This window comes from Crinia signifera, chromosome 4 (genome assembly GCF_055691185.1).
Source record: "Crinia signifera chromosome 4, ASM5569118v1, whole genome shotgun sequence".
In the NCBI taxonomy this organism is placed as follows: Eukaryota; Metazoa; Chordata; class Amphibia; order Anura; family Myobatrachidae; genus Crinia; species Crinia signifera.
The window spans coordinates 276,827,520-276,886,649 of NC_139220.1; the positions used below are offsets into that span (position 1 = coordinate 276,827,520).

The window sequence follows — 59,130 nt, forward strand, 5'->3', positions numbered from 1 at the left end:
AAATGCAGCCAGCCTGCTGTATTTTGATAAGTATATCAGAAGAGCTATGGGGTCAGTGATGTCACCCCCCCCCCCCCCCCACACACACACACACACACACACACACACACACACAGGCCCTTATTCTGATTGATTCATTTGAACACACATTCACACGTAGCCGAGTGAACGGACCGCACATGGGCACGGGCAGCGAAGGCACACCCATAAGACCGGCGAACCCGTTTGTTTGCATCTAAAAGCAAAGGGGAGTGGTGTACTAGCGCAAGTACGCTAGCGTGTTCACACAGAGCTCGGCCTGTTCGCTCGGACATCAAACCCAGTAATATCCAACCCATTATCCAATTACCCTCATTTTATAGTGTTTATTGCATTCCATGTACTAATTACCTTCCCCAATTACGCTACTTCTTAACCCTTATTACATGTGTCTTTCTTGTGTTCTGAATGTGCCACTTTCCTAAGTAACTCTCAATCTACGTGTACCACAAATGTGCTGGACATTAATGTCACTATCTGATGACGTTAAGAATGCTGGTGCAATTGTGGGTAAAAACAATAAAATATATAAGAGATAGGAATGCAGAGAAGTGTAAATGGTTAAACTGGTAAAGTGTGCTTCCCGTGTGGCTGCCATGTAGTTAGTTAATTGATAAATGAGAGAAACTTGTTTCCTGCATGGGTGAGTATTGTGTGCAGGTGCATGTATTTTATCAATTGTGCGTGTTGATCGCCCGTGCGAATGTGGAGACGAGAAGCGGCTGGCCAACGAGGCGTGAGACTAACGCTGGGTACACACCAGGAAGACAAGGGTCTGATCCCAACAATCTAGATCCAATTCCAACCGATTGGATGTATATTGTGTGGTGATTGGGCCCTTTTCTGTCCTGGTGTGGACCGATACCGATCCGATGCGCGGTCCCGCGGGTTGGTCAGTCGTTATTCAGATCCTACCTGCAGCAGGTAGGATCTGGAAACAACCATACTCCCGGGTGCGGGTCTTCATCGGATCGGAAGTAACACTGACGACCCGCTCACGATGTGCATCGTGAGCGGGTCGTCCTGGTGTGTACCCCGCATTACCGAGCTCGATCAGTCTGAGCGATCGCACAGTGGAGCAAACCCACGCCCAGCGCATGTAGCCACCACCCCAGTATATGTCCTGGTTACCACCCAGTTTTGTGGCCACACAAATGACACATTATGGGACCCAGAACCCCTCCTTTTTGAGGTCCCAAACTGCCATCAAATGTGCCCTTATTGTTCTTCATGATTGATCTGTATTGTGCTGTGTATACATCTTTCTTGATAGATGATCATTATATAATTTATAGTGTATGTTTTTGCAAAGATAACCATTTATCCTTACAGATATTGTATTGTTATGTCAGTTATTAATAAATTGCCCTGTGTACATGAGAATAAATTAGGTAAGACTGCGTGTAAACTTATGTTTTATGGTCTGTCACATGTTTATTGTATGTATTAATAATTATCGCTATTATATTGTGTGTACATGCAGTGTCACAGCCGTTGCGTGCAAGCATGCAGTGCTGTAGATTATATGCAGTGTCATGGCTCTCTGCTCCCTGCATCCGCTCAGGTTCCACGTGCCAGCTCTTTGTTTCATCAGCTCTGATTCTGCAGAAGAAAATTCTGCAGAGAAAGGAGGAGGGAGCGATCGCACACCTTTTACCAAACAGGCCTGTACAGAGATCTGCAGAACGTAGCGTAACCAGCACAGAGACCAGCAAAGCTAACCCACAGAAAGGTTCTGTAGGCTATGACCGAAAAAGCATAAAGTTACGCAACGTCCAAGCCATAAATATGTTTAAATCACAATCTTCAAAATCCTATAGCATGCGGCCACCCAGCAAGTACTTGCAGAGGACAAACAATATAACATTCATGGCATAATCTACAGTAATCTTCCTAGGACGATCACGGTTCCAGAACCCAGTACTCCTGGGAAATGCACAGTTTTCATACTAGATTCCACAAAAGGTTAGAAAATGGGGTTGGGATCGTTTTGTCTACAGCCAGGGCCGGCGCCACCACTAAGCAGCTTTAGGCATTTGCCTGGGGCGCCGACCACTGGACGGCGGCCACTTGGAACAGCCCCCCCCCCCCGGATCACAGGTGAGCGGCTCCCTCTCTCTCTCTACAGCCCCCCCCCCCTGGAGGGACGCTGCGTCTCAAACACGCCGCATCTCAAACACCCCCCCCCCCCCCCCTGGAGCGAGACACTGCTCCCTCTCTCTCTTCCTTCCTCCCCTGTGGAGCGACGCATCTTCAATGGCCGCCCGTCTCTCTCCCCCCGCCACCCCCGTGGAACGAGACGCTGCTCCCTCTCTCTCTCCCCGGCCCTGTCTACAGCATGTTGGTCGACAAGCTTTAGGTCGACACCACTAGGTTGACATGGGTCATTAGGTCGACACAAGCATTAGGTCAACAGTGTCTAGGTCAACATTCAAAAGGTCAACATGGAGTTTTTCACTGTTTTTTTACCCAAATGTTGACACAGTCGACATGGACACAGTTTCAAGTGCACCACAACCCCTCGCATCACTCGCAATGCTTCGGGCACGGTGCCTCGCTATGCTCGGCACATTATTTTATTCTCCCACCATGCCTTAGTGAATGGTAGGGCATGAAATACCGCCTGTCGGCACATGTCAGCTCAATAAAAAGTGAAAAACCCCATGTCGACCTTTTCACTGTCCACCTAGACACTGTCAACCTAATGCTTGTGTTGACCTAATGAACTGTTGACCTAAAGCCATGTCGACCTAGACCCATGTCGACCTTGACCCATCATTCTGTAGACCAAATGACCGTATCCCAGAAAATGGTTCACAAAACAGAACATAGAACACGAACACACTGGTTTACCTCCACATTTACCTCATGCTTTACAGAAGATGCCCTCAGCAATGTAAACCGCTTGGTTATTATAAGGACTTGCTTTATACCTACGTTTACAATACAGCCTAATTATGTGCAAAGTCCCCTCAAACATATTAACAGCAAAAACATATTGCCTATTTACGTGTAACCCTGTCTGACACACACACACACACAGTACCACTCCTACAATAATACTATACAAGCCAGCCAGCTCTAATCCACATAGGTTGTGCTTTTATTCATCATGACACATTGATATCTTCTAGGTTGTATACTCCATATAATGTTAGCATGCTAATGTAATATATCCTGGAATTTGCAGCTTACTAAATGGTGGGAATATGAGAAAGGGAATATGTCTATTATCACTGACATAGTTATAACCATTTAAGCCAGAGGTTCCCAAAAGCAGTTCTTAAGGCACCCAATCCATCCAGGTATTAAGCATATCCTTCTTGACCACAGGTGACATACTCTCCAACTCTACCTTTTTGGCAGGTACAGTACCGTTTTTTTTTATGGCCTGTACGTTTTTTGGTTTATTCAACTATCCATTGTAAATATAAGGGGCCGTGAATGCACCCCCTTTACCCATGACCACGCCCCATTTCTGAATTTGTACTGGTTTTTGCTCTTCAGATGTGGAATGGTATGAGGTGACTATTAGTATCTCTAGGGGTGACACTGCTGAGCAGTGTAGATCGCTCAGCACACATTGATGCACAGCACTGGCCCTGACCGGCGATCTCACTAGATTTATCCTGCATGCAGGATGTTAATCGCCCGGCCATAGCAACACGCGTGGCTGCGCATCGATATCGCGATGTAGGGGCATTTTCTAAGCGATCTAGTCAGATCGCTTAGAAAAGGCCCCATTAGATTGAACCATACTATTCCTTCATATATGGAGACTCATGGGTTCTGTGGCTGAATTAATTCAGGCTTATGTTATCTCAACAGGTATAGAACCTGTGTAATTCATGAGTGTCCAAATTTAGAGACTGTAAAGTAGTGTGTGTGTGTGTGTATATATATTAATCTGTATTTTTCTCTTCCACACACTGTAGTAGTTTTTCATAAGGCCTTCCCCAGCACATGCAGCCCTTGCTTCACACAACCTCACACCTCTCACTATTTGCCCTTCTGCTAGGCTCCTCCCTCTGGATCCCTTTTTTATTCTCGGACTGTACCAAAAAGATACCAACAGTTATGTTTCCCAGCATCGTGATTGAACATTAGACCAGTGCTTTGGGTGTATAAACCACGCTCCACGCTCCCTATCTCGTCAAATAAAGCTCCCTGTAGATTACGACGCGTGTGACAACCCAACCCCATCTCACAGCGCGGATGGTACGCCCCCTTCCCCTTGGCCCGACCCGCTCGCCCCAGCATCAGTGACGTAACTGCCAGGGCGGGCTTGGGAATTGGCCGAGCGGAGTCGCGCGGGAGGAGTGACGTCAGCGCGGGGAAGGTATAAGAGGCGGCGCACCTGGCGCCATTCCTTCATTCCAACCGATCAGGACCAAGCTTCGTTGGGGGCTATATTTAATTTAATTAGCGTTCCGCGATCTGATCATCAGCCGCAATGAACGGACAGATCCTTAACGGTTTCCACGACGCTCTCATCGATGAGGGCAGCTTCCTGTTTACGTCCGAGTCCGTCGGAGAAGGCCACCCCGGTGAGTATGCGTGACAGCGATGTGAGGTTGGGCGTGCACCGTCTGACAGGCGCCTCCATCGTTGTGGGGATCTTGCTCGCCGTGTCTGGTTTTATTTTCTTTGTTTCTCTAGCTGTGTGCCGGGCGGGAAGGGGTTAAAGTCTCCTGTTCCACGGGAGCGCGCGGCGCCGTCGCAATGCAGCTCCGTAGCACGTGGTCGGAAGGGATCTCTCCGTACGGGGAGTGGATCCCTGGCCGGCAACATGCGTCATTCTGGGTTGTGCGGGAAACACTGGACTGTTATGTTACCCTCTCTGTGGAGAGGGGCGGGAGCAGGCAGTGTGTACTGCAGGGGATATTGGGTGATGTAATGGGACCAGAACATTGAGCTTATACAGCGTTGTATATAGCATGTATCTGCCCTAGCACATGTGGAGCTTATCACTGGTCATCAGATCTGGTGTTTATGGCCTGTGTGGATACTGTTGTATTGTACTAATGTATGGGGAGTGCTATTTAATACCAGCATGTATTTAGTGTGGAGGGAGTAAACTGAATGCCTGACACTATGTTCAGAGTACTACTCGTGCATTAGTATGTAGATGGGAATGTACATCATATGCCTGACTCTGGGAGTGGTGAATGTGACCTTGTGATGGTGCCACATCTGGCCTGTAGTTGTACAGTAACTCTAATGTCTTGTAGTTGGCAGCCTGCTAGTGACCCAAATACTCAGTGTTTTTTGCATAATATGGTCTACGAAAATACCTAATTCTTTAGCAAAATTATCTGGGAAACTATTGAGCAGCCTCCATAATGTCCTGAAGTAGGTGTGATGGCGGCATGCCAAATGCAGCCTGCATAACGCTCAGTGGGTGTAGATGGGGATGGCCCAATGGGTGAGCGTCTTGTGTGGTGTAGCTCAGGTTTCATGTGACTGTGTGGACAGCTGTTCCTGAAGGGTTCGTAAACTTGTCCACATGACACTCCTCCCCTACTCTCGGTGGCGATGCAGTATAAACCAGTGCTCATATCTATTAGAACTGTAAAGTGGAGTGCTTTTTAAAGTAACCTATTAAGAGCAGTTAATGCTGTGTAAAAGCTCTGCTCTAAATGAAGAAACAAGCATTAGTGTTAAGCACTATGGACTAGAGTCCATAAATTTCTACTCCCTACAATGTGCACGTGACCTCCTGTCTGCCCATAGTGATTCAATTTAGTTATCTTGGGAGCTGAAATTCAGCCTACAGCAGATCTCATGGCTTGTGTGTTATCTATTCCTGGCTTTGTTTGGGAGCGGTTTCCCTGGGAAGTAAACATTGAAGTGCAGCTATGAAAGTACCTTGGATGATGCTGGAAATGTTGGTTTTAAATGTGGAGATTTAACTTGTATAGGTGCAGAACTGCTATTCAAGCGGTGTTGTATTGGTTACATGATGACTGACTTATGACTTCAAGAGATCATGCAGGGTTCACATGTCGGCATTGTATTACAGTGTCACTACGGAGCTGTAACTGGATTCTGTGCTCTGTAGGGGAGAAACAGGTGTGGGGCACAATTTCCTTTTATAGAAACTCTTTATATTCCCAGCCCATTCTGAAGTTTGGAAGCTGCAGGCTAAAATGTCAAAGGTTGCCAATGCTTGAGCAATCAGGAAGATGGTTTGACTACAGTTTGTTAGCCTTTATATAACATTATTTCTACTTAAGTGTAAGCTAGTTTCTCCTAGGATCTGTAAAGGAGTTTTTCCTGTTTGTGCTTAATCTAAATGTTTTTGCCCCACAGACAAAATCTGTGACCAAATAAGTGATGCAGTCCTTGATGCCCATCTGAAGCAAGACCCAAATGCCAAAGTTGCTTGTGGTCAGTGTTAATCATTTTTTAATGAGATCGGTCAATCATATTAGGACAACATAACTAAGTTAATGTTCATTAACAGAAACTGTTGCGAAGACTGGCATGATCCTTCTCGCTGGCGAGATCACATCTAGGGCAGCAGTAGACTACCAGAAAGTTGTAAGAGACACTATTAAACACATTGGCTATGACGACTCCTCCAAAGGTGAGTAGTGGTCCTCCTGAACAGGAATAGTCCTTGGTTCTACCAGTAAAACTAATGGCATAATCTCTCATCTATATCCAGGTTTTGACTACAAGACCTGCAATGTTTTGGTTGCCCTTGAACAGCAGTCTCCTGATATTGCCCAGGGAGTGCATCTGGATAGGAATGAGGAAGATGTGGGAGCTGGGGATCAGGTGAGGAAAAGCTAGAATTCCTAGGTGCTCCTGTAATGCTGCCTCTAAAACAGGCTTGGTCTTAGTGTTGTCTGTTTATATTCAGGGCTTAATGTTTGGTTACGCTACTGATGAAACGGAAGAGTGTATGCCTCTAACAATTGTCCTAGCACACAAACTTAATGCAAGGATGGCAGAACTACGCCGCGACGGGACCCTACCCTGGCTTCGTCCTGATTCTAAGACCCAGGTGAGGAGGATAGCTTTGGTTTGACACAATTACTAGCAGGGTTCTTGAATTTAAATAGTGTGCATCTAAACTAAATGGTTTCCCCTTCAATGGCAGGTGACTGTCCAGTACATGCAGGACCGTGGGGCAGTAATCCCATTAAGAGTACACACAATTGTGGTATCTGTTCAGCATGACGAGGTGATCTGCCTGGATGAGATGCGTGATGCCCTGAAAGAGAAAATTGTGAAAGCTGTGGTTCCCGCCAAGTACTTGGATGACGACACAATTTACCACCTGCAGCCAAGTGGGCGTTTTGTAATTGGGGGTCCACAGGTTCGTTATGGTCCATGAATGCCACTATCCGTTCCATTCTAAAGGTGCCCATACACTTGTCCGATTTGACCCAATCTGATTGATCGGGCCAAATCAGAGGTGTTTCATGTCCCCATTAGGTCCGATGTGGGGTCCTGTGCACACCGGACATACTGCAGTCCGACCTCCGTCTCGGCCTTCCTGTCGGAAGTGGGGTACAGGGTTGCATGCAAAAAATGTGTGAAAGGACAGCATGTGACATGCTGCATAGGGTCCTGCTGCCTGGGAAGTTCCGGGGGTAGTTAGTTGGCCAATACACTGCAGTATTGTATGAGTACTTTTCTGTCAATCTATTTGGTGGAAACAAATACAATGGTAATGTATGGGAGCATATGAGAATCAACCATTTGCTTCCAAATGCTGGAAATCAGAGAATGGTTGGTCAGACAAATGTGTTATATCAATTGCTTTAACCAATTTATCAGAACAATCTTTATCCAGAGTTCATGAGCGTATGGATGATTGCCATATGCTCCCATACATTGTACAATCCATCCATTAGACTGCTGGCTAACGACTTGGAATGACCCATTATTTTTTAGGGGGATGCTGGATTGACTGGACGCAAGATTATTGTAGATACTTACGGAGGATGGGGAGCCCATGGTGGTGGGGCCTTCTCTGGCAAGGACTACACAAAGGTGGACAGATCTGCTGCCTATGCTGCTCGTTGGGTGGCTAAATCCTTAGTGAAGTCAGGCCTGTGCCGTCGGGTTCTTGTCCAGGTGTGTATGCAGCTAGTGAAATTGACAACTTTGATTGTCAGGAGCATCAACAACTGTCTGTACTCTGCATGCCTGTTGGGTTCACACTGCAGATGTCAATCTCTTAAACAGGTTTCTTATGCAATTGGTGTTGCCCATCCTCTGTCTATCTCAATCTTCCATTATGGGACCTCACAGAAGAGTGAGAGGGAACTGCTGACCATAGTAAAGAAGAACTTTGACCTCCGCCCTGGTGTAATTGTCAGGTAAAGTTGGTGATGAGTTGCTTTGTGTACCAAGGTAATGGGAGGGAGGTGTTATTACCTTGCTGAGGTAATGGCTAGTCAGAAAGGGCTTGCCCTGCATTGTGTGAACACCACCTAGAGCAGAAGAATGAAGGGGTTTCGGGTCATTGGTGGACACAGTCGTTAGTCAATTCAAAGTGGTGAGTATAGTCTTGGATGGCCACAGGGTAAGTGCCCTGTGCTTGAGCCAATGGGGCAGGCTCTTCCCATAGCTGAGACAAACTGATATAGAGAAATGTAATACATACTGCTTATTAACAAGCAAACTTGTATATTCCAGGGATCTGGATCTGAAGAAGCCAATTTATCAGAGGACTGCATCCTATGGCCATTTTGGTAGGGACAGCTTCCCCTGGGAAGTGCCCAAAAAGCTGGAGTATTGATTGTTAGGCTTTTCCTCCTTTGACCTGCTGGCGTTATATACAGAGAAGCCTGCAGTTTCTTGAGGGAGGAAAAGGCCCCTACTAACCCTTCCTGTCATTCTATTGGTTCACTGTAGTCTCCAGTATCATGTCCTCCTTCCTGGAGAGGGGGACCATGTATAAGTTGTATTGTCACCGCATCCCTTCCTTGCTGTCAATCTAATCTGTTTACTGTAGGTGCTTCTAGCAGGATAGGCTTTTACTAGTTCTGGTAGCCTTACATGTTGTATCTATGACCAAGTATATTGTCCCCTGGCTTCTCTCTTGGGGCCCAGACATGCTACTGCTTATTCTCTGGTGCTCCCTTTATAGGATCTGGGTGTTAAGCCCTAAATGATACTGCTTTTAACAAACTCCATCATAATCTTCTGCATGTAAATCAGTAGTGCCCTATACTTTGAACAATGCACTTTGCTGAACCATACACACTTCCCAATAGCGAGTAATGCAGTACACAACTGGTCCAGAAAATTAAAGTGGCCTCTTCGTACTGTTACAATGACTTCCTGGTGCCTGTAGATGACTCCTTAACATCTTCCCCCTTTATCAGCCACGATGCACAGACCTCCCTGCCTAGCGTTTGATCTAGTTTTATTCCGCAAACTGGTGTCCGGTCTATTTATTTCCCCTCTGCGGCTGGCTGGTGTGGCTACAGAGAAACCAGTACACGGCAGAGGTTAGACCTGACACCGGTTGCAGACGAGCAAAAGGATCTTACTTGAAAATGGATGTGTAACTGCTTTATTTATTGTGGAGCCAGGTACAGGTGTAAGTACAGAGTAGCCTGTGCCACAGGTAACACTTTTTTTATTTTATTTTTTACATTATGTTGTTTCGGTTACAATGACTCCACACCGCCCAGTAAACTCTGGCATGCTAAGGTGTAGTACAGAAAAACCTTAGCGGCACTCTGCAGAGGACCTGGCTTGTGATCATGTGTAAGATTTATTTCAGTTGGAGCACCCCCTGCAGGCATGAGCACACAATACCAGTGTTGTACAGAGAAACTGGATGTTTACACGCTGTCCTGTAGGGAGTTCTCTGACTTGTAATGGGCTTACACCATCCTCCTACTTCAATTTTTAGCTATTCCATGTGTCTGGTTAAAAATAACACAAGTTTCATGAATAAAGTATTAGGTGCTCCCTTAATGTGTGTTGTCTTTAATGCTGTTATTTTAAAGGTCTCGTAAGTTAGAAATAGAATTGGTTTAATTTTTAGATCTTTATTAGACTATTTTGGGTATTACAGCAGTATAAAAGGCAGCTTCTGTACAAAAAGACAAAACATATAAAAGATTCTGGCAGTACTTTGGTCACAGGTCTAAATGTTCTGATTCTTGGAGAGATTTATCTCGTTTATCTTCCTGGTGCTGTGAGTCATCATACTTCATGCTGGCAAAGGTTACTTCCTGGGCGAGCTGCTCCAGTGATGGCCGGCCAATGACTAGGTTCCGTAGCGAAATTGCTGTCATCAGGAAACTACAGACCAAACAGATGTGGTATTAGGCTTATGCAGTCAGTGCGTACACAAGACCTTGGGTAGCCAACTCCAGTCCTTGAGAGCCACTAACAATTAAGGTTTTCCAGATCTCTTCACAGAATCACAAGTGAAACTAGTGCCACTTGTGGATCTTTTAAAATGTGTTAGTGAGTTCATCTGTGGCGCAGCTAGGTTGTCTGGAAAATGTGAACTGTTGCTAGCTCTGGAGGACAGGAGTTGGCTACCACTGCCCTAGACCATCTTAAAAAAATTCAACTAGTTGGATTGCAAATCTGGTATAAAGAAAATGATCAACAATTGGGCTAAAATTAAAAAGATTATTAAATTGTTAAAATCCAACATTCAAAATTACTTGTCTGAATGACCATTTTTGCGTAAAGATTTTTAGGAACGAATCACACTTGCTCTTACAGTACCAGATTTTTATTCCATTTAGCAAACCTAGTTGGAGGAAAGTTTTAGTGTATGGCCAGTGCAAGCCATTACTTCAAAACATGACTGTTCTATGGACATCAGTTGGTTCTGACTAAACTTTTACCAGGCTCCAACCAGATTGGGTTCAGAAACTGGGTGAAAAGTGCCTAAGTTGTACATGCCAACATTTGATTCCAATTTGCAGTCTTGTATGGGATATATTGCTGGAGTCTGCAAATGCTGCATGGCAGATCTGCGTCATAGGCAGTCCAGCTGCCCGGGTCCCAGACATGCAGTTACTAAGGTAATACATGGAATACTGCAAACAGTGTATGGGCGGGAGGCAGCGCTAGAATATATTACTTCTAGCTGTCTGTTCTCCAGACATTTTACATGGGACACATTTTCCAGGTGATTTAACAGTGCACCTGGAAATGGGAACTGTAGAGGTCATAGGAGATTAAGATTAACTCCTGTAATGTTCCAATCCATTTACTAATGAAAGTGAATACTTTGTACTTATCAACACCTGCACATCTAGACAAGACCACAACGCATCTCCTATTGGCCTCATCGATTATGCATGCTGGAAATATTTGTTTGTGGACCTTGGTGCAAACTATGGGAAATGTGGATGTGCCAAGTAGTGGACAGAAAGTACCAACCAAACAGCCTGTAATGTAGCATGGTCAGTACTTTCTCTCTCAAAGGCTTGCATATCCACCTGATGAGTAAACACCTCTCCATAAAGGTGCTTAATCACAGTGCTTTAGTGACCAGGATCATTGCTTCCAGTAATTAATAAACCTAATTTGGAAATATAAAATATACTGGAAAACAAAGTACACACTGATCTTGTAAAAAGTATTGCCAAATAATATTATTTGAGTCTCAGGAATGACTACATGTTGAGTGCAAGACATTATGAATCCTTTGAGGACCATGGGAATTTATGCTAACGTTGCTGTGAGTAATGCTTCAAATATCCACAACAAATGCCAGGATCACTCACAGCAACTGCTCTTTTTTTTGGGTGCAATATTTAACTAGACTTTCACAGCAATGTTGGCATTCTTAGGTGTTAAAAATACATCACCCTAAAGGAGGAAATACTGTTACATTTAAAAAGGAAAAGCTTCATAGCTGCAGAATATGATTTCTACAGGAATATTCAAATGTTGGATACATCAACCTAGCACCTTAAGGAAGAGCAAGGTTCTACAACACCGAACAAATGTACAACTGAGGAAACAAAACAGTCTGGCAATGGTAGAACCGCCATCATTGGTGGCAGACAACGGTAATCCCAAGATTGTTGGACACATCCAAAATGAAACCAATGCATGAGATAAAGACAACAGGGGAGATGGTGCATGGAGAGAGTCCTGATCGGCTTATATAGAACACTATCCTGTGCCTTCAGCTGTTCATATACAAAAGGGAAAGTGAATAACCCAGGAGTAGCTGTAATGAAACTATCTGACCATGCGAGTTAGATCTTCAGAATGTGGATAACTCCTCCAGAAAACCTCAGGGTAAAGGCTGCAGGAGAGATCCCCAATCGGAAAAAATGCCTCAATAGGCATAAATTCATTTCCACCATCTGAAGACAGTGTAAACCAGGGGTGCCAACTCCCGTTCTCGAGAGCTACCAACAGTTCACTTTTTCCAGACAACCTAGCTGGGGCATAGGTGCACTCATTACTCAAGGACACATTTTAAAAGATCCACAGGTGGAGCTGATTAGTTAACTTGTGATTGTGTGAGGAGACCTGGAAAACATGCACTGTTGGTAGCTCTCGTGGACTGGAGTTGGCTACCCCAAGTGTAAACCAACATGTCCAAACTACAAAAACTACTTTTCAGATTTAAGTATATGGGTCAGAGTGTAGGTCCCACTGGTGATAGTCAATGCCAATATTTAGCATTATGCAGGAGATCAATGTGAAATCTGCACTAGGCTATTCATACATAGCAAGGATACAGAAAATGTATGCAAAAATTGTTCCTGCATAATGTTTTTTTTTTTTTCTTTAAACATGGTAAATATGCTCCATTAGCATGTATACACCTTTCACACCTGCAGTTATGAAAATAATGTGTGATAATAAGTACAGCAAAGCCAAATACTGAGCCATACAGTAGGGATAGCTACCAGTCTTATCTGCATTGCAACTAGCAGATCAGGAAATGTAAATATGACATTCCTCCTGGTCTGGGAATATCATTTAGTTTTGTCTTTGGTAGCAGTTTATTTAAGGCTTCCTAACCCCCAACAGACAGTAATACACAACTGGAAATTGGAATTATGACAACCGTTACATTTCGTGCCTCAGAGAATGCTAATCACAATAGTCACAATTAAATCCCCTCTTCATTATTTGAAACGGAAATGAGAATTGATAAGACACTTGTGTACAATGTGTTCAGGTGAAACAGACACGCTGTGCAGTTTTTCAGCTAGAACCCTGCTCCAGAACACATAGATATACACGCGGTTGGATCAATAAGCACCTGTGTTTGAAGACAGGTGGTGTTGCTGAGGAAAGTTGGTATTACTATCGTGTACTAACATCTTTCAAACAACGCCATAGCAAATTTCAGATTTGATTCATAGGTTAGTTTTTTTTTTCCACAACGACAATGCAATTCCCTCATCTGGAATTGTTGCCGCCAAATTGCATGAATTGCACTATGAATTGTTGCTGCATCCACTGTACTGGCCAAACTTGGCTCCCTGCGACCTCTTTCTGTTCCCTAACCTGAAAATGTTGCTCGCGGGAAAAATAATAAATTCAGCTCAAACAAGAAGGTCATCGTCGAGACAGAAGTCTAGAGTTTGACAAATCATATTTTTTAGAGGGTTTAAAGAAATGGCAGGGATGTTCAGAAAAGTATATTGCCGTGAAAGGAGAGTATGTTGAAAAATAAATAAAAAATTAGTCTTCATTCTTAACTCAGGTACTTATTGATCCACGTGTGTGTGTGTGTGTGTGTGTGTGTGTGTAATTTAATATAGATAGAGGAGTAGTTCTGAAGCAGAGTTCCAGCTGAAAAATTGCACTGCATGTCTGTTTTACCTGAACACATGGAGCAATGTACAACCAAACTTGGTACACATCCGATTTACAATCTGGGAAAAAATACTGTGGGTGTAATGAATGGTGTGTACACACGGTGAGATTCCTTTGCTAAGCAATCTTTGCACTATTTACATACAATTCATGCTATCTGCATTAGATTTGCACTATATAGTCATTGCTGCCCTGCCTATCTGGGTTTCGATTTGTGCTGCCCCGGGAGCGCGCATTGGGATCGCAAGGTAAAAAACCTGTGCGATCTGCATGCAATTTTCACTATATAGTCAAAATCTCATGCTGGATTGTACCGTGTGTACACACCACAAGTCACCTCTAGCACCCCTGTGGGGGGGCCAAAAAGGAGTCTGGCCCATGTATATTCCAGCATAACTGGAATGGCTGGAGCAATTTACACCAAAGTTGGTACACATATCACTTACAATCTAAAAAAAAAAAAAATACTAAGATACTAAGGGGGTAAAACACCCCTAGGAAGGGGGGGGGGGGGGCAAAAAGTGAGTCACTATGCAAAGTGAGTCAGGGAAGCAACATATGGCAAAGTTGCAGAACATACATTGGGACCAGATTAGGTTGCAGAACATAGATTGGGACCACTAACATCTGTAATCCTGACTCCGCCAGTGGTGGCCCAAAAAGGGGGTTGTGGACATGGAGTTTCAGAAAAAAACAAAAACCTGGTCAGATCCGGTAGCCCACCACAGACAGGTGTAAGCCAGTCCAGTCACACCATGGGCATGGTGAATGGATAAGCGTAAAACAAAAGAAGGCTACCTCAGCTAGTTTACTATATAATCAGGAACCAGGTTGCTGAGCCAAATGTACTTAACTTACTGCTTAATGTTCACCCTTCTAGCCTGTTCTGGCTTTAGAATACATTACTATATTAAATACAATATTAGAATGTCAGAATTGATCCCATAACTTTAATTGTGAAAATAAATCAGATACCTACCTGCGACGCAGAAGATAATACTTCTTATTGAAGAATCTCTCAAACCTCTGAACCACTGTCGCATTTCGCCTGCGCTCAACCTCTGCTATCCGCTTCTGCCTGCGCAGGTAGGTGAGCACCAGAGGGTCTGTAACATCAATATCTTCCACCACCCCAGAGATGAGGGGCTGTAACTCTGGAGATAGAGGAGCAGTCTCTGGAAAGCAGAGGAGACAATTCCAACACCAGTGCAAGCAGAGGTCATGTTCAAGAGTAAAATACATTCATATTTCACGTGAGTGGTGGTTTAAGAGGGCAGGGTCCAGACAACCGTATTTTATAGCAGACTGATAGTTTTATAAGAGTGTCAGTCCTCGGTATTTACTGGGGATTTCAAGAGAAATTAAGGAAGGAAGGAAGGCATCTAGAACTCTGAGAAGGATAGATTGTCTCCTCTTTGGGAATTGCTGGGGACTTTTCTATTGGAAAGTTCAAGCAGGGACTATTACATGATCAGGGCAAGGAAGGCAGGAAATAGACCTCTGCCCTTAGCACATTTCATATAAGGCAGTGGTCTCCAACCTTTTTTGGGGCGGGAGCTACTCGAGACAAAATAAACCGCCTGAAGAGCTGCTAAAATTTTTTAAAAACAAGAAATCTGCATAATAATCAAAAAATGCCCTTTACACATTATGCCACACACTGTAATGGCCCTGACACATTATGCCGCATACCACAATGCCCCAGACACAATATGCCACACACTGCATTGTCCAATGTGTCACAAACATACCTCCCAACACTGGAGACAGAGGAAAAGGGTATACACATATACCCCACAGTGCCAGGAACAAGTATGCCCCCACAGTGCCAGGAACAAGTATGCCCCCACAGTGCCAGGAACAAGTATGCCCCCACAGTGCCAGGAACATGTATGCCCCCACAGTGCCATGAACAAGTATGCCCCCACAGTGCCATGAACAAGTATGCCCCCACAGTGCCAGGAACATGTATGCCCCCACAGTGCCAGTTTCCCAGCACCAGCAGACTCACCAGTGCTGCTGTCCCCCAGTGCCGCTGCTGTCTGTGTCCGATGTGTCCGGTGTCATCGTCGCCGCTGCTGCTGATTCCTCTCTGAGGAGAGGAGAGCACCGAGCGTCTCTCCTTCCCCTCACTTCCTTGTGACTGGGCGTCCGTCAATCAAAACTCGCGGGCCAGCTCCTGATTGGCTGCTGGCCCGCGAGTTCTGATTCGCAGACGGCACAGTCAAAGGAATCCACAGTGAGGGGTAGGAGAGACGCGGGATGCGCTCTCCTCCCCTCAGAACAGACAGGGAGAAGGCCGAGCTTCGGCTAACGGATTCGGCTGGCTGGATAATGGAGTGGCGGGCGGCTGGCAGGGGCAGAGGGAGTGGTCGAGCCACCCGGATCGCTGCCGCGAGCTACCGGTAGCTCGCGAGCGACGGGTTGGCGACCACTGATATAAGGTCTACACTACACTGGCTGCTGATACTCACCACTCCCATTCTCCACTTTCTCCTTCAGCTCCTGCAGGCGAGTGAGGTTCTTCTCTAGGCTCACAGCTGTGGTGTTCACATACAGGTACATGTAACAAGAGGGTCCCGGGGACACGGTAAACACCTTGTGGTAATCCCCTGCTGGCAGCTGAAAGATAGCAGTGTGCATAGATCATACCTGTATATGGATATTACAATCTTGGCCTGTGACAAAATTAATACATGAAATCCACGATAGGCAGAGCTGGGGAGCCAGTATTATACCACAAGAGTTAGGATTCACACTCATTTTAGTATCAGACCCTCATGGGAGATGACAAAGTCTCATTGTGGAGATAAACCTGGGCACATCTTGCTTTCATACCTACATGTGTGCCAACTTATAAGAGTAGGGGTTGCAGCACAGTTTAAAATTCAAAAAGGGGAACCACACCAACTGCCAGTGCATCAGTTCGGAATGGCAGTTGTTGTGGCTCCCCTTTTTTGAATTTTGAACAGTGATGAACTTTTTTAAAATCCACATACACAAGGTTGCCCCATATGCGCCTTTGACATTTTGTGGTGAGCCTCGCCGCTTTGATGGGCGCACTCGTCGTTTCCACCTCGCTGCAAAGAACCAGCGAGGTGGAAATGGCGAGTGAAGGGGGGCAATTAAATACTGATGGCGAGCTATGACGGCGAGCCATCGGCAATGCTCACCATCAGAGCACTGAATATACTCCATAGTGGTTAAGATTAAGATCAGCTCTGTGGGCTGCACGTGTCCAACCACCCACCACTAAAGACCATGTTGTAGGGGGGAATATAGCCTGCATAACAGTTTCAAACTTATTGTCACAGACCCCGAGCAACATCTGATACCTTAAAACCCAAACATGGCACTTGCCCAATGTAATGGTGCCAGGGTGCAGAAGGAAAGCCACGTAAATATTAGCCAAGCTATGGAGAATGGGTCAGTAACATATTACTAGGTAATGCAGTTAGCCTTTACATTCACATAAACACATAGGGCCAGATTCTCTAAGCTTCAAAAGTGATAAAATGGAGAGTGATGAACAGCCAGCCAATCAGCTCCTGCCTGCCATGTCACAGACTGTGTTTGAAAAATGTCAGACAGGAGCTGATTGGCTGGCTGTTTATCACTCTCCATTTTATCACTTTTGAAGCTTAGAGAATCTGGCCCATAGAATGTGCTGGCAGATAAGAACCACTTGACCTATCTAGTCTGTCCCTTTTCTTATCCTTTAGGTAATCTCAACCCTTTAGATGTACAATGTTGTAACAGAAGTTGAGCACACATTTACCAGTCTGGGTGCAATATATAGTATTACTATTGCAGTGTTCTGTAACCTCACGCTGAGTAACTCCCTCTTATGTAATCACCAAGTCTAGGAGCAGCTAGTAATTACACAGCTCTACATTCCTTATTACAGGGCCTACTAGCCCGCTGCTCCAGGCACCGCTTAAGGCAGAAGAGATAAGGGGAACATAAAACACGGCAGTTGTTTCCAGTATTGGGAGATCACACCACATGGCGGCCCTCACTTGCGCTCTGATTCTGGTTCACTCGCAAAGGCAAATTCCTTCTCAAATGGACAGAACCATGTGCATTGCAGGGGGGGGGGGGGGGTCAGATGTAACATCTGCAGAGAGAATTAGATTTGGGTGAGTTATTTTGTTTCTGTGCAGGGAAAATACCGGCTGCTTTATTTTTACACTGCAATATAAATCTCACTTTGATGTAAAACCCCACAAAATCTAATTCTTTCTGCAGAAGTTACTTCAGTCCCACCTGCAGTGCACATGGTTTTGTCCATTTGAGAAGGAATTTGCCTTTGCGAGGGAACCAGAATAAGGGCCTATGTGTAAACAGTGGGCAAGCATGGAAACATAATGTTCCCTTTTAGTTACCTGCATGCGGTCACCCTCTCGCAATGTGAAGTTTTTGGTGTCTTTCACAATCTCCACATTGACTTCTCCTTGCAGGACCTGTATGCTGGTGTTACCCAGGTCCTCATTCACAAAATTCTCCAAATGAAGGCCTGGGATGAAGGATTAGAGGGAATGTAAATGAATAAAAACTGGATGGAAAGAAGCAAGAGGGGGGGGGGGGGGGGGTTACATGAAGAAAACATACAGGTCACTACAGATATACATTTGTTTAATCACCACAGCCTAGAACCTCACCTGGGAAGTCTGCTATGAAGACCACATCAGTCTGATTGTCCAGCGAATTCTCCACCTCCTGGAACTTTGCTCGCCATGGCGACAGGTCAACCAGCAAGGGCTTAACCCAGGGTGTTTTACGGAAGGGTGACCACTCAGCTTTCACAATGTCCACCGTCGGGTCATAGAGCCTGACAGAAGGGCAGGCAGTCAGGATGAATGCATCGCTGTGGGCGGAGTAGTAACCCTTACCCAGTCATGGAACAGATATCCGTATGCTAACAGTACTCACCTCTGCTGGAAGCGATCATTGATAGACACCCATACGTCAAAGTATATTTCAGGCTCCGAGATGTTATATGCTCCCAGAAGGCCCTGGAGGCAGGTGGCATATTGTTTCAGCATGTCGGCGTGATCCTTCCAGCGCCGGGTCTGGGTGAATACCTGATGGAGGCATGTTTATATAAACTGAAGGTGCCATACACAAGGGAGTTGCTGCAATAGGTCTCAAAATTCAGTACCAATCGAGGATTTCATTTAGGTTGTAAATGATTTCATTTAGGTTGTCTACGTCACCCAGCCTCATTTTCCTTTCACATGATCTGTATTTTAGGCTGAAAAGTTGACCTGTGCAGTTAAGTCATATGTCCCAACATGACCCTCTCCAGGAGGGACAGAATGCTCTGTTCCTGGACTTCCCTGTTAATGTATGATTACCATATGAAACACCTTTATCATCCATTAACCTGTTTAGAGCAGGTTATGGCAATCATACATTACCACGGAAGTCCAAGTAGAAAGCATTGTGTCCCTCCTGGAGAGGGTCATGTTGGGAGGTATGGTGAAGTGCCTAATCAAGATGTATTAAACATGCAGTTCCCCAGCTGCAGAAGTACACATTCCAGCACACCCTTCCACTGTTTTGCCATGAGGGCATAATAAAGGTATGGCAGGGCATGCAGTTCAACAGCAGCTACTGTTTTAGATCGCACTTTGCCTGATTTTCCACTTTAAAAGGAATGTTCCACTTTCAAAAGTAAGGCGTGATGGAGTGTTTCACCCACCATCACAATACTGTGAAAACATAGGACCTTATTCTGGTTGACTAGCAAGGCTGGGCGTTCCCATGGGCAAATCCCCCGGCACACCACCCAACGCCTTCCCGGCCGCACTGTTGTGTGCGAGCGACCACCGAATAATCTATTCGTCATGGCTGCTCGCACACAGCAGCTGCATATGCGCATAAGTGACTATGTGAAGTCGCAAAAAAAAAAAAAAAAAAAAATCGATCCCCCTTGCGAACTACAATCACCCCCATTGTCCTCTGACAATTGATTTCCCTGTGACCACCATTGCTACAGATTAAGAAATGATACCAATACCATGCTCTCTAGGCAAAACAAAAACTACCAGGTTGATCCCTACCATTATGTGCCTGCCTTTCTGTTTTAAGGGTAAATTTAGTAAAGCTTCTAAAAATGAAAAGAGGGGATGTTGCCTATAGCAACCAATTAGATCCTGTCTATCATTTTCTAGGATGCAATAGAAAAATGATAGACAGAACCTATGGGGAAATCACCTCTTTTCATTTTTAGAAACTTTAGTAAATTTGCCCCCTTAGACTTAGGGTGGGTACACACCACAATGTTGGCCTGATTTGAGGTTTCTGTGCAAATCGGAAAAACAAAAATGGACATATTTTTACGGTGTTCCCTATTTGCTGGCACCAATGGTCACAAGCAACCATCTGATTGGTCTGCTGCAGGGTTAACCAGAAGATATTGCTAACAATGCCATGCTGCTAAATACAGTTATAGCATGTTAGATTGCACAGTCAACCCCAGCATCATGCAATTGTATGTGCTATTGCCAATGCAGGGTCACATCACCCATTCCATCGCCTGGCTGGCCTTAAGGCCCCCATACACTAGCCGATTTTGGTCCGATTTAGGCCAGATCAGTCGGATCTGGGCGAAATCGGACCAAAATCGGCTACTTTTGATGTCCCCTCAGATCCGATGCGCGGTCCCGTGCGCATCGGATCTGCGTCGGGTGGTCGGACCTGCTGCACGTCCGACCACCCGACTTGGGACCTTTAGCTGGCGGTGAGTGCTGACCTGGGGGCGGTGTGGTCAGCAGCAGGGCTCATCAGGGGGACGACGGAGCGGGGAGCGGGTCCTGACGCTGTAACTAGCCGGCGGCGCCTGTGTGTGATGATCTGGCCGGGCGCTGTGATCATTCACATATATCATTCATTCAGCAGCGCTGCGGGACGGACGGGGCCGGGCAGTGGCGGGTATTATATTTTTAAAACACCTGTCAAATGACTAGCCGTTCTCTGATTGGCTGAGAGCTCTCAGCCAATGACTGACCGTTGGCTGAGAGCTCTCAGCCAATCAGAGAACGGCTAGTCATTTGACAGGTGTTTTAAAAATATAATACCCGCCACTGCCCGGCCCCGTCCGTCCCGCAGCGCTGCTGAATGAATGATATATGTGAATGATCACAGCGCCCGCCGCCCGGCCAGATCATCACACACAGGCGCTGCCGGCTAGTTACAGCGTCAGGACACGCTCCCCGCTTCGGCGTCCCCCTGATGAGCCCTGCTGCTGACCACACCGCCCCCAGGTCAGCACTCAGTACCCCCGCTGCCCGCCCCACTGCTGCCCCTGATCACCACCGGCCCCCATGCCCCTCACCGCCCGCTGCAGCTCCCCGTACATGTGATAAATCGCAAGCGATTTATCACATGTAAAATTTGGCTCATCAAGTGCCAAATTGTATTTGAGCCTCCCGGGGAGCTGCCGGGCGGCTCACAGGAGTATTGGGTCCGACTTGTCCTAAGGACAAGTCGGCCTAATGTATGGGGGCCTTTAGTCTTCCAAGCAGATGTGCTAAAACCCACAACAATTCCAGCACAATCAGCGGAACAGACACTCACCCCTGGGTTAAGGTACCCAATCTCTCCAGTGACGCCGTCTCTATAGGTGACTTTTACATGCTGGTGTGAGCGTGAATGCACCATCATATCCCACGAATACCCATACAGGCCATTTGTCCAGTTATTGTAGCCCTGAGGACACAGCAGGTCATTAGGAAGAGAAACAATGCACAAGTGAAGAGGAAATTTACTATAAACGCCACAAAACTATGTATAAAAAAATTACCAAAACTTTATTAGCCAGGCTTCAGTGGTAGCATGTAACAAGCCCTACTGCTGGATATTTTACAGTTACTACTGTTTTTTTGTTTGTTTTGTTTTTAACCAGATACGATTACACAGTTCACAGTCTACACAGGGTGGCAAATTATTTGTTATCTCTTAGATAAGTCCTCTGACGTTGGAGATTTTGTTTGGTACAGAGGGAATATTTCCTTCACATACTTCTTTTATACTGTACATAAGTACATAAGTCAAAACCAAGTTTTAAGAGGCCTACACACAGAGCGATGTTCGGCCACTTTCTGATCGATTTTACATAATCGCTCAGAAAGTGTCTATCGCTGCGTGTATAGCCCACACAGCGATAGGCATGCGGGACCACGATACATAAGAGACCTGCTGGTTATTGGTGCTCAGAAGGCCCACACATCACTGCGTGAGTGGTGGCCTTCTGAGCATTCAGCCACTGGAGCCCCCACGATGCCGCCCCTGGAGACACCGGAGCCGGCTCCTACCGGCAGGAGAGTGCTTGGAGCAGGAGCAGCGTGGAGAGCACCAAGAGTACTGCCAGCAGTCCGCCTCGCCGCCCCAGTGGCAAAGTGAACACTGCAGAAGAGGGGTAACAGGGAATTACCAATGTGCTTATCATGTGCTTGGGTGGTTCTGCGTAGGGGCCATCTGTTTACTGTATCGTGTCAGGGACATTGCAGCAGGTGCCCCCAGTAACTGGAGGTCCGCCCGCTCATTATAAACCATTGCACCAATGTTTATAGGTCACCCTGTGACATGTGTCATATGACACTCCCTCAGGCTTTACTTCAACCCATTATTTAAATTGAGAGATTTTTTAAATCTATCATGCTGAATCTCCCATTATGAATCTCTTGCACAAATCTCTCTGTGTGTAGGGCCCATTAGGGCCGGGACTCTGAAGACACCACTGGAGACAATGGGAGCGGATAAGTCACCAGTGGCAACACCAGACACAATATAGGTCATACATTCGAACATGCCAATATTTTTTTCGTGTCTACATGATGAATGTTGACATGATATCGACATTATGAATACGTCTGCACCCTCATGTTGACATTACGACTGGTGACATACAATACCACAGTTTGAATAGCAAAGCAGGTAGAAGCACTGAGATAGGACAGTTAGCTCTCACCTGTGTAATGAAGTGGGAATAGGGGAGGAAGAGCTGCTCAATGATGTAGATGACAGTGAAGATGGCTCCTAGTTTATGCCGCAGCCCTGGCAGTACCCCGCTCTTCCCCTTTTGCCCCGGATATACACAATCTGGACTTTTTTGCGGGGGCTGCACGCGGGGCAGCGCCCAGTGCAAGCAGCGAGGAAATTTGGAAACAAGTCGCCGTGGCCAATCAGGATAGCAGAAGAGTGGGCTGGTGGCCAACATTGTGTAGGAGAACATACCTGTGTGATATAATAAGAATTAAAACAATGTTTTTTAAAAGAATTGCGGGGTGGATGTATGAAGCAGTGATAAGGGAGAAGTGATAAAGTGCCTGGCACCGACCAATTAACTGTTAACAGTCCCTTTTTAAACCCAGTCTGTAACTTAACAGTCAGGAGCTGATTGGCCGGTGATAAAGTACCAGGCACTTTATCATTTCTCCTTCCTTATCACTGCTTCATACAGCCATGGTCAGAATTAACACAAGGAATGTGGGAGTGAATGATGAGATCTGGCTGCTCATCACTGGACGAGAGACACAGAGCAAGTCATAGGGGGGAAATTTACTAAGACAGTATTTCTAATTCAGATGGGCTATTGCTATGGACAACCAATCAGATAATATCTATTATCATCTAGAAGGTGCTAAGTAAACAAGAAGTAGATTCTGATTGGTTGCCCATAACAACATCCTATATGTAGTAGAACTCCCATCTTAGTAAATTTTCCACATGTTGTGATGTGAGAAGAGGTATTAGGAGTAAGTATGGAATCATGGTCGCACCCCTGGACAGTGGGAATATATGCTGCACAATCACTCACCAATACTGAAGAGCTGTGAGTTCATGCAGTGGAAATAAGAAACAAAGAACAAAGCGAATGGGCGGGTGATATCAAAGAAGAGGAGGTATCCGGCCGTCAGGTCCAGAATCAGTCCGCCCCAGTGTATAACGACAAGGCTGGTCATCTCCTCTGACATAATCAGCCTAGGAGACAAATACACTGTATCTGCAACAGATCTGACATGTAGTGCTGCAGTGCTGACGACTATATAGCAATCAATATACCCACCTTCCATCATGGCATGCTACAGTATCATGTGTTTATAGTATATGGTATATAAACTGTCCTCAGGGCTGTTGCATAATTACCAACCTCTCTGTGCAGATCTCCATATATTTAATTAGACTGTGAGCTTTGGGAGAGACATATGTTCCCGTGGCGTCTTTTTGTGAAACTTTTTCCAATAAAATGTGTTGTATCTGCATATGAAACGCTACGGCTACACTGGTTTCCTAGAAAGCACTGTAACATTCTACTTCATACCCCGATGTGGGCGCAGTCACACACAGAATATAGGCATGCTGCATATCATGCGTGTGCGTCCTACTCACATAGCAATGGGAATAACCCACGTATTCGTCAAAAGACACCGGACGCTAACACGTGACCTGTCGGCTCACTCACGCCAGGCCTCTCCCGCTGCGTAGAGTATTGAGGTAAGGTGAATGAGGACACAGCTGTACACTGGAGAATACAGTATTAAGGTTTCTCACTCAGTAGTAAAGCACACAGCACCATCTGCTGTCTTTTTTGTGTATTGCAGAACTATGTATATTTGTGCCATAGCCTCTTACCAGGTCAGTTGTATAATGCTAATAAATAACAACAACACAAGATATATCTTATATAAAACTCCATGGGTATTTTGCACTTTCAAAAGGAAAGTAGTGAGGCCTACAGATCTAAATCTAAATTAAAAACTGAAAAAAAGATGACCTTTATGAACTTAAAATATGACTGCTTATTTACACTATATGCTAAGATGGTCCCGTGCCTGCAGTAGTAACACACATTTACTTATTGGAAGAGATAGCATGTGCCAGCTCTCTCCCTGCAGATGAACTGGGAGGATCTTCTGATACACTTGTTTGCTTGAGCCAATACCATAGCACTGGCATGTCTTACTAGGAGAAAAAGAGCATTAGTGCCGACATCCATTGTGGACATAGAGAGAGAATAGAACCTGTGGCGAGCGCAGAGAGCCCTCAAAAGGGCTTCATTGTGGTCACCCCCATCGGCGTACCAGCAGTCAGGATTCTGATGTCGGACGACTGACTGTCGGAATCCCGTCTGTCAGAGCGCTATACCACACACGTGCAAAGTGGAGCATTGTGGGTAGTGGACCAATTTAACACAAGAAACCCATGTACAGGTGTATAAAACATATTTAGAAGGCATGTGGCTACACTAAATTTAGCTCCACTCACTCTGAGGAAATACAGCAGGAAAAAAGCCTTAAATGTTGTGTACTGTACAACATCATAAATAAAAGGGAACAATATTTCATGGTCGCTCAGAAAGGCTGAATGGGTCTTTACAGCTGCATACAAATCTGAAATCTGAGACACATCCCCCAAACAGCAACAACTTTCCTGTGCTTTGCTCGCCAACCCTTCATTACCTCCCACAAACGCTAACTGACAGTTAATCCCTGCATTTTAAGATTACCAATGGTGAGCACAGTGATGACGAAGTTGGCACTTGTGGATTCCAGAAGCACAGAAAAAAATTGCTCAATTGCACAAACATTGCCACCTCTGAATCAGACCTTATTATTTACACAGTGCCCACCTCATAACATTGCACAAACATTGCCACCTCTGACTCAGACCTTTATTATTTACACAGTGCCCACCTCAGAACACCATTCTGCATAGCACCCTGATTTTACACTTGATGCACACAGCCCCCTCACCCTCATATGTGGTATACCCCACATTCCGTTCCAGTATACAAAGACCCCCTCCCCCATAATACCCCTCTGCACACACAGCATCCCCCATATTACATTTCAATCTACATAGCTCCTTTACCAGATTACCCTTAAGTATCCACAACACACCTAAACAGCCCACTCCCCATATTACAGTACACACAGCACCAACATTCTATGGCAGTATACACAGTACCCCTACTCCATATTACACCCAGAATACACAGCACCATAGTGCCCTACAATATACACAGCCCCCCCCCCCCCCCCCTCCATATTACACCCATTACACACAGCACCATATTACTAGACATTATAAACAGTGTTTTATAGCAGAAAGTGCCTTAGCTTCCCACTGGGTCAATTCCCCCCTTGTGTACATGCATTATAAAGGAGTCACTTTTGGAAGTGTCAGGCCACACACTTGGGTAAACCAGGAGAACACAAGCCTGATTATTTCTTATTTTCAAAATCTTACTTGAATGGATCGAACAGCCAATGGCGTGACAGTGAGCCCATGGAATATCCTTCCACCCAATCTGCATCCAGCTTCTTGATGCCAGCGATAAAATAAACAAAAAAGATCTGTAGGATAGGTCAACAAGTGGGTAGGTTAGAAAACATAAACAAGTGAGTAAACTAACTACAGAGGTTACAGCTGCTATTGGGGCCCCATCTTCCCTGACAAAGCCTACTGGGTATGACAGATTTTTTTTACCATTATTCAGCACATAGGGGCCATATAAAACTCCACTATGAAGCCCACAAATATCTAGTTTTGCCCCAGACTGGGGCACAAGTTTATAGAAGCTCCACTAGAAACTCACAATGTAGTATGGCATTGTATATTCGTATTGGTATTGTGGTACCCCTGCAAAATGTGGTCACCCAATACAAGTAAACTTAAAAAAAGTATTAAAATAATGACAAGGGCTGTGAGACATCAAATGGAGGGGAGTTAGGGTTACCACACTGTTAATTAGGGTTCATCAGGAGCCTGAATTACTAGAAAATAAGGAAGAGGTTCAAAGGTTCCAGTAGATATCAGTCTGTGGGAAACCCATGCTGCAGGGAAGTGCTAGTTACCAAATAGCCCTCTCCCCACTGTGTTGAGCTCCGCTCTGGTAACACTGGGAGGCTGACAGGAAGCTGTCCAACTGGCCCATGCAGATCCTATTGCCACACAACGAGGTGCAATAACAACGCCTCACTGATCAGCCACAATGCTGCTAGATCTGCGTGGTTAGGCCTCAGGGTCCCTGAACACGACATTATAAGTTTTGTGTGGTTGTCTTCTCTAATATATATTTACAAGTTACAGTTACCTGCATACGAAGTAGAGTGTAATTCCAAAGTGGGACATGAGCATTGCGCTTACGAGGACGCCATAAGCCATCAACAGACCTGTGAGAGGATAGGAATAATAATGGGAATGACTAGGAAACAAAACTATTTTCATTAAATTAAATGAAAGGGTCCAAACATTGTGCAGATACGGCACTGGCAGGTCCTTGTTAGCGAGACCAATATATATATAAGGTTTACGTAATGGCCCATCAATGGAAATATAATACAGTGATGATGTATCTAACATGTGCTCACATGTAACTATTATTATTCAGTGATAAAGCGCCACAATGCTGATCGGGAGAGGAAGTAGGATCCTAGGTATGGAATCTGTGTAGGATCCCAGGCTGTGATTTACACCTTCCTAGGTCAGACACCAGGGGTAACCTTGCTGTAAAGAAGGCAGCAATATAATAGGAAGCCCGGGACAGGTCCTACACAGCTGAGAGATACTGGAGAGTAAGCGGCGAGCATTCACAGCTTACCAGAAGCGATCGGCATTCAGCAAGGTGAGCTGGAACCCAATGAGGCCATAGAGATAAGAGTGGTTATTCCAGCTGGTCTTGTCCAGGAAGAAAACATACCAATATGGCAGGAGGAAGAGGAGGCAACTGAGACGGTAAAAGCACCCGACCATTATACCGAAAGCACCTGAGGGAGAAGACACTAAAGTAAGATGTGTGGGGGGCAATAGGACTGCATAGTGCATAGAAAACGATTTTACTTTGATTAAAACAACAGTACTTCTACATACGTAACAAAAATGAACAACTCTGAAGAGTTGGGGTCAGCCTACAGGAGGTATCAACAGGGCCGGAGCGCCCCAGGCGAGGGGGGGGGGGGGTACCTGCGGCACTGTGTGATCTGGCGGCGGGGTCCCTGCAGTGATGCGCGCAATCCGGCAGCCAGGCGGCGCGGGAAGCGCTGATGGGTTTGAAAAACTCGCCGCACGCTGATTGGCTGACTCTCAGCCAATCAGCATGCGGAATGTTTTCAAACCCAGCAGCGCTTCCCGCGCCGCCGCCTGGCTGCCGGATAGCGCGCATCACTGCAGGGACCCCGCCGTCAGATCACAAAGTGCCGCAGGTACCCGGCACGGACACCCCTGCAGCCTCCATGCGAGAGGCGTGGGGCGAAGTGCCGCCCTCCAGTGGCTGGCACCCTAGTCAAATGCCTAGATTTGCCTAGTGGTGGCGCCGGCCCTGGGTATCAACACTATGGCCCTTATTCTGGTCGACTCGCTCGGATGCGAATTCTCATCCTTGTGAGTCACCCTAACCCCGCCTTGCGAATTGTTAGCCGGCGCCACCCATTCGCAAGTGAGATTTGTATATCTTAACAATCCTTTTAATAAGGGTAATGCATTTATGCAGATACATGTTGAATATATACAATGTACGAGCACATTGTGAGTGACATTTGCTGTAGAAGAGCGGGCTTGACAGGGAGCATCTGCACTTACGCACATGATGGTCGTAACGAAGACCTCAAATTATTATGTATTGTTATACATGCTGGAAACAAACAGTGGTAGAGGTCAACTCAGGAGAGAAGTACTGGAGAAAGTAATATGGGAGGGTAATGGAACAGCACTGACGGAAAGCAGCACAGTGGGGGCTCATTCACATAGAGTGCCTGAAGTGCGCAGTGCATGTAGTTAGACCAAATCCCAGCATACTTTTCCTGTCACATACGGTTTCGCTGGTAGTTTATGTGAGTTGAGGTGAACTGGCATTGAGCACTGTTGCCTGCGCACTGCGCACGCAGCTATGCTGGACCAACCATAGTCATACCATACGGAGCACGCACAGGAAGACAAGCGCTCACATAAATGGGGTTCTTGTCAGTAATTTTACACTTACAATTCATGGGAAATCAAGCAAATGCACCAGAGGGATATTCAATATTTTAGAAGTTCTTACATTTACCTGACTTAATATATAAGCCATCGCCCACTCCAGCCCTCCCCACCCACCACATAATGCGAGTCCCACAGCTCACCCAGCAGCATTATCACATAGGTCAGGTACATCCAGTCCAGCGGCAGCGGGTTAAGGAAGTTGAAAAGAGGGAATCGGCAAACATCCAGCCCATCCAGATACTTGTGGTCCAGGTAACTGAGGCCTCGCTCTTGGGGGATGTCCAATACCATAAGCAGACCTGGTGGGGATATCCCAGACACAGTGAGTAAAATAACCACACAAAAAGACTTGTTTGGTTGTTATAATGGACAATAAATAAAAAAATTGGGGGGAGGGGGTGTGTGCACAATTAATTGCATACACACACAGTGCAAAGATGCACATTTCTTTCTTTGTTCATTGCACAATTTAAAGCATAAGAAATTATTCCCTAGGGAATATACAGGCGCTTTGACATGAGCTGTTGCCTCAATGTATGCTGCTGCTCAAAATGTGGGGGTAGTCACTCCCCACCAAAAAGACAAGAAAAGGGACAAGCACAAGGCGAGTAGCGCTATGAATAAATAACACCAGATGATTGGAAATATATGAAATGTTTTACTCACATTAAAAATTACAATAAAATACACAGTATTACAATACAATATAACAATATTTGGGGGGGGGGGGGGGAGATAAAAGTAAATTGGAATGAAGGTAAAATAAATAGCCAAGCCTCAATGGATTCATGCAATAATCAGTGGAGATGATCACTGGTTGTAGTAACTGAGTGTATATTACCACATGTAGAACCAGGTCCCAGGTGAGTGGAGAATGAGCTGAAGTCCTCACGATATACGCGGTGTAGCTGTCTTACCGCTGGAGGGTGTATCAGTCGCTGGAGCTCACTGGTGTATTTTTACCCATTTATAGGGAGACGAAAGTGGTTGTAAGAGTCACCGCTGAAAAGGACTCCCTTTGGTGACTCTTACAACCACTTTCGTCAGGGTTCTCACAGAGAACCCTGGCCCCGACAGATCGCTCAGCGACACATCGTTGTGCAGGGCTCTGTTTTCACGGATCTAGCATCGCTCAGAACGATCATCGCTACGTGTGTAGGGCCCATAACATTTATGCACACAAATAACACAAAACACGCCACAAATACAATTATGCTCTCTGATATATAGAAATAAAAGGGCAACATTATGACAAAAAGGTTTGTAGCCTCCTGTATGAAATTATTATTTGTGTGCAATATATGTCACAGAGGGGCAATTTGTATAATAGGCTTTTAAGCCTGTTTTGTGTGAGCGTGCTGCAGAGTGTGTACATGATCTCATACTTAAGCCTGGGCTTTGGGAACAATTGTGTCATTAACTCTGGCTTACCCACAGAGAAAATACAATTGCTCTTATCTCCTCACAAGGACAGCAGCTTCTTTATCTGCATGACACAACAGGTAGGAGCTAAACATATGACAGGAGTAGATTGACTGAAGCACAATTTATTGGGTGTGGTATGACGGTCTGACAATCGGGATCCCAGCGGGCAGTATCCCGACATCAGAATCCTAACTGCCGGTGCTCCGACAGGGGGGCAAGCGCAAAGAAGCCCCTTGTGGGCTCGGTGGCTCGCTTCACTCGCCACAGGTTCTATTCTCCCACTATGGGGGTCATGGACCCCCGCAAGGGAGAATAGCCCCTGTCAGTCAGGCAGTCATCCGGCACCCCAATTTATCACACGCAAGGACTTTCATTATTCACAAATAGTTTTATTACACGTTGATAAATGAGCCACAAAGACCTCTTCTTCTTCAGTCATCATCACAAATGCTACAGGCCAATGCAATAACCTCTAGAATTCTGCAACACAGTAAAATACCCAGTAATGCTACAGAAGAATCCTTGATAAATACAGTGACAGAAGATCCTTGGGAAATCCCATACAGATGCTGCAAAATTACCTTCAGACACATTATTGTAACTACTAAACAAACAATTGTTACCAAACATAAACCACAATGAGCATATAGTATTATAGTGATACAGAATGTCAGCACTCAGCAGAATAAGATCACACAGGAGGACGATATTAATAACAAACATTGTGTAATAATGCTGAAGCTGGGAATTGCTCCAGAAATACAGTAATCTGAACAGCTTTCAACAGAAAAACAAACAAACAAAAAAAACAGAAATAGGCTAAAGGGTACTTGTGTAGATTCACGGTGCCACCTTACGCTACGCTGTCAGCGTAGGCAAACCGCAGCCCAGAGTAGTATCCTCACGGCAGCCCTGTGTAATCAGTGTAGTGTCCCCTTCAGGCAGTGTAGTCACCGTATTGTCCCCGTGAGCTGCAGCTCTGTCCCCAGAGGCAGGGTACGGCAACCCTGCCTGTGTCCACTTCAGGGAGACAGACAGGGTTAGGGGTTCGGTAGCGTGTGTGGCTCAGGCACAAAGGGGGGGGGGGGTGCGGGCGCAAGTGTGTCTCATGCCCAGTGCTCCATGTTACATACTGGCAAATGCCGCGATTTCGAACCCCCACTATCCATGTCAGCCCGAAGCGTGGCGAGCATAGCGAGCCCCGCGAGGGTACATGTTACGTGTCCTACCGACCTGTTAATACCCCCACTATCCATGTTGGCGTGGAGTTGAGTTTATAAAGTGTGGCGAGCGCAGAGAGCCACCGAGCCCGAAGCGTGCGCTCGCCACACTTCGGGCTGACGTGGATAGTGGGGGTGTTTCAGGGGGATGCAGTTAGAATCCCAGCGGTCAAAATCCCGACCGCCGAAATCCCAACACTTTCTCTCTCTATGGGTGTCCATGACACCCATAGAGGGAGAATAAATTAGTGTGCCGGGCCCGCTGCGTGGCGTGCACAGCAAGCCTGCAAGGAGGGGTGATCCACGTCCCCCCCTTGTCGGGATTCCGACCGCCGGGATTTTATACCAATCCCGTTTCAGGAACACATTCACACCTGTCATGACAGGCAGATTAAATATGGTCAATGGTTCCCACATAATGTAGTAAGCGATGACACAACGCTGACTGACTACGCTAACTGTGTAAGCTCCGGTTAGGCACGAGCATACACACAGTCACAGACACAAGCTGAGTACGGTAACACGACGCTGACTACACTGGCCGTGGGAACACAACGCTGATGCTGACAGGGACACTACCCTGACTAGGTAAGTAGCACCGTGACACTACACAAGTACTGGCTAAAGTCCTCTAGCCATCATGGCAGACTCATTTTCCCCCATGCTAAGCACTGTGCATTTTGGCTGGTCAGTCTGATTATAGTGCAAATTGGGCCTGATTCAGATTTGGACCCCCCCCCCCTCATGGCACGTCTGGTTCTAAATTATTGCGTCCATCTCAGCCCTACAACACCTTAAGCTTAATATTGTACAAACTCTACAGATCATTTTTCCTCTCCCTGGGGAATTGCAGCTTGGCCTCTCGCTCACGATAAAGGGGGAATAGGTTATATTAGGTTGACACCGGAAAAAAATCAGAACAGAAAAGGACGACATGAGTTTTATTTTTTTGTTACACTCTTTTTGTTGTCAATATTGACATCAGAGAACGTGTACCCCCAATTAGTGTCCCCTTTCACTTGCCATTTTTTTCCGGCCCGGTGCCTCGATCCACTACTGCGGTGTGCGGTACACTTTACCATTCCCGTGTGGATGGAGAATAAGTAAAGTGTGCCGAGTCCACGTGGAAGGTGAAGTATGAAAAAGTTCAAAAAAGGAACGGCAAAAAAACTGCATGTAGACCTTGAATATGTCAACAATATGAATGTCGACTATATGGTGTCAACCTAGACATTGTCCATCAGCCATAGGGATCCCCTACATGATAGGGGGTATTGTTACACCCATGGCCTGACAATTCCCAAATGTGCCTAGACTAGGAAATGCTCTGACAATGGCTTTCCCAATTTAATACATTGGGCCAGATGCACCAAACTTCAAAATGTGATAAAGTGGAGAGTAATAAACAACCAGCCAATCAGCTTCTAACAGTCATGTTATAGGCTGGGTTTGAAAAATGACAGCTATGAGCTGATTGGCTGATTGTTTATCACTCTCCACCCTATCACTTTTTGAAGCTGGATACATCTGGCCCTCCATAGGACCTGAATGGTACACACTGTGTCACAGAATGAGCTTAGACATGTCAATCACATCTATTTGGTCAGGTAACCCCCACAGCTTTCATGTTAATGTAATTGTAGTACTCCCGTGGTGTGTAAACACGTGAAAGGTCAGGTTAACATTGCACAACATTCCCTTTTCATAGGACAGAACACCCCCCATAGGGCACTGGACACTGACCCTTGATCTACTGCGTGTACACAACATGCAGCTCAGATGTTGGGCAACTGTAGTGATAGGACATTCTTACATTGCTCTATGCTAGATAATAAACCGGGGAGACGGTTAGGTGATATTGCCCCAGGACAGTGGTCTCCAAACTTTTTTGAATCACAGCAGCATATAGAGTATCAGATTGTGTTTCATGGCACCCCTAGGACAAGTGCGTATGGTATAAAGGCCCCCATACACTAGGGCGACTTGACCTTAGGACAAGTCGCCCCCGACTTCCCCCTGAGCTTCCCCGGCTGCTCCCCGGTGGAGCTTGATTAGATTGGCACTTGATGTGCCATTTTTTACATGTGATAAATCACATGTAAAAAACCCGGGGAGCAGGGGGGGGGGGGGGGGGCTACAGAGCAGGGCTGCTGGTGGGAGCAGGGGGGGCTTGGGACGCTGCGGGGGACACAGGCGGCATAGAGCCGGGCAGAGGGAGCCGGGAGCTGTCAGTCCTATAAAAAAAAGCCTATATAATGAATGGGCAGCCTGTGATTGGCTGAGTGCTCTCTCAGCCAATTGCTGACTGGCTGAGAGAGCGCTCAGCCAATCACAGGCCGCCCATTCATTGTATAGGTATTTTTATTCAGTACTGAGAGCTCCCGGCTCCCCCTGCCCGGCTCTATGCCGCCTGTGTCCCCCGCAGCGTCCCCAGCCCCCCCTGCTCCCTCCACCGCCGCGCCGCCCCACTAGGTCCCAAGTCGGGTGGTCGGACGTGCAGCAGGTCCGACCACCCGACGCAGATCCGATGCGAACGGGACCACGCATCGGATCTGAGGGGACATTAAAACTAGACGATTTTGGCCCGATTTCGGCCAGATCCGACTGATCTGGCCGAAATCTGACCAAAATCGGCTAGTGTATGGGGGCCTTAACCCTCTGACAGTCTGACAGGAGGGTGAGCACATTCAAGCCCCTTGTAGGCTGGCTGCGCTCATCACCTATTCTATTTTCCCTCTATAAGGGTCGAGGACCCCACCACGGGGGAAAATAACCCGTTTAAGTCGGGATTCCGATGTCAGAGAAACAAACGTCGGAATCCCTATTATCAAGTCAAGTAGGTCTTATTGAGAAGTAAATTAGTAATTCTGATGGGAAGGACAGAATTTGCTTCGGTTTGTCACCATATTTTATGAATGGAAGCCACCAGCACTGGTTTTGCTTATCAAACTAATCATAAATCATTTGAAACGGTCCTGGATCACCAACACGGGGCAACCTCGCATGTTCCCCAGTTTGGGAACCACTGATCCAGAAGTGGAGCCACAATTCCAGGTATTTAACAAATAACTTCATTTATACCACACCTTCAAAAAACCCAAACACGCAGATACTTTTCTGCAATATTATAACAACCTATATCCTGCCCAGGCCGATGATCCCGCTCTTGGTATGAGTTTCCTTAGAGCAGCTAACCTACCGACTCTTTCAGTAGAGGCCAGTGAATCCGTGACCACTCCCATTAGAGATTTCTCTAGCTATTACGTCAAAAGGCAGATCTCCAGACCCAGACGGCCTTAATGCCGAATATTATAAAATGTTGGCCCCCCTGTGATACCCCATTTAATCTCTCTTTACAATTATATCCTAAAAAGGGGAGGGCATGCCACACGACTTTAACAAAGCATGTATTATTATTTTATTAAAACCTGGCAGAGACTCTATACTGTCTCAGTCGTAACGTCCGATATCTCTTCTAAACCAGGATTTATTTTTTTAAATTCAATGATTTTTATTTGATTTTCAGAGCATTTTACAACTTATACAAACAAACATTAAAGCATTGGGATAAAAGAAAATAAAAGAAAGAAAAAAGAGATATGAGAACAAAATGATTTACAGCTTTTTTGTTGGTGGGGTATTTTCTGCTCCACAGTGACAACATTTCCATGTTTATGTGGTGGCGTCTAAGATTGATGTTACAATTGTTGCAAGCAACCATGTAAACAGGCTAACCGATCTAGCATATCCTATATTAACGGTTTGACATTGGTGATTAATTTGCATATCAATATAAGTACAATAAAAGAGATACAGGCTATAAACATTCTTGAGTGCGTGACTCTACTTCTTGGTGTGTGTTATTGGGGAGTACTCCCGTGTACATGCTCTCTTCCCCCTTCATCTCTCCCATGTATGGTCAGAACATGACTGGACATGCGTTATATACGGCAAGGTTTATACATTTGGTTGCATAAGGGGTGACTCTAGCCACGGGTCCCATATTTTATGGTACTTTTTCTCTGAGGCTCTGGATGTGTACACGAATTTCTCGTGTCTGACCACTGAATTGGTTAAAGAAAGCCATTCCCTGTGTGTAGGGCCCTCTGAGGCCATCCATTTCCTAGCCACGCACACCTTGGCCAGAGTACATAAATTGACCGCGTATTTCATCATATTTTTGTCAATACTATCCACATCCATAAACGACAAAGCACAGAACCTTGGAGTGAAAATGTCACGGGGTATGCCCGTGGACACCATTGACGTAATTACCTCTTGCCAGAAGGCAGACAGTATTGGGCAGCTCCACAGGAGGTGCCAGAACGAGCCCTCATGTGACTTGCATTTAGGGCACATAGAGTCATTTCTACCTCCCATTCTACATAGCCTAGTGGGTGTCAGGTAGACCCTATGGAGAATGTAAAGTTGGATCTGCTGGTATCTGGATGAGGTGGTTGAAATGCGTGGGCTCCCCAGGGCCGACTCCCAGTCCTCCTCCGAGATCGGGCCAAGTTCAAGCTCCCATTTGGCCTTCAAATGCGGCAGACCGGGAGCTTGTTGTGCTGTTAGAATGGCTGCGTAGTACCTGGAGATCGCCCGAGGGGGTCCACCGGACACCAGCAGATTTTTAACCGGTGAAGCTTTGAGTTCTGGGGGGCTCGTAGGGAATTGCGCCTGACACGCGTGGCGGAGCTGGAGGTACCGATAGAAATGCGCATTTGGCACCTGGTATTCATCCCTAAGCTGCTGGAATGATTTAAGTACATTGTCTGCATATAATTGGCCGATTGTGGTGATACCCCATGTGCCCCAGACCTCACGGAGCTGGAGCCCCATTAGTTCGGGAAGCGCCCTGGTGCCATCGAGGAGGGTGTCAGGGTCAAGTCCAGACGCTGGAAGCAAGCGACCGGATTGTCGCCAGATCATAACCGCTTGTTTAAACAGTGGCATGTCTATTAGTTTACTGTTGTCACTTAGTAGGACATGTAGCGGGGACAGCCCTGGTAGTTTATGAGTGACAAGCAGCGAGGGGAGCTCATCTGCCGAGCCCTCGCCACACCAGTTGAAGAGATGTGCCAACTGTGCCGCTAGGTAGTATAACCGGAATGAGGGGACCGCCAGACCCCCACCCTCTCTTGTCCGCATTAGTGTGTTTAATTTAATACGGGCCCTCTTTCCAGCCCAGATAATGGAAGAGAGCAGGCCGTCCATTTTCCTAAACGTCTGAAGGGGTAAGTATATCGGTGCATGTTGTATTACATACAGGATCTTCGGCTGAGCCGTCATTTTAATAAGACTAATTCTTCCTGAAACTGTCAAGGGCAGCTTGCCCCACACTGAGATCCTGGATTTTAGATAGTCTAGCTGTGGCTGGATATTTAGTGGTATATACTGGGATGGGACATTGGATACATGTATCCCTAGATATTTAAAGGAATTCACCCATCTTAGTGGGAGGGTGACCGCGGGAGGTTCCGGGATGTCCCCCTGGAATGGGAGTACACAGGACTTGTCCCAGTTTATTTTAAGACCCGAGTACGTGCCAAACTTGTCTATAACATCTAGAAGTGGAGGCATGGATGTGGCATAGTCAGAGATGAATAATAAAATGTCATCTGCATACAGCGCTATTTTTTCTTCTAAGCGACCCACCCTGAACCCTGCAATCACTGTAGAATCCCTTATTAGGCATGCCAGAGGTTCTATTGCGATGGCGAATAAGGTTGGCGATAGTGGACAACCCTGCCGGGTTCCCCTACCTAGGTCAAACGGAGATGACATGTATCCATTAACAGATACCCTGGCCCGGGGGGAGGCATAGAGTAGGCAAACCCATCTGATGAAGGAGGGGCCAACACCCACCTTTGCCAGGGTGAGCCAAAGGAATTCCCACTCGATCGAGTCAAACGCCTTAGCGGCGTCTAGCGAGACCACTATGGATGTATTGGCGTCCCCGCGGGGGTTCTGCAAGTGGGTAAACAGTCTGCGGAGATTGATCATAGTCGACTTGCCCGGCATGAAGCCGGTCTGGTCAGGGTGTATGATCTTGGTGATCACAGTATTGAGGCGAAGTGAGAGGATTTTGGCGAGGATTTTAATGTCTATGGGTAGGAGGGATATAGGCCTATAGGATTCTACTGAGCATGGGTTTTTGTCGGGTTTTAGGAGAACCACTATGGCAGCTTCCATCATAGATTGGGGCAGGGAACCGTGGGAGAACAGGTCGTTGTATAGTTTTAAAAGAGATGGGGCATAAAAGGAAATGTGTTTTTTATACAAATCTATAGGAAGACCATCCAGGCCTGGTGCTTTACCGGCCGGGAAGGCCCTAATGGCTACCTCCACCTCCTCCACTCTGAGGGGCATATCCAGGGTCTCCATGTCCGCTGGGGTCAAGGTAGGCATAGCAATCTGGTCCAAATAACGCTGTATAGCAGAAGTGTCATGTGTTAGTTTGGAGCTATATAGGGTTTGGTAGTAGTCTACAAATTGGCCGGCTATCTCAGGAGTTGTAGTGTATAAAGCTCCCTGTGAAGAACGGATCTCACATATGGTATTATTGGTGTTCTCAGCGGCCGCCAAGCGGGCCATGTAGCTACCAGGCCTATCACTGAAGGCATACTGGGAATGTTTAGTGTACAAAATTTTATATTTGGCCTTGTCCCCAAGGCATTCTAGCCATGCCTCTTGGGCCATGAGCTTCTAAACCAGGATTTTAAACTTTTCACCAGTATAACTGCACAGCGGTTACAGTTCGTACTCCCCCAACTAATCCACCACTCACAGACAGGGTTTATGAAGGGTAGAAACTTGGTGCATAATGTGAGGCAACTGACTGCAGTGTTGACTAAAACACATCAAACCAAGGACAAACACGCTTCTTATAAGCTGCGACGCAGATAAGGCTTTTGATACAGATGTAACTCTGACATGACACTCTAACGTGTCCTTCACTTGCAGCACTTTGGTTTGAACTTCATGAATTTATTTAAAATGTCATACAATACCCCCACAGCGTTTCTCACAGTCAATGGCCTTAACACATCCTCCCTTCAACTATTTTGGGGAACACGGCAGGGTACCCCGTTGAACCCTGGTGTGTTACCATGGGGTCTATCTGACCCCACTCCTCTTTGAACCATTGTTTCTTTGAAACCATCATGAATAGTGACCTTGCCTTTCACGGATTTTCTCATTATGACTTCCTAAGAATGTGTCGCTAGTTTTGTGTCTTTCTGTTTATTTTCAATTTACTGTTATTTGTGTTTGGGTTCACATGGACCCCCATACTACCTTCCATGTTTTATATGTATTTTTCCTTATTTCAAGGTTCTGTGATGTGCCCAGCTTAACGCAATGTCGAAATGACAGAGATTGTCACCAGAAGCCATTGTTGCGTCTTTAGGGGACCTCAGTGACGTTGACACTGAATATGAGGACAATATTGAAGATGATTTGAGCTGGGAGCAGTAAAAGTGAGGCCTACATAGATAATAATCAGTAAGCTGTAATATAATCAGAAACTCACACATGAAGTGTTGTGCAATATCATTTGGACAAAAACAAATCATTGTAATAAACAGTGTTTAATCTGGTGATCTATTTAGTAAATTTTTTACCATGGGGTGACATGGACCCCATGGTACTAGCAACGTAACTATTTTCATGGTACCACACCGGGGTTAATTTGGCCGTAGATCCCCTTATCCGTAGCTTCTTCCTCTGTAAGGATTGGGAGGGGATAGATATTGGTGATCATATCCTGAAAGTCTCGGCGTATGCTGATGACTTATTATTGAATTTTAGAAATCCACACTCTGCAGTTCCTAAACTACTGGACATTTTACAAGACTTTCACACTATCTCAGGCTTCCTAATTAATTACAAAACTGAAACCTTAACCTTACATTCCAATTTCCTGCCCTCATACAGCGCACACTTCATGATTTCAAAAAAATGGAAACATTTAGATATATTGGCAGATGCCAATTAATTAAAATGATATAGTTTCCTAGAATTCTATATCGGTTTCTGATGTTCCCTTTACTACCACTAGACTCTGGCTTAAAAATTTTGAACAAGGCCATCAGCAGATTTATCTGGGCAGACAAAAAACCCAGGATATCCCCATATAAACTAATACCGTGTTCTCACTGCGAGTGAGAAATACACAGCTTTTCCCCAGCATTGAAATGCCGGGGACTGCCGCGCTGGACCCCCGTTCTCACTGCAAGGCAAATTCCCGGGTGAAGAAGTTCTACCCGGGAATTTGCCTTTTAACACAGGTATTTCGGCAGTGTGAACGGGTCAACCCGTGTCTGCATACCCGGATCTCAGACACGGGTCAAAAGAAGGGTTTTACCAGTGTCTGAGATCCGGGTATGCGACCCGTTCACACTGCCAAAAATCCTGTGTTAAAAGGAAAATTCCCGGGTCTACATGCTAGACCTGGGAATTTGGCTGCAGTGAGAACGGGGTATTAGTCAACACCCTAATTTAGGAGGTGTGAATTTACCGTGTCTACGATCTTATGCCATTGCAGCAAATTATGCAGTTGACTGTATCAGAACTTTTGATAACTTTGCTGATACAGCTTTGGAATAAACCTTTAGCATGGACGTTCCATTGGTTAGTCTTTGACATATGCGCCCCTCTTCTTTTGCACCTAATTTAGCCCCACATGCCAGATCTCAAATGAAGGTATCACCGATTGTTACCCTATTTCTTCCCATAGGCCACAGCACTGGATTTACTGCAGGCTTTTTATCTTGTGTTTTTACAACACGGACTCTTCATGGACTTCGATATATTTATCAATTAATAGACCTATCAAATATGACTAACCTCAGATCCCCTTATTTGTTTATTTGGTACTTGTGTAGTTTCACGGCGCCAGCATTTAAAATCAACTCCATGCCAACATGGATAGTGGAGGTATGAACTATCCATGTTGGCATGGAGTTAAGTTACTTTTTTGGACATATTTCGTGGCGAGCGTACACCCGGAAGTAGCACGGCGCCATGAAACTACACAAGTACCGTTTATTTTCAAGTACGCAGTTATGTCACTGCTCTATTATTCCAACTTCCTACTTTGCCTGACGGTTGTAGATTGGTTGATGTGCCGTCTCGTTGTTCCACCATGGTGTTTCCTACCTCTGTTCTCTATTCCTATATATGATGTGTACTATGTTTACATCCAGAGAAAACTGGGATTGCCAAATGGCACTCCACGTTTCCCATGGTGCTCATGACCACTATTCTTAAGTCTTTTGTTGCGGTAAATAAACTATTCATTTTCGGCATCATATGCGGAGATGCATTATAAAATTGTTGTATTGCGCTTATTTCACACCTAGATTGAGATTCCTTATTGGTGCTGCCTCAGGTCACCAATTGTTTCAAATGCAAACAACCAGAGGCAGATTTGATGCATTGTATGTGGTCTTGTGAGGAAGTACAACAATTTTGGTCTTTCGTTTACGATTATATTCACACCTCTTAAAAAATAAATTTTTTGATGACCCCTAAATGGGCCTTGTGGAATATCACTTCATCTAGTTCCCCTCGCCCCCCTAAGGGACAAGCCAATTACTAGAGAAAATTGCCGCTGCTGCCGAAAAAAACATCCTATCGCAATGGATTTCCTAAGATACGTTACAGTTGACCCTTTTACAACCCAGAGGGTGAGATTTAATAGGATGAGAGATTCAGAAAGTGAGAGATTTGGTAAGAAATCTCCAGTTTTTTTAAAGCGGCAATCATTCACACTGCAAAAAAACCTGGAGATTTCTTACCAAATCTCTCATCCTATTAAATCTCACCCAGAGTGTCTTATTTGTTCCACATGGACTGGCTGGAAATGTCAATTAATAAGGATAAGAGAGCGGTTAAATTATTTTCAATATGGCTCCCATATATTCATATGTTACCACCTGAAGTTAAGGAAACTCTCAGATCAGCAGTCCATCTGACAACGTGGTATAGTACAGAAGTAATAACCTCTGGCAAACACCCCTTTTCATTTATTTGCACTATAAAACACTATGTTGTGACACACATTGGCCTTATATGCCTTTCCTTCTGTTAGTTCGCTTACTTATTTTCCCTTAATGTGCTGAAGTGGACTCTTTATATTGTTCTTATATGTGGATACTGTATATTGTTTGTGTATGTCACCGAGTTATTCTCCCCATTGTCTGTATAAGTTTAATGTAAATTGCAGTCGTACAATAAAATTATTAAAAAAAAAAACCACACAAACACAGATCTGTAAGCACATTGCAAGCCATGGGTGCAGCGAGATGCATGACATCTATTACAAGGGGCAATCCTTAGGGTGATCCTGGAAATGCGGGCTTTTGTAATGCATAGATAACAGAGTTTAATTCATGGGATGAATAAATAAGGACAGCTACGGGGAGTGTCAAGATATATTTTTGTGACATCAGAAGAGTGCAAGAGTGCAAGCTCATGGACTACAGTGTCTGAAAACACAGTGGTGGTATAAAGACTCACCAAAGAGGAACCGGAACACTCCGAGTCCTGCAGGGTCAGTGGGACGGTTCAGGAGACTCACAAAACGATGCCAGCTGGATAGATCTGACCACTCAAAACCAAACACCCGGCTCATGAAACTACCTCGCACTTGGCGCCGTGGTGCTGTTGGCCTGTTTGCCGCTCCAGCATTGTGATTTTTACGCCGTCTCACTTGGGAGGCCTCCGACTGCAAAGCGGCTGAAAAAAAAATGAAATGAGAGCAATCAGACTTTTCACTAAATCCAATGGTTATGTTGGAATCTAAGGATCTACAAGAATATAAGAACCAGGAGCCATCTTTGGTTGGCAGGTCATGGTGGGACTTGTAGTTTTCAGCAGTTACCCTGCCATATGTTGTCCAAATCGTTTTTGGAGCATCTGTCATCTTTAGACACATCTGAAATAACCACGATTAACTACACAATAGTAAATTAGGATTACTTTTCCTCGTCATAGTCCCTGATCAAATGTGCTTACAACGTAGGAGCCAATCATTGGCTTGCTAGTCATCTCTATGGGCGTTTTTTTTTTTTTTAAGTTATCTGTTTCTCCCGGCTCCCGCCGCTGCCCGGCAGCCAGCGTCATGTCATCAAGTTCTCCCTGCTCGCCTCCCGCTGTCACCCCACCGCAACACAGCTTCCTCCAGCCCGGCGCCATATGCAGCCTTCCCCTGCTTGGCTCTCTATAGCCGGCATCCCCCGCCCGCTGCTGTCCCCCTGCACGGCTCCCTGGCTGGGCTGCACATAAGATTTGGCAAATCTTATGTGCAGCCCGTCCGACCTCCCGACCCCGATCCGATGCGCACGGGACCGCGCATCGGATCGGAGGGGATGTCTACAAGTGCGATTTGGGCCGATTTCACTGCCCGATTCATCCGAATCGGGTGAAATCGTTCCCATATCGCATAGTGTATGGGGGCCTTTAGATTTGGGTGAGTTATTTAGTTTCTGTGCAGGGTAAATACTGGCTGCTTTATTTTTACACTGCAATATAGATCTCACTTAGAAGTAAAACCCCACCCAAATCTAATTCTCTCTGCACATTTTACATCTGCCCCCCTGCTGTGCACATGGTTTTGTCCATCTAAGAAGGATTTTGTCAGAAAGAGTGAACTAGAATAAGGCCCTGTGGGTAGGGGGCAAATATTCTGTTCAGCTTTCAAAGATAAGAAGAAATAAAACAATTTATTAGGATTCAAACCAGCATCACAACAAATTTCTAAGGGAAGGTCACTCATAAAATATGTAATGAAAATCTGTACATAAAGTATTTAAATGACAACATCAAATGGAATGGTCCAACCTTTCATTTTTGTTAAGTTAATCATTTTAATGATGGATGATTTATTTTAATATACCTCCCTCGGCCAGCCTGCCTACCCACAAAGGCCCTGCACAGCCCACATGCAAATGCAGTGGCCCTGGAATTCCCCTCCATTTTACAAGTGGCTCAAATTATGACAATAACAACGGTATAGAATACGATTATTAAAGCTGCCACATCATGCAGTGTAAGGGACAGAGCAGAGCTGCTCCACATGCACAGTGGTCACACCATAGTTGCCAACCCTCCTGCATTCTGCAGGAGACTCCCTGACATAGCAGCAATCTCCCCCTCTCCCTCATTAGTCTAGCAATCTCCCTCATGTCACCTAGCCCACATTACACTGTTACACTTTTTGGGAAAAAGGAATGAGCTACAGATACATTTACATTGAATCATCAGCGCCATTTCCCAGCACTTTACCAAGTATAGTATCTCTTACTAACTGCTCTGGGGCTCATCTACATTTGCATATAAGTCATTTTAGAAGATGTAACAGTACACAACCACGCTTCTAGGTGCCACGTTCAAAATCTCTTTTCACATTCTCTCCATATCTGGAATGACACGCCCCCTCAATGGGGCGCTGTGCAAAATTCTACTACCAACTATAATCTCCCTGAAACTAGTTTTCCAAAGTAGGCAAGTATGGGTCACACACTTGCCACTGCAACCTTTTGCCTCTGCTCACAGGCCCTCCCCCTCCAGCCTACCTCTCCATGCAGGCCCCCACCCCCTGCCAGCCCGCCTCTCCTCGCAGGCCTTCCCCTGCCAGCCTGCCTCCCCTCGTAGGAAATCCCCCCACCAGCCTGCCTCTCCTCGCAGGCCCAACCCACGCCAGCCTGCCTCTCCTCGCAGGCCCAACCCACCCAGCCTGCCTCTCTTCGCAGGCCCTCCCTCAGTCAGCCTGCCTCTCCTCGCAGGCCCTCCCCCCACCAGCCTGCCTCTCCTCGCAGGCCCTCCCCCCGCCAGCCTGCCTCTCCTCGCAGGCCCTCCCCCCGCCAGCCTGCCTCTCCTCGCAGGCCCTCCCCCCGCCAGCCTGCCTCTCCTCGCAGGCCCTCCCCCCCGCCAGCCTGCCTCTCCTCGCAGCCCCTCCCCCCCGCCAGCCTGCCTCTCCTCGCAGCCCCTCCCCCCCGCCAGCCTGCCTCTCCTCGCAGCCCCTCCCCCCACCAACCTGCCTCTCCTCGCAGCCCCTCCCCCCTCCAACCTGCCTCTCCTCACAGGCCCTCCCCCCTGACAGCATTTCTCTGCACGTGTCTACACCTTGCTAACCTACCTTGCACAGCCCATTGCCCTACCGATATCTCTGAACACAGGCGCTCAGAATCCAGTCGATAGGTTGACAGCCTATTTGTAAACTTGGGAAAGGTTGACATGTCAATGTTCACAGATGAAAAGTTCCGACATGAGGTGTTTTTTTTTTTTTATAAAACACTTTTTTCACATCCATGTGGGAGCGGTAAAGCAAACCAGGGGACGCTGTACACTATTTTGGAATCCATGTGATGAAATGTAGAAACTGACACAAAAAAACATGAAAAACTAATGTCGACCATTTCATGTGTTGACCATTTCCATGTCAACCTTTTGTGTGTCAACTTTTTCTCTATGTGCAGCTCAGCCATTTGCAGTTAACCTACTGATGGTTGACCCCTAGGGCCAGATGTATCAAGCTTTAAAAAGTGATAAAGTGGAGAGCCAATAAGCTCCTACCTGTAACTTTTCAAACCCATACTGTACCATGCCAGGTAGAAGCTGATTGGCTGGCTGTTTATCACTCTCCACTTTATCACTTTTTGAAGCTTGATACATCTGGCACCCACATTGCTGCCCACTGCACAGCTCCTTGCCCTGTCCCTATACCTGTAATATTTTGTCACTCTAGTAAACATCCATGCAATGCACCTGTATATCTCACACTTATACCACCTCTCCATGTGCCAGCAGGCAGTAATGGGGTTTTACCATTTTTGGCTGTAATCGGAATTATACATCCCTTAACCTATCAGAGCCACCCTAATAGATAAGTGTCCCCCTCTGCAGATCTAATTAGTAACATGTATAACCCTGTAAGCCATGATGACATTATGCAATACTGCACTGGGCAGCGATGTCAGCGCTACGTGTACTGCCCCCGGATACCTGTTACTCGCTGCCTCTCCATCGCGGCCAGAGCTGTAGTGCCAGCTCTCCACTTCTTATTTTCCCAAAAGTGCCACTAAGGCAGTAGCGCCGGCGTGTCCCCCTCCCCGCGCAGGCGCACTCCTCCTCAATCCTTCCGGTTGCGTTTCAAACCTCGCTTTCACGTAGGGTTTATGTGCAATATTATTGGTTAGATTCCAGAGGCAGGCGTGGCTGACACAGAGCGCTGGCTGGTACCTGCACAGTGTGTGATTGTGTAAGTGCTCAGCTGCTGTTTGTATATGGTAGCAGTAGCCAGTGCCCGGCTGGGGGAGGAGGGGATCGGTGCACATAGCATAGCATTGTGGGGGGTTATCCTCATGTGTGTGCAGCATGCGTTCACTGACCTGCACAAACTAGAGCCTTATGTGACATTGTGCAGCTGGAAGCAGGAGTATCTAACCTGGCTCACTGCATCTTATAGTAACTTAAAGCCCGCATACACTACCACGATATGGCCCTTTTTTTCCACACGATTTCGACCCATTGGGCCGGCAAATCTTGTGAAAAGCGTCATATCGTATGGTTATGCGCATATCAGATATGGAGATTTTCATTGCTCCACAGGGATACTTCAGATCCTGGGGCAGTGATTGGGATTGTAAACGGATACATTGTATGCAAAGTGATCATTTGAGATGTATCATTTGCGATCCAAGCAGCCTGGGAGCCCGATGTCTGAGATATTGAATGCTTGGCTGGATCAGGATTTTTAATTATATTTAATATATCTGATCCCCTTGCGCAACCATTGTGGGAATGAGGGATTGCCGCAATTCATTGTTGTATGGGGGGGGCATTAATACTAAGGTCCATAAACACTGGCCTATTTTGCCCTGCGTGTATGGGGAAAATCAATCGGGTGTGGTATATTTGCCCGACAGTCGGGATTCCGACAGTCATTACTCAGACGTCGGAATCTCAACTGCACAGCGGGGGGAGTGCAATGAAGCCCCTTGCGGGCTTGCTGCGCTCGCGACGCTGCGGGCACGGTGGCGAGCTGCGCTTGCCACCTATTTTATTCTCCCTCTATGGGGGTCGTGGACCACCATGAGGGAGCAGTCGGGGAGCCGTCCGGCACCCAATCGGTCAGTGCATACTACGTAGTCAAAATCTCCTAGAAGTTTAGCCAAAATCTCCCACTTTTTCTCCTGCTTAGATACTGACGCTAATGCTGGGTACACACCAGGACCATCCTGCTCGTGAGCAGGTCGTCACAGGAACGTACGACCCGCTCACGAGCTGAAGGAGCCGCCGACCCTCCACCGACCAGCACAGGAAAACCACCTGATGTGATCGTGATCCGATTGCAACCTGCTCCCACTACAATGGTCGTTTCTGAGATCCTACCTGCAGCAGGTAGGATCTCACAAAAGACCTAACGACCCACGGGGCCGCACATCGGATTGGGATCTCATCAAAAGGGTAGCGAAATGGCCCAAAACATGGCGGATTTACATACAATCGTCAAGATTGTATCTAAATTGGCTAGTTTTGGGTCATATCGTCCTGGTGTGTACCCAGCATTTGGTGATTTTGCCCAGTGTGTATGCACAGCGATGATCGCTCTGAGCGGCTTTCCATAGCCGGATGCTATAGAAAGCTGTTCAGTCTGCTGGAAAAACCATCAGACGAGCGGATGTGAATGGATGTTTAGCATAAACATCCATTTGCATGCTGCGGGTAACCTCCCACATCTTTCGATGATCGGCGACCATCGAAAGATGTGGAACATACATGCATATAAAGTGATTTTCAAGTCACTTCCATATGCATGTACGCTGGGATGGATATGGGTGGGCAGCTGAGATCCGGTGATGTCAGCTGCCCAACCCCCGCACCCGCGTCACTGCCTCATCACCATGGGAACGGAACGACCATGAAACGCTGGGCATTCCCATATGGTTACGGGGCTGCCCACCGCCCCCCCCCCCCTGCCGCACCCTGCGTCTGCACATGCGCACAACATCAGAGGACTGAATGAATAAGAATAAGGCCCCATGTGACACATTGAGGTATGGACTCCAAAAGACATCTGTAGGTGTACTGTGGTATCTGGCATCAAGGCGTTAAGTCCTGCATGTGAGGTGGGGCTCATGGGTGGGACAGGGCATGATTTATCGCAAATGTAAAAGAGTTATAAGGGAGCTGCAAGAGCTCCAACACTAGAGGGCACTGGCAGTCTATGCAGGAGGTCAGGCTATCCGTATGTACAATTATTTTCTCACAACGGTGTTGCTTACTGCCACCATGAAGCTTACAATCTAATTGTGATACTTAGGGGTAAATTAACTAAAGCTTCAAAAAATAAAAAGATGTGATGTTGCCCATAGCAACCAATTTGATTCTATCTAACATTTTATATGATGAAATAGAGAAATAATAGATGCTATTAGCAACATCACATCTTTTCATTTTTCGAACCTTTAGTGAATTTACCCCTTAGAAGATAACATGAATTGCCAATAAAAGTTAACACTAGACAAATGTGTAAGTAGATTGCTCTCCATCGGGGGTTCGCAGCCCCTAATTGAGAGACGTCGAAAAGCCCAGCGGAGTACCCATCCCCGCATCGGGAGCCGGAAAGGGCCCCAGATAAGAACGGGAGAACGGAGAAACACCGGGTTGGACGCTGAGAGGTCGGCGGCCTGAGACCCGAGGTGTAGCGTGTCCCCAGGGAATTGGGGGTGCCTGAACCTGCATTGGTGTAGTGCCCGGCACCATGCACAAGTAGGCCCGCACTAAGTGTCCTCGCCCTGGACCTTTTGGCTAGGGCAGGGCAATATTGTTAGACCCCCCCCCCCAGCCTTTTGGCTGGGAACCTAGGGAAAACCCAGAGCCGTAAGGCGGAGGGAAGCCCATGAGGGTGTTTTTTTTTATTTGCCGTGGCCCATGAACACATTACACATTTCTCTAGTGTTAACTTTTATTGCCAATTCATGTTATCTTCTAAGGGGTAAATTCACTAACGGTTCGAAAAATGAAAAGATGTGGTGACATCACAGCACCCCATGATGACCCAGTCTATTTTGCCCACCCTCAGGTTGATGGCAGTGTGGAATATGTGAAAGCAGTTAGCCAGAATCCCAAGCACAATCTCGACGATACGGCATGCCCTGGATAGCCTGTCATGGATTAGGCCCCTTTGTGCATATGGCTTTATGATGTGCTCATGCAGGGCGAATGCCTTGTCCGCCAGGAACACAAATTTTAGCCATGTTTTGTTTCCTGGACAGATGGCAAGTGAAGGGTGTTGGAGGTAAGTCTCTGGTTGAATTTAGTATTCTTTAAAGTGACACCATCCGAAGCACGCCCGTTCTTGCTGACATCCAGGAAGATGAACTCGTAGTTTGCATTAACCTCTGCCATCAGAACTATACTAAAATAGCCCTTATAATTGCAGTAGTAGGAACCACTGTTGGCAGGCTGGGACATGCGGACATGTCGTCAAAAGCTCCTGCACAATTCCGAAAATTCCAGCGCTTGTCAAAGTCATCAGCGATGGGTTTCCACTCTTTCACAGTGGTAGGAGGACAGAGGAGGAGTTTATGATCCGGACAGAGCAGGTTCTAAGAAAGCCCCCTGACCGATATGATGCATTTGCAACCTATTTGGCAGCTGGCTCAAAACCAGCAAATGGCATTTGATCGACTAAGCAGCTCTTGAAAAGACAGCCGATTAGTTGTCCTTTACCTGAAACAACAGAGCCTACTCCCCCAACCTCCCTTCCTCAAGCTCAAATCCACCACCACACATCCCAGCATCCTCCTCAAAACTGCCTCATCCACCCTGCTACAGCCACCTGCATATGTCATTACTGGAGGAAGGCCAGGAGTCTCCTCTTTTTGAAGAATTAGGAAATCAAGTATTTCCTATTTTACCTTTCCCAACAGGTATGGAGCGGTATGACAGATGGCGTCTATGGCACAAATATCTAAAGGCCCATGTCCATGTGGTGCATAGAGCAGATCAATGGGGCTGGGCCTTTGCATTTGCACCATGTGGGCATGAGCATCTGCGCCAGAAGCACCGTCTGTCATACCGCTCCATACCTATTGCAAATGGTAAAACTGAATGATACAAAATGTTTTCAAAGATTGATCTTTTTTTGCACCATTTATTTATTATTTATTAACAGGTTCTTATATAGCTCAGCATATTCCGTTGCGCTTTACAATAGGAGACAGTGATACAACAAACTGGGTATTTACAGTCAAAGGTATGAGGGCCCTGCTCGCAAGCTTATAGGTAAATAGGCATTAGTTCCACTAGTATCCAAAGGTTCCTGGTGTGCTGTATGATACAATGACCCAGCGGTTTGTCCAGGGGTCAGGAGGATGTAAAATGTGAAAAAGAGAGAGAGTGGATATGTGTGGACTGTACAGTGGGGATGTGATTAGATAGGAACGGTATATAAAGGTTAAGTGGCTGGTTCTGGAATTTGATAGATTTGCCTGAAGAGTTGAGTTTTCATGGAACACGTGTAGGTTTGGAGACTGGAGTCTTATTGTGCATGGGAGGGCATTTCACAGAATGGGATCCGATAATTATATCTACACCAACTAGGTCGAGAAGCATTGGGTCAACACCACTAGGTCGACAAGCAACAAGGTTGACATGGGTTTAGTTCAACATAGATCAAGGTACACATGTATCTAGGTCCACAGGTCATTAGGTCGACACAAGCATTAGGTCGACATGGGCAAGGTTGACAGTCAAAAGGTCGACATGGGGTTTTTTCACTGTTTTTTGAGCCGACATGTGCCGGCAGGTGGTATTTCATGCCCTACCATCCTCTTGGGCATCGGGGAAGAATAAAATAGTGTGCCCGAAGCATTGCGAGCGATGCGAGTGGATGCGGTGCACTTCAAACTGTGTCCATGTCGACTGTGTTGACATTCGGGTAAAAAAAAACAGTGAAAAACCCCATGTCGACCTTTTGACTGTCGACCTTGCCCATGTCGACCTAATGCTTGTGTCGACCTAATGTCCTGTCGACCTAGTGGTGTTGACTCAATGCTTGTTGATCTAGTTGGTGTAGACCTAACAACCCACACCCCACAGAATGTGAGCGAGGAATGAGTGTGGATGAGAGACGCAAATCTTGGGAGGAGCGTAGAGGTCGGTTTGGAAGATATTTTGAGATAAGAGAAGATATGTATGTTGGTGTAGTTTGGTTTATAGAACAAGTAGTGTGTGTTGCGCAATTAATAGCAGCTGGCACAGGGCTTTGTCAAGAACCCAAAATTACTAGTGTAAGAAAAATGGAAGTGTGCCAGCGCTTGCTGTTTTAATAATTGATAACACGGTTCTCTTAAGATTTTTTTATATATAAAAAACATATGAAAAGTATACATACATTTATACAAATATAGAAAATAAAAAATAATATTTTAAAAATATCTCGTAGTTGTGTGAATCAATTAGCAGATCTTATTGCTTAAGCTGCGTACCCACGGTAAGATATAGTGCACAATCTAGCACACTATCTAGCCAGTTTCGAATAGCATGCTAGATAGTGCACTATATCTTACCGTGTGTATGCACTATCCGACGTACGATGCGCGCTCCCGCAGGTCGTATGGGAGGGAGCTGATTGGGTGAACATGCAACCCAATTCTGTCTAGAAAGCATAAGATAGTATAGTGTAGTATAGCTGTGACGTCAGATCGTTTGCTATATCTTATGCACATCGTACCTTATTTTTTTTTTTTTTTTTTCCAAAATGTTTTTATTGAGGGTTAGAATATAAAACACAATACAACACGAAAAGTGGAGATTAAAATTGGGACAACAATTAGAGGTGCTATAATGATTATGATATCTTGACAACATATAGTCCTGTGCACGTAGAGCACCAATAAAGCACAATCAAGTTAGATAGTCTCTGTGAGTCTCCTTGGTTAATCCTTGTGGTAGAATAATTACTCATAGACAAGATGTTATATCAGCACGATATCTCTGGGATGTAGATTGCACAGCATATTCTTGTGAGAGAGTTTCCTGTCCACCAAGGGATATTGATGTGTTCTGATGTAATAGCATAGAAATGTAACATTTTATTTTACTATTAATTCTAACATATATGGACGATAGTTAACCAAACTATACAAAACAAATTAACAGAGAACAAAAGCAACATATCACCTTCTTTCAGTATCCGGAGGCCATCGGTCCATCCACAGAGAGGCCACTAGCATAGGTTGAGCCAGATATAGGGAAAGGGGTTAAGGTTGGTCAGAGGATAATGGGGTCGCTATTGGCCAGTAGCTGGTGAGAGTACCACGTGGTGCGGTGAAAACAGTTACGTATTGCTGTTTTATGCCATTGGGGAGCATTTTGATAGTTTCAGTGAGTTCTACTTCAGAGATCGGACTATCTATATAATCTTTTTCCTCCTGGGTTAACGTTGGCAAATTGGCCCTCTGTAGAAAAGAGGAGCCTTCCAACTCGTCATCGGCATCAGCCTCATATAGGGTCTTGTAGTAAGACATAAATTCTTCGCATATTTCTGTAGGGCTGGTGATGATTCTGTTGGGATTATTTATGGCGCTAACCCAGGTTTTAGCCTGTTGTCCCTTGGCCAGGTTCGCCAACAATCTACCCGATTTGTTCCCCCATCGGTGAAATTTATTCTTTTGATAATTATGTTGTGTTTGAGCTTGCTCAGTGAGGAACGTATCATAAATCCTTTTTGCTGTGATGTAAGCCTCTCTGTGGGGTGGATCGTTATGTAGCTTGTAAGCTCGATAAGCCGCTGTGAGTGAGGTGCTCAGAGCGTGTAATTGCTTTGAGAATTTTTTGCGTTTAGATTGCACATAAGATATTATGTGCCCCCTAAGGACTACTTTTGAGGCTCCCCAAAATAATGGGGGGTCTTCGCCGTGGGCAGAGTTGTCGGATGTATATTCGCTCCACGCATGACGTAAGTGTAGGAGGAAGTCCTCCGACTGTGCAAGGTAGGCGGGAAATCTCCAGCTTTTGGAGAAGGATTGAGGTATTGAGAGATTAAGCGCTAGTAATATGGGTGCGTGATCCGATATTATAATGTCTTTGATGGAAGTATGAGCTGTTTTCGGGAGAAGATGTTGGGACAAAAGTAAATAGTCTATGCGTGAATGAGAGGAGTGCGGGTGCGAGAAAAAGGTGTATTCTCTGTGTAAGGGGTGGTGTATTCTCCAAGGGTCGACTAGATTAAGCTGGGAGCAAAAGGCCTTGAGGAGGGTGTCATTCATGCTGGGAGCATGTAGGCTTACCTTTGACCTGTCTATGGATGGATCGACGGCCCCATTGAGGTCTCCTCCCAGGATCAGATTTGGGTTTCCCCAAGAGAGGATCTCCTGTAAAAGCACTGCATAGAAAGCTTTGTTAGAAGTATTCGGAGCGTATACATTGACCAACAAGTAATCAGTATTGTCAATTGATAATTCTACTATAATGTACCGTCCCTCCGGGTCTATTAGTTTTTTCTTACATGTGTAATGTAGATTCCTACTAAAGAGTATAGCAACTCCTCTTGTTTTGTTAGGATAGGGGGCGGAGATACATTCTCCTATCCAAGGGGCCTTAAGGGTATTTCTAGGGTCATCGGACCAGTGGGTTTCCTGGAGGAGTGCAATATGGGGTTTTAGTCGATTAAGATGGGCAATGACCTTTTTTCGCTTGATGGGGGTATTAAGGCCTTCTACATTCCATGAAACTAAGTTGTATGCTAGGATCGGAGTATTCCCTATATCACTTTGATTCAGATGGACGCAATTTGTGTTATCAACCTATACCTGTAAGTGGCATTGTAGTACAAGTGAAGTAAATGTTAAGGTGGGGTTTCCCTCCATCCCAGCGAGTGGGGGGAAGACATCCCAGGACAGGTCCCGGCTCCGGAACTAGATCAATATCTAAAGTAATAGCAGATACATGTATAGAAGGTGGTGTAAAACAATAAACAAAACAAAAACAGAAACAAAGGCAAAAAACAGCGAACATGAGACTTATGAGGTATATGAGAACATATACACACCGTGGCCCAGCGTGTGGGTAGATAAGAGCATTTCACATTGGTAGGTTAGATAAGTTCAGGTGTCAGGGCGAGAGAAGTGGGCTTTTGCTGCGGCAGGATCTTCAAAGAAGATCGGCTTCCCGTTCTCGAGGACTCTTAGTCGGGCAGGGTAGAGCAATGAGAACTTTATCTTGTCCTCGAATAACTGCTTGCAGATAGGGGCGAACTCCTTCCGCTTGGTTGCAACCTGGTTGGAGAAGTCCTGGAAAATGAGCAGCCTCTCTCCATTATAGGTCAGGCTGGCCGTTCTTCTGTAATGGTCCAGGAGTGCTGTCTTGTCTGCAAAATTGAGGATCCGCATAATAACGGGTCTTGGGCGCCCTGATGGGTTCTTGCGCTCCGGGCCAATCCTGTGCGCTCGTTCAATGGCTAGGGGGGTACCGTTTCGGGGCATGGCTAGTTGCTCAGGAATCCAACTAGAAAGGAGGTCTAATAGCTCGTGGCCCCTTACCGACTCTGGGATGCCAATCACCCGCAAGTTATTCCTGCGGCTGCGATTTTCGAGATCGTCCAGCTTGTCGGTCAGAGCGGCCACATCAGAGCGTTGTGATTCAATGGTCTGGTGAGCCGTGTGTAGTTCGTCCTCCAGGTTAGAAACTCTCTGTTCCAGCTCATCGATTCGGCCAGAGTGGTTGTTGAGTTGTGTTAATGTGGATTCAATTGCCTCTTTAATGCCAGACAACTTTTCGTCTAGTAAGGGGCCTAGTACTGCAGCAATGTCAGTAGGTTTCATTTTGGAAGAGCGAGTAGGTGCAGTGGATCGCCGTTTGCGTCTTGACCCAGAGCGAGTTGAGGACTCGCCAGAATCCGAGGAGTTTTCTTCTCGGATTTCCTTTCCTGAGCTCAAACTAGCAGGGGTCATGGAGGGGGACACTAGGAATTTTTTCATAAAGGTTAATAGGTATAGTGAGCAACCAAGCGTGAGGTAGAGGCCGCAGCTCTTTAGTGGGCCACAGTGGTGAGCCTTGTCTTTGATTACATTTTAATCACAGGCAATGCAGGTTTCCTTTAGGCTAAATAGTAAGGACACAGTCTGCCATTCAGTCATGCAGTGGCAGGGTAGTATCTAAGGGTGATGTCGCACAAAAGCCGGCATAGAGCGTGGTATTTAGCAGGTATATGGCGAGGAATGTGCCACCAGCAATGTATTTAGAGTGTCCCTTTCCTTCTGCTACAGCATAGGCAGACTATCCCTGTGGCTGTATCAGGTGCTGGTCAGGGAGAGTTCTTTAGCTGTTGGTGAGGGCCTGGCCTGGCCTGTCTTGCTACAGCCCCTCCACCTAGGGGTCTGATTCAGAGTTTATGGCAGCCTGCAGGGGGGGGGGGGGGGGGCGGCAGGTGATGACCCAGGTGTGTCCCTCCAACAAGCAGCTCACCTTTAGGTAGTTCGGGCGAGTTTCAGGGCGTGTGTGCCTCCTGCAAGATGGCGCCCGTTCGAGTAGGCCCCGCCGCGACCTGGGCGCCGCGCTCCACTCCTGCGTGCAGCGGGTGTCACCAAGTGTATGTGGGGTGGGAGCGGGGATGCCCCAGCCGGGTCCAGCCGTCTGTCCGGGGCTCCGGTTCTCTCTGCCGCCGCTGTTCTGGCTCTCCCCCGTTCCGCGCCGGAAATCTAGTCCGCGGCTTCGGGGCTTGGTGTAGGCCGCAGCCTGACGAGGCGGGCGGCCTCCCGGCGAGAGACTCCGCTGTTCTGTCGCTCACCGCCCCGGGTGTTCAGCTGAAGGGGGTAGGGTGTTTTTCGGGTCAGGGGGGTCTTTGAGTGCCGATGGTGAGGCACTTAGGCTGGTCGGCAGCAGGAGCTCACCCGATACGCGTCCTGCCGCCTCTCCGCTCAGGCCACGCCCCATCGTACCTTATTTTAAGCACAAATCTTATGCTTTTTAACCACCAGGACTTTTCTGGGGAATTGTATATGATATCTTACGGAACATAAATTGTACCGTGGGTACGCACCTTTAGAGGTATTAATACCAATCGTCCCGAAATAAGGGGAAGGGTGATATGCTGACAATTATATTACCATCCTTTCTTTCTGGTTCTTTTTCTGTTATCCAGACGGAATGTGACGACTGTGGTTCTTGTTTGCCTTATATTTTCAAAGGCTCAAGGGTCCCAATGAAAAGTCCTCCTTAGCTTGGAAATTAGGGATGATGCTGTAACCCATAAATCAGATTGTCCAAGTAGTAGTGGGGGATTTCAAGGGATGAAAAGACGAACCCGGTCACTCCTCTGTAACAGGATGTAGTCAGCAATAATTGTAAACTCAACGCGTTTCCCTGGAACCTCCAGCTTCCTCAGGAGCAAATGTGGTTGTGGGACAGTTTGTCCTAGGTATAAATACCTGTTTTGCTAATTGATTATCCGATTCACATGTGAGATAGTACCATGAATAAAAAATAAAAAATAAACTAACAAGAGAACCGTGTTTGTTTAAACAATACAATACTTTCTATCAGGGTAGGAGGCAATCTGCACAATGATAATTACATTATTCCTAAAGGAGAAATTGTTATAACAGCAATTAATCCTGTGAGCGTTTCAGTCCCGGTCACGTGACCCGGAAATAAAGTGCATATATTGATTTTACATTATATATAGATACTTGGTTATTTTACCGTGCATTGGGGTGGATGGGGGGATCATGCTGTCAGGGGTGAGTGTGTCCAGCGTCTCTACCGCCCGCCGATTGCCGGTATCGGCGTAGACAGCAGAATACGTGTCCGTCTCCTCCGTCTAGCGTCCTGTGTGCTGCTAGGCAACGTCCAGCCACGTGATGTCATGTGGCACGGATGTGCCCGCAGCTCCGACAGTCTCTCTGGGCGCATGCGTCCTAACCAGACACACGTCAGGTGCCGCGCGCCTGTGCAACGCGGCCAATACCTGCCTGTATCGGGTCATACGCTACGTCCATCTGAGGCTGTCTGCGTCGTCATGACGACGCTCACAGGGCTGGTTGCCATGGAGGCAAACCTAACTGATCCACCCATTGGCCCAAAGCTGTGTATAAGTCATTTTGAAAATGGCTACATCATACTGGCAATCATTTTATAGCGATATTTTTTGGTTGTTTATACATATAATGAAGAAATAGGATGAGCATAATTCAAATATTTTTTGGTTGTTTATATATATAATGGAGAAATAGGATGAGCATAATTCAAATATTAGATATACAAAAAACAGAACATATTCATTATTTATCTATTATATATCATTATATGACAAAAATGGATTACTCGGAAAAATCCAGAAAAAATCAATCAGAATCGCAATCAAAAAGAGGGGGGGGGGGAGGGGAGAAGGGAAAAGGGGGAAGAGAGGAAGAAAGGGGGAACATCAGAAGCAATATGAGATCAAGTGATATATATAATGATGATATTTTTACAATGCTGTATTTAATTCAATGGTCTCGTTCAGACCATCAGGATGTAATGAATTAAATCGTAATGTCCAATATATTTCCCTTTTACATAGTATATTATATCTGTCACCACCACGAGGTGTATGAGCTATAAATTCTAGGCCAATAATTGACAGACATTTGGGATCAGATTTATGGTGTGTATAATAATGTCTAGACACACTATGTTTTTGGAAACCTTTCAGTATATTTCGACGGTGTTCCATGAACCTTGTTCTTAGATTCCTGGTAGTTCTACCTATATAGGGAAGTTTACAGCTACAATATAGTAGATAAATGATATATGAAGAATTACAATTAATAAAAGACTTTGGTGTATATGGGGGGTCCAAAAGAAAAATTCCCGACAAAAGGCTGCTATCAGATATATGTCCACACATTAGACATTTGTTTTTCCCACATTTATGACAACCTTTAGGTTTAATAGGTAGCCAATCTAAATGGTCTTCTCTGACATTTTTCGTAGTTTCTTTTTTCAGGTGACTTGGGGCAAGTAGAGTTTTTAGTGTTCTATTTTTCTTATATATGACAGTTGGTTTTTTAGGGATTATTCCACATAATATCTTATCTTGGTGTAGAACTCTGTAGTTTCTACATACTTTATCTTTAATTTTTGTAGCACAGTTGTTAAATTTGCTGATATATGCAAAATCTCTAGCGTCTTTATTTTTCTCTCTTGTCCCTTCATCTAGTGTTATTTCTCTTTCTTTTTTAGGGATAAGTAGTTTATTGCGATCCATTTCTGTTACCTCCAAAAGAGCTTCTTTTATCAGATTTTCTGGATATTCCCTTTCCAGAAATGATTTAGACATTACTTTTGCCTGCTCTAAAAATTGTTCTTTATTGGTGCAATTGTGACGAAGGCGCATAAATTGCCCCTTTGGAATATTTGTCTTCCAGGGTTTAAAATGGACACTTTTGTAATGTATATAGGAATTTGTGTTTACCGATTTAACATAATTTGAAGAGATAATGGAGTTATTTTGAACCTCGAGAGTCACATCCAAGAAATCAACAGAGACTTGGCTATAGGAGTGAGTGAATGATAAATTATAAAAATTAGAATTAAGTGATTCAACAAATAAGTTAGCAGAATTTAAATCCCCATCCCAAATTATAATTAAATCATCTATGTAACGGCCATAGAAGACCAGGCTCTGCGCCCAGCTGCTCCCCCACACATGGGTCTCCTCCACCTCACCCACGTATAGGTTTGCATAACTGGGCGCGAACCTGGTCCCCATAGCCGTCCCCATAGTCTGCAAATAAAAATCCCCGTGATATGTGAAGTAATTGTGGGTAAGAATGAAAGTAATACTATCCAAAATAAATTGTCTATGTTCCGGCTCTAGGTCGTCATCAAGTATTAATCTTCTTTGAATTACATCACATCCCAAACCATGTGGGATGTGTGTATATAAAGCATTAACGTCCAGTGTAAGAAATGCATAATTCTCTTTCCATTTGATATTCTGAATTTTAGTTAACAAATCTGATGTATCTCTGATGTAGGACCTAAGAGCCGGAACATAGGGTTGTAAGTGAAAATCAACATATTGTGATAAATTAGCTGTGAGGGAACTAATACCAGAAACTATAGGGCGACCAGGAGGTGAAACAAGTGACTTGTGAATTTTAGGAAGAAAATAAAAAGTGGGAGTGATGGGATGTGTAGGTAATAAGAATCTGTGTTCTTCCTTGGATGTGACTCCCGAGTGGTGGGCTTTTTCTAATAAATTTTTGATTTGATCAAGATATTCATGAGTGGGATCCTTTTTAAGTTGCATATAAAAATTAATATCTCGTAACTGTCTATAAGACTCTTCCATATAATATTGTTTGTTCATTAGAACTACCCCCCCCCCCCCCTTTGTCTGCCTGTTTTATAATTATTTGTTTATCTTGTTGCAAATCTTTTAACGCTTCTTTTTCCTTTTTTGTTAAATTTGATGTATGGTATGATTTGGCCTGTTCTTTTATGCACAGTTCCTTAAAATCTTCCAGGGTAACTTTATAAAAAGATTCAATACTTGAACTCTTAGCATTTATAGGGAAAAATTCTGACTTTACATGAAATGGGGTTGATCTTTTTATGTCATAGATTTTTTGACTGTTCTCATCTATATGATTTTGTTCCCATAACTCTTCTAGAT

At 45.7% G+C, this 59,130-nt stretch overlaps 2 protein-coding genes across 2 annotated transcripts; one reads left to right on the plus strand and one right to left on the minus strand.

The window, feature by feature from the left end:
- Window positions 1-4,402: 4,402 nt before the first annotated feature.
- MAT2A (methionine adenosyltransferase 2A) lies at window positions 4,403-9,987 on the plus strand. Its single transcript, XM_083184641.1, has 9 exons — window positions 4,403-4,586; window positions 6,352-6,429; window positions 6,506-6,628; window positions 6,710-6,822; window positions 6,908-7,051; window positions 7,148-7,366; window positions 7,948-8,130; window positions 8,242-8,375; window positions 8,695-9,987. The coding sequence occupies exons 1-9, from the start codon at window positions 4,493-4,495 to the stop codon at window positions 8,795-8,797; spliced, it is 1,191 nt and encodes a 396-aa protein (XP_083040767.1). The 5' UTR covers window positions 4,403-4,492; the 3' UTR covers window positions 8,798-9,987.
- Window positions 9,988-10,045: 58 nt separating this feature from the next.
- Window positions 10,046-45,593, minus strand: GGCX (gamma-glutamyl carboxylase). The gene is made up of 15 exons (XM_083184640.1): window positions 45,465-45,593; window positions 41,979-42,197; window positions 28,953-29,111; window positions 27,437-27,602; window positions 26,930-27,008; window positions 26,083-26,189; window positions 23,651-23,814; window positions 22,802-23,067; window positions 21,409-21,540; window positions 18,760-18,911; window positions 18,489-18,658; window positions 18,213-18,343; window positions 16,302-16,449; window positions 14,807-15,002; window positions 10,046-10,317 (listed from the first exon to the last, which is right to left on the minus strand). Exons 1-15 carry the CDS (start codon window positions 45,484-45,486, stop codon window positions 10,152-10,154), a joined length of 2,277 nt encoding a protein of 758 aa, XP_083040766.1. The 5' UTR covers window positions 45,487-45,593; the 3' UTR covers window positions 10,046-10,151.
- Between the last annotated feature and the right edge of the window lie 13,537 nt (window positions 45,594-59,130).

What these genes read in the sequence shown, in the direction of transcription:
- MAT2A (XM_083184641.1), top strand. Translation starts at nt 4,493, where the DNA reads ATGAACGGACAGATCCTTAACGGTTTCCACGACGCTCTCATCGATGAG. An exon ending in CGTCGGAGAAGGCCACCCCG is followed by an intron (nt 4,587 to 6,351) that starts GTGAGTATGCGT and finishes TTTGCCCCACAG; the next exon opens with ACAAAATCTGTGACCAAATA. An exon ending in GCCGTCGGGTTCTTGTCCAG is followed by an intron (nt 8,131 to 8,241) that starts GTGTGTATGCAG and finishes TCTCTTAAACAG; the next exon opens with GTTTCTTATGCAATTGGTGT.
- GGCX (XM_083184640.1), bottom strand. Translation starts at nt 45,486, where the DNA reads ATGGAGAGGCAGCGAGTAACAG. An exon ending in CTGAATGCCGATCGCTTCTG is followed by an intron (nt 27,009 to 27,436) that starts GTAAGCTGTGAA and finishes ATCCTCTCACAG; the next exon opens with GTCTGTTGATGGCTTATGGC. An exon ending in TATTATCTTCTGCGTCGCAG is followed by an intron (nt 10,318 to 14,806) that starts GTAGGTATCTGA and finishes TTTGGTCTGTAG; the next exon opens with TTTCCTGATGACAGCAATTT.